This window comes from Leopardus geoffroyi, chromosome A1 (genome assembly GCF_018350155.1).
Source record: "Leopardus geoffroyi isolate Oge1 chromosome A1, O.geoffroyi_Oge1_pat1.0, whole genome shotgun sequence".
NCBI classification, from domain to species: Eukaryota; Metazoa; Chordata; class Mammalia; order Carnivora; family Felidae; genus Leopardus; species Leopardus geoffroyi.
Window position 1 is genome coordinate 97,800,905 of NC_059326.1, and position 72,089 is coordinate 97,872,993.

General features: G+C 41.4%; 1 protein-coding gene across 2 annotated transcripts; it reads left to right on the top strand.

Annotated features, from left to right (window-relative positions):
• The first annotated feature begins 13,686 nt into the window (after nt 1-13,686).
• On the top strand, nt 13,687-24,666 carry FAM170A (family with sequence similarity 170 member A). 2 transcript variants are annotated; one of them, XM_045486713.1, is made up of 6 exons: nt 13,687-17,597; nt 18,300-19,710; nt 21,587-21,727; nt 22,531-23,296; nt 23,606-23,664; nt 24,531-24,666. In XM_045486713.1, exons 2-4 carry the CDS (start codon nt 19,641-19,643, stop codon nt 23,250-23,252), a joined length of 933 nt encoding a protein of 310 aa, XP_045342669.1. In that variant the 5' UTR covers nt 13,687-17,597; nt 18,300-19,640; the 3' UTR covers nt 23,253-23,296; nt 23,606-23,664; nt 24,531-24,666. The 2 variants fall into 2 exon arrangements, with proteins under 2 accessions (XP_045342669.1, XP_045342678.1); XM_045486722.1 differs by lacking the exon at nt 13,687-17,597 and having other exon boundaries at nt 18,194-19,710.
• Nucleotides 24,667-72,089: the final 47,423 nt, after the last annotated feature.

Consider the following 72,089-nt stretch of genomic DNA (forward strand, 5'->3'; position numbering starts at 1 on the left):
AAGAGTCAAACACTCAATTGACTGAGCCACCCAGGCTCTCCTAGAGTGTATGATTTCTTGGCACCTGTCTAGATTAAACAAATAAACAAAAACTAAAGATGCTATGAAATAACATTTATAAGGTCCATTACATCTTGACTTTGAGCAATTGCCTCATTACCTTAAGTTCAAAGCAAATTCACAGCATTCCATGTAATAATGATTTACATTTGTCTGTGATTGGTGCTTTATAAGGTGCTTTCATCTGTAGCATTCAATCAGTCAACTAGTTGATTAACATGTCAGTCCTTCAACGGACATTTTATTAGAACCCATTGCGGAGCAAACATTGGCCCTCCTGATTTGGGGATTCCTAAAATAAATAAGGCAAGTTTTTACTCTGGTGGGGGGAGAGAGAAATATAAACCAGGAAATGGGCTCGAAGGTTGTGTCTGAAGTTGGTACACATCACAGAAGGGACACAAGGTGGGGAGTGGGTGGTTCTCACTAAGGGAAGGACAGTCTACAGGAGAGCATTTGTAGAGGAGGTGTCATTGAGTGAAGTCCTATTTGATTCTTACTAGTGTCATTATTGGCCACGTTTTACAGAGGACAGTCAGACTCAGAGGGGTGAAGCGTCTTCTCCGAGGTGACCCTGCTCTTAAGATTTCAAAAGTCTGTTGTCCCAACCCAAAATGTCTCCCCTGTATTCCACACAGTTCCTGGAATGTGAATGTCATGCTCTAGCAGAAACAAGACAGAGAAGTTGAGGCCAGAGAACCTGAAATAGAGGATTCTATCTGCTTATTCTATTAGAATATCTACTTATTATAATGGAGCCTGGTTCCCAGAGTAACTAGAAAAACAACTCGATTGAAAATGTTATTCATCCATAAAAAGAAGAGAGAAAGACAAACCCAAAGACAACGTTGACAGCTGGGAACAGTGGTTTTGCTAACATTTACAGGCCTGTGGGATTTCTCAGTTGCATAGAGTATTAAGGAAAGTTACTTGAAAAATATTCAAATTACTTTGACATCATTCCCCCTGGGCAATGGGAAACTCATTTTTGGAGGTTGGGCTTCTGTTAATGTTAACACGAAACTTTGGGGGAAATAGATTTTAAAAGGATGACCCACTTCTGCTGTCACCATGCACAGATTCCAATGTATTTTCTTACTCTCTTCACTAAAATCCAATAGTTGTGTTCATGGGAAGGATGCTTCTGTTTAGTCACACTTTGGGTGAGTGTGGCTACATTTCTCTAGGTTGGGGACATATTGATTGATGAAGTGCCTTAAGGAAACATCCATGTGCATTTAAGATACCAGGGACAAAAGCAACTTGGTATTGGCACAATAAACTTTTTAGTTTATTGGGAGGAAGCTTAATATTGAATGTTAGAATGAAGTGTCACTCCTAGATTTAATACAAGCTAATACTGCCCAGAAAGGGCAAGGATTGGATATTCATTCTCTTTGCCCTGAACTTCAGGCAATCACATGGGAATTATGAGCCAGAGTGTTATGTTTTATAAATTGTTAAACTGTAATATCACAGTTTGGGAAGCAGGTATTTTATTTTATTATTTATTTATTTAATATAATTTATTGTCAAATTGGCTAACATACAGTGTGTAAAGTGTGCTCTTGGTTTTTTGGGGTAGATTCCCATGGTTCATCGCTTACATGCAACACCCAGTACTCATCCCAACAAGTGCCCTCCTCAGTGCCCATCACCCACTTTCCCCTCTCCCCCACTCCCCCATCAACCCTCAGTTTGTTCTCTGTATTTCAGAGTCTCTTATAATTTGTCTCCCTCCCTCTCTGTTTGTAACTATATATATATATTTTTTTTTCCCTTCCCTTCCCCCACAATCTTCTGTTAAGCTTCTCAAGATCCACATATGAGTGAAAACATATGGTATCTGTTTTTCTCTGACTGACTTATTTCACTCAGCATAATATGGGAAGCAGGTATTTTAACTTACCTCTTATGCCAATGGACAAGACAGCCACTTATTATTTATGATCCTTTATGGGTTAAAAAAATGTTTCAAATGATCTCTTTTGGCCCTCATAAGTCTGTGAGTTGTTGTTGTTGTTTTAATTCATGAAGAAACTGAGGCCCGGACATTTTAAACCTAAGGCTCTAGCTAATAATAATGAATATTTTTGTTATCCTCTGGACCAGAGTTGCTTAGTTCTGTTAAAAAAAAGATAAAAGAGAGAGAGGGAGAGAGAGAATTCCAAGCAAGCTGCACACTGTCAGTGCGCAGCCTGATGAAGGACTTGGACCCATGAACAATGAGTTCACGACCTGGGCCGAAACCAAGAGTCAAACACTTAACCCACTGGGTCACTCAGGTGTGCCCATATTCGAGATTTCGATTTCTTAACCTTGAGGCATTTATAGGTTTAGGTTCTGGTTTGCTTGCTTATAGGGGCTGCTAAGGTATCAGACGTTGATCTCATGGTTCTTTATATTGCTTCTTTGAAGAGAAATTCTCTCATGGACACAGACTGTGCCCCTACCCCTCACCTGCTGTTTCTCAAACGTGTGTAGTTAATTACAAGGGAATTTGAGTGAGAAAATGGATGATTCAGTACCTGCCCATCCCACTTACAAGGAAAGTAACACAAATCATATACCCAGTGGTTCAGTAGTTTGAATTACTCCAATATTTGAAGAGCAGCACATAATTAAATTCTAAGAGTCAAGAATCATACTTCTTTTAGTGGGAACGCCTGCATCAGATAAGAGTTGGGATGAACACAGCCCACTAGGGAGCTTCATCATAACCCTGTGTACAGTTTAAATTGTAGAAAAAGAAGAGAAGGAGGTGATATTACCAATGTCAGCCCATTTTCTCAGGCCACACTAGCCTGGAGTTTTAAAAGGGGTCACACGAATCGTTGTAACCCATATTTGTAGCTTTTGATCCCTTTGATGGTTATGAACTTCTGTGCCTCCCCACCCACCCCTCAGCAGAGTCCCCAAGGGTTGTCTTCTATATGCTCTCTAGTTCTTTCTACCACCCATGGGGGTCATGATGTGTTTCCTTCCTCTCCTGCTTCAGTGTCATTTGGGGAAAGCTGGCTGTCCTCCGAGGGAACACAGATTTTGCTCTGTTGGCAGCCTCCCCTGGTACCATTCTTGCCCCCGCCTCTGATTCTGTTCTTGGGGTTCTTAACATAAGCCAGGCAGAAGGATATAGTGTGGTCTTCTCCTTTGGGGATAAGTGTGGATTTCAAGGCAGGGCAAGGTTGTTAGCATGTTTCCATTTTATTTTCAGAAGTTCAAGCCCTTTCTTTTTAGCCCTGAGAGATGAGTCTGTGAGGGGAGGTAGGTCACAGGCAAAACTGGGAAACATTAAAAGCTGTCTAAAGACCATCACTTTATCTTCCCCTTGGTTCTTAATGAAAATATTTATTAGCATTTCCTGGCAGACTATTACCTATTCACTGCCAGAGGGGTCCAGAATCTCAGCACAAAGTAGAACCTAGGTTAAGCTTGGGACACACAAAATATCAATACTTCGTGCTAAACCCGGGTTGATTTTTTTCACCCCTTCTATTTTCTGTTCTCTCTTTCTTGTGGTCTCCTGTTTCCTTTGGCTGATTGATTTTTTTTTTTTAATCCTAAATTCATGAAGTGAGAGCTGCTTTGAAAGGCCAAACTCCTTAGGTCAGATCTATCTTCCTGACTGAAGGAGAGGAAATGAGAGAAACTCACTGAAGCAAAGGTATGTGTGGCCATTGGGAAGAGGAACATCCTACTTCCCCCGGAAGTGAGTGACACCAGAGCAGTAGGAACGCATTGTCATTCCTAGGGCTAAGGAGTAAGGAATGTGGAACTCGGGGGTATTATGTGTACAAAACAAAACGAATCTGAACTGTGCTGTAAAAGCAGTGTTTAAAATTAACCAAGGTTAGGGGTGCCTGGGTGGCTCAGTTGGTTGAGTGTCTGACTTCGGCTCAGGTCATGATCTCACAACTTGTGAGTTCAAGCCCCGCGTTGGGCTCTGTGCTGCCAGCACAGAGCCTGCTTCTGATCCTCTGTCCCCCTTTCTCTCTGTCCCTCCCCTGCTTGCACTCTCTCAAAAATACATAAACTTTTTAAAAAAGGGGGAGGGGGATAAAACTAAGCAAAGGATACACAGCTCTTTGAATCAATTCACAGGTGGCAAGTTCCTGAGTTTATTGCCCCTGTTTTACTGTCCAGAGTGAGGTGAATATTCCTTACTCTGAATTGGGACTCCTGGGAATGTTGTTGGGAAGACCTTTTCTTCCTTGACATTGCAAGCATCTCCCCAAACCGTCCTGAGCCCATGTCTTTTCTTTACTCTCTCTTAAAAAAAAAACAACTTTTTAAAAATTCAAGTAAAATGAACATGCAGTGTTATATTAGTTTCAGGCATACAGTATAATGGTTCAATAATTCTATACATTTCTCAGTGTTCATCACGATAAGTATGCTCTTTTTCTTTTAAGTTCATTTATTTTTGAAAGAGAGAGAACATGCGAGGGGCAGAGAGACAGGAGGCTAGAGGATCTGAAGCCATCTCTGTATTGACGGCAGAGAACCCCAAGTGGGGCTCAAACTCAGAAACCATGAAATCATGACATGAGTGGAAGTCGAACGCTTAACTGACTGAGCCACCCAGGTGCCCCATGATAAGGGTACTCTTAAAAAAAAATCTTTTTTTAATATTTATTTATTTTTGAGACAGAGAGAGAGAGAGACAGAGCACGCACAGGGGAGGGGCAGAGAGAGAGGGAGACACAGAACCCAAAGCAGGCTCCAGGCTCGAGCTGTCGGCACAAAGCCCAACGTGGGGCTGGAACTCATGAACCACGAGATCATGACCTGAGCAGAAGTCGGACGATCAACTGTGAGCCACCCAGGTGCACTCATAAGTTTACTCTTAATCCCTTTCATCTATTTCACCCACCCCCTGGTCTACCATCCATCTCCCATCTGGTAACCACCAGTATGTTCTCTGTATTTCAGAGTCTTTGTTTCTTTTTCCCTTTGTTCATTTGTTGTGTTTCTTAAATTCCACATATGAGTGAAATCATATGGTGTTTGTCTCTGACTTATTTCACTTTGCATAACACCCTCTAGCTTCATCCATGTTGTTGCAAGTGGCATTGTCTAGCTCTTTTTTTATGGTTGCGTAATATATGCATATGCCACATCTCCTTTATTCATTCATCAGTTGATGGACACTTGGGTTGTTCCTCTATCTTGGCTTCTATAAATAATGCTGCAGTAAACATAAGTGTGTATGTGTCTTTTCGAATGAGTATTTTTGTATTCCTTGAGGAAATACCCAGTAGTAGACTTAATGGATTATACGGTAATTCTATTTTTAATTTTTTGAGGAACCTCTGTATTGTTTTCCCCAGTAGCTGCGTCAGTTTGCATTCCCGTCATCTCTGTGCAAAGATTCCTTTTTGTTCAAGTCACAAAGAGGATCAGATGCCACCTGACAGTTTGAACTCTGTAGAAAGGTATTTCTTAAGGTAACATACATGCATGCATGCATACATTTTATTTATTTATTTATTTATTTATTTATTTATTTATTTATTTATTTATTTAATATTGTTTCATTTTAGCACGAATAGGGGAGGGGTAGAGAGAGCAGGAGATACAGATTCGGAAGCAGGATCCAGGCTCTGAGCTGTCAGCACAGAGCCTGACGTGGGGCTCGAACTCACAAACTGTGAGATCATGACCTGAGCCCACGTCGGATGCTTAACCGACTGAGCTGTCCAGGCACCCCTGATCTCTCCTTCTTTAAAGCTATGAGTATATAATTGTGGAAAAGGTCCTCCTACCCAAGGAGTTTCTTCAGACCCCAGTGCAAACTCTCTCATTTTGGGCAGAGATGTTTTTGCTTACATTTATTGAGCACTACCTATGTGCCAGATGCCAAGTCGCTGTGCAAGGCGCTCTTTACATGGGTCATTAATCCTTAATCATGATGATGGTAACAGACATATAGCACCCCCCTGTGCAGGACACTGTTCTAATGTGTTTACATATATTCACTCATTTGAATCCTCATCATACACCCTGTGCACTGCTGCTTTTACAATCTTCATTGTGCAGAGGACCACCCAAGCCTTCCAGAAGTAACAAACACAAACAGACCTGCCCAAGGTCTGACCATTGATCTCAGCTCTTCATAAACCAGGGCAGGACAATGATCCTCTCTTTACAGATGAGGACGTTGGGGTTCTTGCAGCCTGAGGGAAACTGCTCAAGGTGAAGAGCAAGTACACAGCACACCTGCAAACCAAACTCACATCTTCCTCGTCCCCGAGCCCAGATCCTTTTCATTTTGCCGTTGTGTGTTCCCAGAGGCAATTCTGCCTTGTCATAAACTGCAGACCGTGGCACTTTTGATGAAGGAAAAGTTTGCCAAATGAAAAGCAGATTAATGAGATATTTGGGATGCCTTGCAGTAAATAAATCTCTTTTGAAATTCTCATCTTCTCCCACTCAAATTGCTAAAGCCATAACAGTAACAATTACCTCAACCTGGTCGAGGCTGTGTGGGAGTGAACTCTTTGAATTTTATTGCTCAGGGTAGACACGGGAGACCAACAAAACTTCGCTGTAGCTTCCTGAGCCATAGGTCAGAAATTGAATATATCAGATGTTGGCTTTCCCCAGTAGCCTCCTATTGCCCCTCATGTGTTAGCCGTGTCTAGGAACATCATTACTTTAGGAGAGAAATAGAGCTTAAAACTAGGTCAGCATTAAAAATATTAGAAATGTCAATGCCAATCTGTTTTCCCGAAAAGCTGAAACCTAAAGCATTGTTTGACCGTGACTGCCTGAGACTTGAGGGGAGTCTTTTTTTTTTTTTTTTTTTTTATAATGGGTAACCTTAGATACTCCCTGGGAATTGTCAATATCCCTGGTATAACTGAGATTTCAGAATAGAAATGCAATTATTTCTGTGTGATATAGAACTGAATTTGAAGCCAGATGCTCACATATATATTCAAGAAGGAAGTTTGTGATGTGGTGCCTGGGTGTCTCAGCTGGCTGAGCGTCTGACTCTTGATTTCTGCTCAGGTCATGATCTCATGGTCTTGAGTTTGAGCCCTGCCTTGGGCTCTGCAGGATAGTGTGGACCCTGCTTGGGATTCTCTCTCTCCCTCTCTCTCTCTCTGTCCTTCTCCCCCACTCACCTGCATGTGTTCTCTCTCTTTCTCTCTCTCTCTCAAAATAAATAAACATTTAAAAGAATGAAGGAAGTTTGTGTCTACTCATGCTAGGCATCAAGGTGCTGAGGGATATGAGGATAAACAAGAGTTTGTCCCTTTCTCTCAGGGCTACTAATCGATTAAGAGAAATAAGATGTAATTAGTAATGATCTGTGCTCTGAGGGGAAACAAGCCATTTAGCTTTTATCTACCATAGACCAGGTATTACATCAAGCACTTTAAGGACATGGCAGGATAGGAGGATTATCTCCATTTCTAGGGGAGGAAACTGAGGCTCAGAGTAAGTTGCCTGGGCCATTTGATAAATGCGGCTCTGACTCAAACTCAGGTAGTTCTAAAGACTGACCTGAGTTCCTTCCCTGACATTCAGCTCTTAACTAGACAGGATGCCATTTGACCTTGAATGGCTTACCTTTTCAGGTATCCCTTCATGAGATTTAAAGGCTTAGGCAGTCAGCTCATCAAGTTGCATAAAATTTAGAGATGACCATTTTTTGACTTGGGGACGTTTTGAAGAATCCTGGCCAAACCAAACAATTGTCAGGTTTTTAAAAGGAATATGCAAAACAGAAAACTTCATTCATGCTTTTGTGTTTGTGGAGTGGGACTTATGAATGGGCTCTGGGTAGGGGACAGAAAGGGTCTGGATACCATTTGGCTATATTACTTGGTAACAAATAATGGTTTTGAATTGCAATGTGGTTATTTCAGAGTGGCCGAGTCAGCTCAGTAGAGTGGCCAAGTCAGCTCAGTAGGACTGAACAGTTTGACATGCCTACCTAAAACTGGGTGTGGGAGAGATATCTGTGATAAGGGAAGTAAGAGCCCCATCCCACGTTGCCTTGGTTAGACCTTAGTTGGAAAACACTGCATTCAGTTCTGGGGAATGCACATTAGGGCAAAAAGTAACTAGGACACTTTCAGGAGAAAGATGAATGGCAAAGAGGAAATGAACCCTGGATGTTTGGAAGAATAGGGGTCTGTTGTTGAAGAAAAGATTTGAAGAGCTGAGATAACAGTCTCCAAAAATTAGAAGGACCATCTTAATGGAGGGATGCAGATTTGTTATTTGTGACCCCAAGGGATGCAACGAGAAACAGCAACCTCTGGGAAAGTAGATGTGTCCTTACAAGGAAGTGCTTTCATATATATATATATATATATATATATATATATATATATATATATATATATATATACACATACACATATATATGTGTGTGTGTGTCTATATATATATATATATATATATATATATATATTTAAAATTTATATCCAAGTTAGCATATAGTGCAATAATGATTTCAGGTTTAGATTCTAGTGATTCGTGCCCTATGTATAACACCCAGTGCTCATCCCAGTAAGTGTCTTTCTTAATGTCCCTTACCAGTTTAGCTCATCCCCCCATGCACAACCCCTCCAGCAACCTGCAGTTTGTTTTCTGTGTTTGAGAGTCTCTTAGGTTTTGTCCCCCTCCCTGTTTTTACATTATTTTTGCTTCCTTTCCCTGCTATTCATCTGTTTTGTATCTTAAATTCCACATATGAATGAAGTCATATGATATTGTTTTCCTCTGACTTATTTTGCTTAGCATAATGTCCTCTAGTTCCATTTACGTAGTTGCAAATGGCAAGATTTCATTCTTTTTGGTTGCCGAGTAATACTCCATTGTGTGTGTGTGTGTGTGTGTGTGTGTGTGTGTGTGTGTGTGTGTGTATGTATCTATCACTTCTTCTTTATCCATTCATCTGTCACTGGATGTTTGGGCTCTTTCCATACTTTGGCTATTGTCAATAGTGCTGCTATAAACATTGGGGTGCATGTGCCCCTTTGAAACAGCACACCTGTATCACAAGGAAGAGTCTTCTGTTATCCCCACCCAAATACAGAGAGTTGTTATTTTCTTGTTTGTTTTGTTTTTTTTGGGACAGAAATGTTGGATACCTGGGCCTTAAGTTGTTGGAATACGAGCCAAGTAACTACTTGGTAGAGGAAATTCATTGCAGAGGAAATTCAAGATAACCATTGAATTGGAGTACCATTGGGGACTGGATTTCACAGGCATCAAAGTTGTTTCCAACCCTGAGCATCTCAGAAGCTACTGGACTGTTCTTTTAGGCTTTGCCTCCACCTTGGTCACCATGGTTGGAATATGCTTTTAGCAGATGGATGGATGGACAGATGGGTGGATGACAGGCAGAGGATGGAAAGAATCCATGATGGATGGCAGGGGAGGGAAAGAATCCATAATGGCAGAGCAATTACTTCGGCCCTTCTCGTTTGGTCTGCCATTTCTATTTTCCCTTTCCTTTATATTCACAGACTTGCCTTAGACTGTGGGCATGTGGAGGGCTAATGCGTTAATCACGATCCTCAACTTAGCCCACCATCTCATGTCACTGGGTTCTTAGAAATGATACTTGAAATGATTTTATCAAGTATCAAATCAGAGATCAAGTACTGTCACGCTCCAGCACTAAGACAATTTGACTTGACTGCTTACATAAACTCAAGGTTTGTGAAACTTTTGGATGCCTCCTCTCTCTGGGGAAGACAGAACCTGAATTCTTTTCCAGATTTCAATGAGATGGAAATTTTGGGTCATCCAAGTGACAGAGAATCCATCAAAGGGTTTTATACACACTTGAAAGTACCTTTGGAAATTACTCATCTGCTAGTACACGGCTGCTGGCTCTGTGTCAGGTAGGAATGTTCAACTGTTTTGAGCCTCTACTGGCTTTTTACCCATATACACACTCAATGAGATTGACAGAAGGCTTTTGCTCACAGCCTGCAGCCGAACTCTTGTAGAGTCAACCAATAAATATCCCAGCAAAAAAAGTGGGAGCTGACCATTTTATTGCTTTCCCTGGGGCAAACACCATGGGCTAATGGCAACATGTAATCTTCAGTGACCTCACTTGTCACACCTAGAAGCAGGTTTCTCTTTAATCCATTACAGACCTGTAAATATCAGAGAAGCAAAATTTATAGACCAAGAGGCATTTTAAGTGTGGGATTTGTGGGAATTTCACATTTCCCTCCTCATTGAAGATATACCACCCATCTTTTGGCGTGGACACTGAGACCATGAATCTCATTTAGTTCCATGAATTGATGTCAAAGTTGTTAGGTTCACGGAGATTTTCAAAGCCCTACTAAATAGGTTTAGAGGGAGATATGGCTCCATTAAGATTATTCCTTTTGGCCAGGGTTTTTTCTAGGCACCAATAATCATCTAACTCTGCTTCATAAAGCTTGCTTCACTTGCTTACAGTTTATACTCCTAGCAGCTGAGTCCCTGGTGAGGTGTCCTTTCTAGTTGTGCATTTTACTCCAAACTCTGGGCTCTTTTATAATTAAACTTTGATTACTCTGGTTTTTTGAACTCCTTGAGTCTCATCTCAGTTTGTTAACATTGCTAATTTGCAATGGGTATATATGTTTTGTGTTCTTTCTTTAAAAAAAGTTTATTTATTTATTTTGCAAGAGAGAAAGAATGTGAGCCAGGGCTGGGGCAGAGAGAGAGAGAGAGAGAAGGAGAGAGAGAGAATCCACAAACAGGCTCTGCACTGTCAGCACAGAGCCCAATGCAGGGCTTGATCTCACATACTGTGAGATCATTACATGAGCTGAAACCAAGAGTCAGACCCTTGACTGACCGACCTCCCCAGGAGCCCCTGTTTTATGTTCTTAATACATTGCTTCACCCTGGGACACCATTTCTGGAAGAGCTTGTCTGTTGCAAATATCTGAAGAAGTTGAATATTTATTTTCGATACTTTCTCACCACCATGGCCAACATCTGTCTCCCTGCCAGATACCATCCTTTCTTTTCCCAATTTCCACATCTCCTATCCCATGAAAAAAAGGCCCACTTCTCAGCCTCTTTTCCCCTAGTCCTTCCTAACACAGGGGCTAATAATGGCTGAAATGAAGGTAGTGCTTCTCAGAAGGTTTAAGTATTCAAATAATTGAATCTCTATGGCTAAATTTTAGGCAATGGAAGAAATCATTTGAGAGAGAGATGAAGGGAGTTGGGTTGATGACACAGGATGACCAGGGCTCTTGCTTTGGTTCAGGCATGTGGGTGTGGTGCCAATTCTGGGATAGATGCAGAGATAACACTTCTGTGCTGGGATGAGGAAAAGATACGTAATGGGTCAGGATATTGGTCTAGAGAAAAAGAAGATCCTGTGTTTTGGCATTTGATTTATTTGAGCTTTGTTTTTGGGGGTTGGGGGAGCCTGTAAGGGAGGTAGCTCATACTAAGTGCAAGGAGCTGCAGAGATTCCAGAGATAAGCAATCATAGCCTCTTCTTCTCAAGGATTCATACCGTGTTGGGGGTGAATGAGACACATTCATTAATAGACTGATCCAAAGGCAGGATATGAAAAGAGCTATCAGAGGTACAACTACAAGTGGTCCATTCTCACTAGGACACCTGGAGAGGCTTCTTTTCCAAAGTAGGATTTTAGTTCAACTTAAAAACAAATTGTACTTTGACAGACCTGTAAATACCCAGAACACACTGATGGTCTCACCAGAGGGGAGGGGGTGGGGGGATGGGCACAGTGAGTGAAGGGGAGAGGGAGGTACAGGCTTCCCATTATAGAATGAATGTCATGTGGATAAAAGGCACAGCATAGGGACTACAGTCAATGTTATATAATAGCGTCATATATGAAAACAAAAACAAAATACAAATTGCTCTTTGAAAATCTGTACTTTTGAAAGAAATGACTTGAGCAAGGAAGGTGCTCTGTTTGAGGTGGGGAAGTCTGGCCCCACAGCGTGGAGATGAGAAGATAGGTGTTGTGTTGTCTCCTGGAAAACTCAACAGGGACCTTAATTGTGCAGAGCTTTGAATACTGTGTTGAATGTTCTAGATTTTAATTCAGGAGCCATTTACAATTTGAGCAGAAGAACAATGTTCTTTCAGAAAATAACTATGACCAGGATGGGTTAAAGGCTGGGGATGATGTACTCATTGGTCTACAACTGGGGGAAGAGTGGAAGATTGCCTCTAATTAATTAGCAGTGCATTGTACCTTCAGGTGCAAAGTAAGCAGCCTATCTCGATGCAAAAATCTTCTTCCCGTGTATGCATTATTTTTCATCATGGAGTGAATATTTCGCAGTGAAGTTACCTTTAAGATACTAAGAACAAAAGCTATTTGAAGCAAATGTTTCAGAACCCTTTGTTGCTTTGCACAGACCTGTGAGTAAATAGGATTCAGCTTAAGCATTTTCTGTAGTATTTGGTTCTGCAGGAGCTGTCACGCTATTATCTAGACTTTTGTCTTGGCTAGACTCTGGCTCTTGCCACCATTATTATTCAAAGACCTGGAGTGTCAACAAGAAATCAAAATAGCAACATGAGAGCCAAGAGTTTTTCCTCCTGTTGCTTGAAAAGTCTTGGAAAGATTGTTTCCTTTGTTTTCCTTGAATTCAGAATATAAAATCCTCCCAGACCTCTCCTCTTTACCGGGTCACACATTTCAAGAGGCAGTGAAATTATTTTTCAGTTGTTTTTCAGTTTAAGGCAAGTGGCTTAGGAACTCCCGAGCCGTCCCTCTGTTGAGTCTATTTAGAAAAAAGAAACAAAACAAAAAATGAAGTAAATGCCATGTAATCCCAACTATATCATCCTGGTATAAAAATCCCAACATAACATGGTAGGAAAAGGTGATGAATTTTTATCTAAGAGATCTGAGTGCTAACTCTAGTTTTGTATGTGGCATGATAGTTTTGTTAGGTCTCATATTTCATGGGGAGTGATTAGGATTTTTCTACATGATCTCTGTGCTATTCATTGGTATTGTTCAAGATTATTTAGGGGCGCCTGGGTGGCGCAGTCGGTTAAGCGTCCGACTTCAGCCAGGTCACGATCTCGCGGTCTGTGAGTTCGAGCCCCGCGTCAGGCTCTGGGCTGATGGCTCAGAGCCTGGAGCCTGTTTCCGATTCTGTGTCTCCCCCTCTCTCTGCCCCTCCCCCGTTCATGCTCTGTCTCTCTCTGTCCCCAAAATAAATAAACGTTGAAAAAAAAAAGATTATTTTTGCCTAAGAAATTCAGAAGATGGGGAGACACTTAAGATTGTGATCAACAATTTTGGCTAGAAGCAATGTGTTACTTTTGGGACAGACCATTCAATGGCAGTGTGAAACTCCGGAATTCTTTGTCAGTGAGGGCTGATAGTGGTGGCTTTTATCCACCTGAATCCAGGAATGAGGACAATGAGAAGTGGAACTTTGGCCAGCCCACAGTGGGTGCGTATAAGGAGTAGGAAATGAACTTTTATTACTTTAAGCTACTGTTTTTTGGGGAAGTTATTTGTTACGATAAAACAATTAAGCTTATTCTTTAAAAATTTTAAAAAAATATTTATTTTTGAGAGAGACAGAGAGAGATAGACGGAACATGAGCAGGGGAGGGGCAGAGAGAGAGAGAGAGAGACGGAATCTGAAGCAGTCTCCAGGCTCTGGGCTGTCATATGAGCAGCCCAGGTGCCCCTAAGTTTATTCTAGACTGATATGGTCCCCAGAGAGTTTGGCTGTGATGAATGGGGTAAAGAAGATGTTTCCTTTTCTTAAATTAAGATTTTACTAAGTTTTCTATAGATAAATGTTGTAGGTGCTTGGAGGGGAAGTAAGTTTTCTATCATTGGAAATAGTGAGATATAGACTAGGCAACCTCTTGAAGGCAGTGCTGTAGAAATTGAAGGTGGTTGTGTGATATAGTAAGAAATAGGTATTTGCTCCTGGCACAGAGCTCCTAAAACTCTTGGAACTTCCTAAGTCATAAGAGCCATGAAGGTGCTTATGTTAATGACACGACTTCAGAAGCGCCCTTGGATAGAGACTGGTTCAGGGAACCAACCACGTAAATAGAGGTTGGCACTTTCAGTCCCACCCTCAACTTCTGGGGAGGGGAGAGGGGCTGGAGGTTAGATCAGGCCTCACTGGCCAATGATTGCATCAATTGCGCCTATATAATGAAGCCTCCATAAAAACTGAAAAGGGCAGGATTCACAGAGATTTGGGGGAGATTTGGGGAGATTGGCATGGAAGCTTCATGCCCTTTCCCCATACCTTGTCCTATGCATCTCTTCCAACTGGCTGATGGAAGTTCCTGAGTTATATCCTCTTAGAATAAGCTGGTAATCTAGTATGCAAAATGTTTCTCTGAGTTCTGTGGGTCACTCTAGCAAAATAGCTAAACTCAAGGTGGGGTAGGCTGTTGGAACCTCCCAACTACAGCCATTTGGTAAGAAGCACAGGTGACAGCTGTGTCCGAGGTGTGTGTGTATGTGGAGCAGGGGTAGGTTGGGTGGGTTGGGGAAGTCATATAGGATTTACCCCTTACCTGTGGAATCTGATGCTGTCTTGGGGTAGACAGTGTCCACATTGAATTGAATTGTAGAATGCACAGCTGGTGTTGGAGTATTGCTTGGGGAAGCCACTCCCTTGCACGTTAGAATTGGTGCCAGAATCTTAGATTCGATTAGAGATCTTCAAGGTCCTTCTAGCTGCTAGTCTAGCAGCTCCTGAGGATAACTTTTGAGCCTTACACTGGTTTATGGAGTGTTTTTTTTTTTCCAGTAACTTTCTTGCTCTCCCATGGATAGCCAAGATGGTTTACTCAGTGTGCCTTCCATGGATACTTGCACAGGTGCTAAGAAAAATTTGTTTGGAGAAGCAAGCTAATTCTTTACCTGAATCCCACAGCCAGCCACCTCTATTTTTAAACAAGTACTCCTAGTCCAGTTTTTTTTTAATTAAACTAATTTTTAGTTAACTCAATTAAATAACTAGTTTAAATTAAACTCACTTAACTAATTTTTAGATCATTGTGCATTCACGTGCTGTGTAAAAAATAATACAGAGAGATCTCCTATGTAAACTTTACCCACTTTGGCCAATTGAAACATATTACAAAACTATAGTATAATGTCACAGCCAAGACATTGACCTTGATAGAATCAAGACACAAAACATTTTCATGACCACAAAGATACTTCATGGTGCCATTTTTATGGCCACACGTACTTCCCTCTCACACTTACATACTACCCCTTAACCACTCAACTGTTCACCCACTTTCCATTTCTATAATTTTGTCATCTCCAAACTGTTACATAAATGGAATCATTTAGTATGTAAGCTTTTAGGATCGGCTTTATTTCTCTCAGCATAGTTCTCTGGAGATTCATCCAGGTTCATTCCTCTTTTATTGCTGGGTAGAATTCCATGGTATCGATGTATCACGGTTTATTTAAACATTCACTCACTGAAAGACCTGAGTTGTTTCTAGTTTTTGGTTGTTATGAATTAGCTGTTCTCAATATCCAAGGATATGTTTTATGAACAGCCTTCTCATTTCTCTGGGATAAATGCCCAAGAGTGTAATTGTTGGATTAGATGGTCCTTGTATGCTTAGTTTAAGAAAGTGCCACAGTCTTCTCCAGAGTGGCTGTCATTTTACGTCCTCACCAGCTGTGTTTGAATGGTCAAGCTTCTTTACTATCTTGCTAGAATTTTGTATTGTCACAATTTTTTTATTTAAACTTCTGTGATAGGTATGTAGGGGTGTTTGATTGTGGCTTTCATTTGCATGTCCCTAACGGCGAAAGACATTAGACATCATTTCATATGCTTATTTTCCATCTGCACATCCTTTTTACTCAAACATCTCTTCCTGTCTTTTGTCCATTTTCTAATCAAAGTGTTTACTTTTTTACTCCAAGTGTGGGAGTTCTTTACATGTTACCGATATTACGTCTATTGGATATGAGGTTTGCAAATATTTTCTCCCAGTCTCTAGCTTGTCTTTTCCTACTCTTAAAAGAACCTTTCACATAGCAAATGGTTTTAGTTTTCATGAAGTCTAGTTTGTTTATTTTTCATCTTGTGGATCATCTCTCTCCTGGATGATTGCAGTAGGACCACTGTTATTTATTTTTTTAAGTAGGCCCCACACCCAATGTGGGGCTTGAGCTTACGACCTTGAGATCAAGAGTTGCTTGCTCTACAGACTGAGCCATGCTAGTGCCCCAATAGATCCCCTGTTTTCTTGATTCTGCCCTTAACTACCAGTTGGCTATTGTTAACAGAGCAGAATGATCTTTTTAAATGTAATTGCTTGCTCAAGATTCTCCACACTTCCCATGTCACTCAGAATAAAAGCTAGTCTTGACAGTAGCTTACAATCTGGTCCCTCATTATCTATCTGACCTCTTTTCTTACCGTTCTCTTCGGCTCTCAGTTCTGGTTACACTGGCTTCCTTGGTGATAGTCTATCAGGCCAAGCAACCCTTGATCCAGGGCTCTAACCTCTTCTTTTCGTGTGGAAAATAGAACCTTAGCTGTAAACTTTCTTATTTCTCTCAGGTCTTACTGAAAAGGGATCTTTTTAGTAAAGGCTTCCATGATTTCCCATTTAACATAGAAATGACCCATTTCTTACAGACCCAAATTCAGTTTGTTTTATTTTTCTTCATGCTACTTGTCAATATCTAACCTACTACATATTTGATGTATTTGAAAAGATGACCTGTCTTGTCTTCCAGAATTAAACTCCTTGGGAGAAAATGCTTTTGTCTGTTTTGTTCATAACTGTTCAACTGCAGGATCTAGAGAGCTTGTCACATAGTAGAGACTCAATAAGCATTTACAGAACGAAGAATGAAGAAATGAAGGAATGAGTAAAGTATGTCCCAGCGTGGAGAATCTGCACTGGTACCACTGGAATAATCTTTTCTTTTGTGAAGAGAGGTTTGCTTCCTTGAGAAATTCTGGATCTAGGAAACATGCCTTAAGAATCTTTCTTCTTCTAAATAAACAAACAAAAACAGAAACAGACCTACAAATATAGAGAACAAACTGATGGCTATTAGAGGGGAGGGGCAAAATGGGTGTAGTGGGAAAAGAAGGGGATTGTCTTCCTTGGAATGAAGGGATTAGAACTCTTAATGAAATTTCAACTCCTGATGAAGTCATAATCATCAGGGCTTACTAATGCTAAATATTGAAAGGCTGATGGGATCGTTATGGTGGAGGGGCTAAGCCGACAGCACTGGAACCCACTGATTAATCTCAACATGGTTAAACATGGGACAACCTTATGTGCTTACTGTTGTGATTTAATCGGAAGGCACACAACACCACTTATAAAATAATCTTGCAATAAGGAGAAACTGAATTGAAAACTAATTAATTTTCTAGATCTAACTGCCTGTTTGGAAGGAATTATGGGTAATATAAGAACATCTTAAATGACATCACAAGATACCACCAACCAACTCCATGCTGCAGAAAATACTACAGGATAAATGATTTAGTTTCTTCAACAAATAAATGCCCCCTAAAAGGTAGGAAGAGCTCTCACAGACTAAAAGACACATTGACCACATGCTGTGTGTGGATCTTGATCTATTTCTGTTTTTTAAAAAATGTTTATTTATTTTTGAGGGGGGGGGTGGGGGGAGGGAGACCGACCCAAAGAGGCTCTGACATGGAGCTTGAACCCACGAACTCTATCATAACCTGAGCAGAAATCGAGAGTCAGATGCTTAACCAACTGAGCAACACAGATACCCCTGGATCTTGGTTTTAATGAATGAAGTATAAAAAAGACATTTGATATGATTAAGGGAATTGGAGTATGGCTTGGTTATAAAGTGATATAAAGAAATTGTGGTTAAATTTGTTCCATAAGATAATGATAGTGCTGGTTAAAAAAAAAAAATTATCTATTGGATATAAATACTGCTGCATTTAGTGAGAGATGATATAATGTCTGAGATTTTCTTCAAAATACAGTACTCCCCAACCCCCTCACACTCCTCCAAACATTGAAACTAAAAGAATTGAACAAAAAGCTATGTGTGTGGTGTGAGGGAGGGGGTGTGGTGGATGGGACAAGAATGAGAGAATATTGATAATTGTTCATACTGGGTGATAGGTCCATGGCACCACATCCCTGTTGTGCAATTTCTTTTACTTTTTCTATGCTGGAAAATTTCTACCACAAAAAGTTTTTTTAAAATTGCTTTTTGCACCTTCTTACCTAGGGATTCTCCAAGAAACAGGAAGATTGAATCTCATCAGCAAATTCTCACAAGGGGGTATTTGTCCTGTTTTCACTCTCCCTGCTTGGAGACTGATGTTCCACACGTCCTTTCAGATTTGGACTTGCCTTTGTCCAGTGGACTTCTGGGAGCCTGCCTCATTCCAGCACACCAGTACTCCCCCCGGATCACGGCCACTGCCCCAAAAGGGGGTGTCTCTCATTTTAGACTGGGATCAGAAGGATCCAGATGGGTTGCCGCTTATAACTGGTATACATTTCAGCCCACGAGCAGAGGTGTGCAAGAAATAGTATGAAATTGTTTTTGTAACTCCACTTAATTTGTATTTTAAGCCTGGATCCCGCTGAAGTCCTGTTTGGATTTCTACCCATCCCTCTTCGGAAATCATACAGAGCCACAGTCATGAGGGTTGAGGTGAGAGCATGATTACTGTTTAGGGGGGTATACACTTGTAGCTTAGAGGTCCAGTGGCTCGGTTGCCATGTTTCCTTTTGGTTTGGTGACTCTTGTGTCATGGGTGGGACAGGTTGGTTCTGCTCATATGCACAACACAGCCATCTCCTCCGAGAGTTTTTGCCATATCTAACCCTCTGACCGCACTTTAGAGATTCCTTTTCTTTCATGGTCCACGGACCTCTCTGTGATGATATAGATCTTAAGCTAGCAGGAAAAGAAGACAGTAAGTGTATAATTTCAAAGTTCCTGCTTCTGATAGGTTTCTGCTCAAGTATCCTCACTTTTCTATGGAGTTTGGGATTTTAGAAATAAAAGCCCAGATGATAAGCACAGTATTGCTGCTTTCAGCCCTGCACGTCCTTCCTCTGGCCAGTGAACCCAGAGCCTGCTTCCCACTTGAATGCAGAAGGGAAAGGGTAAAAAATAAAGGGAGAAAGGGAAAAAAATCAACTAGAACAGATTCGCATCTCAAAATATCCTTTCACTCTTAAGAAGATGAGAGTTGAATTCCAGGGAAAGGTTCCATTGGGAAAAAGGAATGACTCTTGAAAATAGGGTCTCTGCATTTGCAAAGGCTGTGTGGGATCCAGGTCCCCAGAATGCTCTGACATCATCAGTGAGGTCAGAGAACTCTGCTGTGGGCCTGGTGACCTTTGAACCTTAACAGCCCTGTGCTGCAGCGAACCCTGGGCAGTGCTGCTCATTCTCTGAGCCATCTGACGTCCTCAGCCATTTAGGGGACTCAACTATTTTTGCTTATATTGGGCCATTTCATCATATATTCTGAGAGTCAAGAAGGGCCAACCAGCGAGGGAAAAGAAGAGCTGGGGGTTAGGTGTCTTCTAAGAAGCTTCTGTAGCTGGTACCATGAAACAGCGACAAAAGAGGAAACATCTGGAAGATGAAGAGTCCCAGGAAACGGCTGAGCAGGGAGGAGGTATGTGCTGGGCACCTTGTCTGGGGGGTGCATAGAGGCTGCGGCCAGTCTGCGCCTCCCCCAGGGAGGCGGGCAGCAGATGTTGCCGCGTCCGTCCTGAGGGTCCCTGGTGGTGTGAGATGGCACAGGAAGGCCAGATGCCCCCCAAAAGCCAGGGATTCATCCCTGCCAGTCTGAGAACTTCTCTCTTGGCCTGTTCAGGCCTGGAGCTATGCTGGACTCAGAGCAGGCTGGGGTCCCGCTTTCCCAGGCTCAGTCCTGTGTTCTCTTTTATCCTCTTTATGTGATTTTCCTCTGGGGTCCCTGGGTGTGGGGTGTGATGGGCGCTGATAGAGATCGACCCATCAAAGAGGAAAGAGAAGCCTTGCTCAAAAACATTTTGAGAAGTGACATGCCTGTGCAGAAGGAGATGGTCTAGGGATGGCATCATACCGAAAGTGTGGAGATCGTATTCCTTTAGCAGGAAGAATTTGCCAGTTGATCCATGGGAGTTTGTGAATCTACAGGTGTGGGCTTTCCAGAGGAGATCAAGGGAAGGGAGGGGTCTTTTACAGACCATGCCCAGATGGAGGGGGGTGAGAAATGTAGTCAGGGACTTTCAGGGAGCTCTGAAAGCTGTGGATTTACTTCCTAGGGTGCATGGTGACTGCGTGCGTTTTACACAAACAAGTAGCTTGTCCTGAGAAAGTGGCTGGTCACATGCAAGTGGTGGGGCAGAGTGGAGACCACCCCAGAGATCCAGCGGGAGGCTTCTGTCCCAAATTAGAGCTCTCTCATCAGCTTCCACGAGGTCCAGGGCCTTGAAGAGTGTAAGATGGGCCCTGGGAATGGAAGCCTGGACAGGAGGAGGATTTTGATGCAGCAGCTGGTATAGGACAGAGAAAGTAATGATTGGCAAGATACGTTTGTCTCTTTGTGTGTGTTGGGGCGGGGGGAGCAATGGGGAGAAGGGGGAGAGTGTCCTTAGCTGTGAAGTCTGTCTTGTAAGGTTCCTGTCACTTACCCATATACATTTTGATAGAGAAAAAAATTGCACATCTGCACACACACTATTTTATTAAATTGTACAGAGCATATAGGCATATATGCATATCACTCGTCCACTGTGTTCACATACGATCCATGTGTATCGAAGTCCTCTCCCGTTACACCAAACTCTGGAGTATAAGTGTGTCACAGATACTCTATGGTACATACTTACACTAAAAATAAGCATGACCCAAATATTGCATGGGAACACTCGCAAATAAAAATTACTTGTGGTTTACCTGAAACGCAAATTTAACTGGGCGTCCTCCATTGTTGTTTGCTAACTCTGGGAATCCTTGTATACTTCACATCAACGGACATATCATACCCTGATTAGTATCTGTCTTCTACCAGAATGTTCAACATTCCCAGAGCCTAGAAGAGTTCCTGATACATAGTAGCTGAACACTGTTGAAGGAATGGATAAATGAATGATTGAATACACACCATAAATACAGACCATATTATATAAATCAGGAAATGTGACATGTCGCATGGTTCCTGAGTTGTGAACACACGCTATGCTCCAAACACTCTATGCGTTTCTACCCTGCTTGCCATACCGTCCCCACAGGCATGAAAGGTTTGACTGATACATGTTATTCTCACGTGTCAGACATCCTGTTCACAGCCACCACTCAGGCCTTCGCTTCTGACAAGACACTAACAAAATAGTTATCGATAGTAACTAAATGCAGGAGTATCCACCAGGGACCAGACGGTCGACCACGTGTATTCATCACTGCACCTGAGCCAGGTCAGACCCTCTGTTAATATTTGTTGGATGGATGAGTGATGCATTAGCATGCCCCACCCATCGTGTCTCAGGCTTTCCTATCTTTCTCAGGAGTCTCAAAGTCGCAGGAGGATGCCCTTCAGCTTGGATCCCCTGGGGTGGCCAAAGGCTGGGACGCAGGGGTAGGGGAGGTGTCCTCTGCCTCTGAATATTTCTCCTGTGTTTCTTCTCCACGCAAGTTCATCCATGGTGGTAAGCGTTCAGGGCTCCTTGGATGCGGGGCCCCTTGGGTTCGGGGCTGGAGACACACAGATCCAGGAGAGGCTGGGAAGGCATCCAGGACAGTCAGAAGTGATCAGGGCTCAACGGAGGAGCCCGGGAAGATGGCGTAACTGTTGGGAGAGTGTGGATACGAGCTCCATGTGGGAGAGCGTGAGCCCTGGTGCAATCATAGTGGGGAAGTTAAGATACAAGGGCCAGAAAGGTCCAAGCTCGAGCTGTCAGGCTGAGGGACAGAATTAAGCACCTTCAGAGGAGCTGTGCAGGCTTTGTCTTTATCCTTACTTCCAGAGAAGGGTTGAGCATCTCAGCACAGGCCTCTCCGGCTCTGGAGCAAGACCATCCAGTTCAGATCCCCACGCCTGACGCCCACCGTTTACTCCACGCACGTCCATTGTTAGCACGCACACCCCAAGCCCGTGATCTACAGTGCCATGTTCTCCACCACTGTCCCCATGCCACATGCACATGTACCCCGATGGTAGCCCCATCTCACGTTCTGCTCATGGCACGCGCAACCCACCACCGTCCCTCACGTTCTGCAACCCCCTGCTACCTGACTCCACACCCCCACATACAGACGCCCCCCAGTCTCCCTACAAACACTCAAAACCTGCAGATGCCACCAGATGCCCCCCCCCCCACCGCCCTGGAGTATGAACACCAACACCAAGCTGCTTACACCAACAGCCCCTCTGCCCTCTACCACACTTGAAGCTCCTTCAGCTTCTGGCCGGCCCCACGCACGTTCTTATGTCTCTAATTTCCTTTCCCAGGAATCCGGAGAGTACATCGAGACAGTCCCCAGCCTAGATCACCCCTAGTCCAGGGTCAGGAGCGAGGGGAGACTGCTCCCCCCTCACACCAGGTCTCCTTCTCGTCCCCTTCATCCTATAAGACCTGTGTGTCCTCTGTGTACAGAAACAAAGAGGAAAGGGGCATGAAAATATACTACATGCAGGTACAAATGCAAAAGGGTGTGGCTGTCTCCTGGGAGACAGAGGAGACCTCGGAGTCACTAGAGAAGCAGCCGAGGATGGAAGAAGTGACCCTTCCTGAGAACGTGCGGGTAGGTACTCCCCCCTCTGATGTGTCCACCAGAAACCTGCTGTCTGACAGCGAGCCCAGCGGGGAGGACAAGGACCACGAGGAGCGGGCAGAGTCAGACAGCCCTCCAGGCTCACCCACTGTTGAGGAGAGACCCAGGGCCAAGACCCCCGACTGGCTGGTGACTGTGGAGACTGGCTTCCGATGCATGGCCTGCTGCCGGGTCTTCTCCACCTTGGAGGTCCTCCGGGAGCACGTCCAGTACGGGATCAGGGAGGGCTTCAGCTGCCATGTGTTCCACCTCACCATGGCTCAGTTGACGGGCATCGTGGAACCTGAGTGCACCCAGGAGGAGGAGGAGGAGAACGAGGAGGAAGGGGAAGAGAAGCAGGAAGAAAAGGACGAGAAGGAGCAGCCCGCGCAGGCGGACCCTCGCGTGAAGCGACCCTGACGCCAGTGCCCAGGCTGTGTGTTTCATTCTCCAAAGGACAACAAGTGAGCTGGGGCTGAGCGTGTGAGGGCACTGTGCCTTCTCCACAACACTCTTGTCTCTCCCATCCAGGCTCACGCCTCCAGAATGGAGAGTGGGGGGCTTTGACAGCTCAGGGGACACCTTAAGGAGGGGGGGTGGGTGAGCGGGCCCCTTGCTTCTTGTCCAGGCATTTGATACAGTTATGACTGTCAGTGGCGATTTATCCCGAGCTTTTCAGCTCCCGCAGGAAGTCCTGCAAATTTCCGAGGGCTAACCGAGCATCTTTCCTCTTGAACCAAGAAGTGTCTTTCTCTGTTCTGGTTTCCACACAGCAATTGAGATCCATGAGCCATAAATTCCTGGAAGACGGTGTGGCCTTCTTTTGGGAGAAGTAAGTAAGGCCTGAGGTTGGTGTGGTCTGAGCTGATGTCAGGGGGTCCCAGGGGAATCTAGGGAAAGGAATTACATGGCCACACTGGGTTACCTTGTGGCTCCGCAGTGGCATCAGCTTGTGGCATACTCAGTGCGTCCAGGAAATTGATCTCCATTTCCTTAAGTGAGAAAGTGAGAATTGAAAAAAAAAATTATTTTAGTTTTTAAAATTTATTTTGGAAGAGAGAGGAGGTGGGAAGGGGCAGAGAGAGAGGGAGAGAGAGAGAGAGAGAGAGAGAGAAAATCACAAGCAGGCTCCTCACCATCAGCACAGAGCCTGACACGGGGCTTGAACTCACAAACCGTGAGAGCGTGACTTGAGCCAGAACCAAGAGTCGGATGCTCAACTGATGTAGCCGCCTCAGGTGCCCTGAGAAAGTGAGAGTTTTGATTGGCATTTATTTCATTGACTGCATGACTGACCTGAGCTCTAAGAGCAAATACTGCCAGCGACCCTTCTGGGATGAGAGCTCATTGCAACTTCAAGGGCTAGGAGTGGTCTGGAGAGAGGACATGGGGCCTAGCAGGACCAGAGGTTTGAGGTGTGAGAAACTTCGGCCAAAGCCAGCATCTTATCCCGGCCCATGGATGTAGCCCTCTGGAAGAAAGCAGAGTGTGGAGGGAGAGAAACAAGCAAGTGAGCCCCCAAGAGATCTGGGAATATTCCAGAACCTTCCGTTTGCTATAGTAGGTCTGGAAATAAACTCAGTGTGGTGTGTGTGGCTCTGAGCTTTAAGGCAAAGGTGAAGGGTCACCCTGGCTCACGGAGCTCACGTTCACGTCTTGTCTCTTCCTGTTCTGCCTTATGTGTTTAATCAATTCCAGGGAGAAGAAAGGATCCTGGGGATAGTAGCAGATAAAATGCCAATGATGTGAAGAAAGATGAAGGAACCGGCATTCAATCTGGCATCACAGGAAAATATAAATACCATATGCAATAAAGGCTGTTTTCCAAACCTTACCTGGATATGTTCTTTAAGTGAAGTTATCTATCTATCTATCTATCTATCTATCTATCTATCTATCATCTATGTATCTACCTGTCTGTCTGTCTATCTACCATCTACATCTTTCCCTCTAGTGGCTCATGAACCAGGTCTCCTATAGGCACCAAAGATGCCCACAATCCTTTTCCAGCAGCAACAGTTCTGAAGCACTCGGGATTGATTAGGCTTTTGTGTGACTGTTTTCACAAGGCTGGATTCCACAAATGACAAACTACACTGGGTTCAGAAGAGGTCGTCGGTAAGTAGCGGGTGCTGTAAAAACTGTGTCCTATGGGTCGTGTTTGAAAGCAGTGTGAAGGCAGTCTTCAGAGGGCTGCTGGCTGGTGTGCATATCTCCCCAGGTCCGGCCTGGATGAGGGATTATGAGTTGTGGCTTCACAAGGAAACAACAGGACAGAGGAGAAATTTCTGAGTTTTGAAGCTGTCCATGGAACAGGTCCCTCTTGTATGGGTGAGACTTTGTCACAGTGCTCAGAAGAGGCTGTCTAACCACAACCACCCGTTGTGTTTGCAGAGATAGTTGTAGCAAGAGTTTAAGCCAATAAGCTCTGATATTTTCAGTTCTTTTTTTTTTTTTTCAATGTTTATTTATTTTTGGGACAGAGAGAGACAGAGCATGAACAGGGGAGGGTCAGAGAGAGAGGGAGACACAGAATCGGAAACAGGCTCCAGGCTCTGAGCCATCAACCCAGAGCCTGACGCGGGGCTCGAACTCACGGACCGCGAGATCGTGACCTGGCTGAAGTTGGACGCTTAACCGACTGTGCCACCCAGGCGCCCCTGATATTTTCAGTTCTGACATTAAATTTCCATTTCTAAATAAATTCTTCCTCTAGCCTCTCAAGTTTTTGACCTTTGCATCCCTGAACTTAATCTTCACAACACGGCTACCACCCCCTGGAACTAAAGACGTCTAGGAGGCCCTGAAGACTCATTTCGATGCATGAGGTTGTCCCTGGACTGCAGGTGAGGGGGTAGTTATGTGTCTTTCTAATCTGAGTAGGGGGGCAATGCCAGGCTTTAGAGAACTGATGGAATTAGAAGGAAATAATTCAAAGTTCAGAGATTCTGTCCATTTAAGTGGGATAAGGTCTAATTCCAAAGTCCTATGGATTTTTTTTCACAATGTGAAATGTGATTTCCATGGGGCTTTATTGAATCAACCATGGTTTCTGTGATCTGGCGTTGTCATCTTTATTTGAGTAATAATGATAATGACAATGATGATAATAATAATAATAATAATAATAATAATAATAATAATAAACCAGATTACTCACCGGTTTCACGTTTCTCAGCTTGTCCAATGGGGATGTCGTCTGCATATTCACATGTTTTGCCTCAAGATGCCCTGTTTCCCCTTTGACTGCCATTCCAGGAATTCAGAATTGGAGGCTCATCCTACCCTTCCGTACTCACACCACGGTCTGGGGGATTCCACTCCCTCTCTGACGGCGTCTGTGTGCTCTGTAACCTTCCCCTTTATCTTGTTCCTTTGTTCCTTGAGCCCATCAAGAACATTCCCTTTCCACACCCCACATCCCCAGTCTTCCAGGGTCTTCATCATTTTCTTCTCCTTTTCTTGGAAGATTTTTTTGACTTCTCTCTTCCACTGACTGTTTCAAACACTGAGAGCTTATTTCACATAACTCGGTGGGATGCTGTTGACACAATGAGAGTTCTGGCTGCCATTCCTGTTCAGAGAGAGACTTCCCTGAAAGCACAGAGCAGAGCAACACAAGGGCCTGTGGGTCCAAGTCAGGTGTTGCAGGAAGAGGTTATTGCGAAGTGTGGAGACACTTGCTGGATTTTTAAATTTGTTAATCTTGTATCCACCTGCCTTATTAAACCTGTCTTATTCTTACTAGTTTATCTGTGTGTTCTCCTGAGCTTCCTGGATAAATGATGATGTTAAATGTAAATCGAATGCTCTGTGGATAACTTGAGTTCATTATAATTCATTTGATAGATACTTTTTTAACGTTTACTTATTTGCTTTGAGAGAAATAGCACAAGTCAGGGAGGAGCAGAGAGAGAGAGAGAGAGAATCCCAAGCAGGCTTCATACTGTCAGCTCAGAGCCTGATGTGGGGCTCGATCTCATGAACCATGAGATCATGACCTGAGCTGAAATCAAGAGCCAGTCACTTAACTGACTGAGCCACCCATGCTCCCCACCATTACAGTGAATTTGTAACTTGATAATCCTGTTTCTCATTCTTTTCTTATCACCTTCTAATAATTGTATCTGCTTTATGCCACAGTCTTCACACATCAATAATCCTCCTTAATTCTGTTGAAGCAGATGAATCCATTAAGAATCTTTTCTTTTTCTCTTTATTCTTTGCATTTCCTTTCTAACTTTTAAGATCCTTTTCTTGTCTCTTTACTATCCTGACTCTTTTTTCCCCCTATTTCAGTAAACTCTAAGTCTCCTTCCCTAATTTCCTCCAAACATTCGGAATTTATTCCTCACAAATTAGTGGATGTTTGATTGTTGAAAAGTGATAACTTCACTGGTGTTCTTGCAATGGTGGAAGCTTCCCTGTCTGACAGCCCACAAAGGCTGGCCCCTGGAGACCTGCAGTTGAGTTCCAAATCCTTCTAAAAACAAAATGCATAGCAAGAATACCTCCCAGCAAATTAGAGTCCCTAGACAACTGCTCAAATCTCAGCTTTGAATTACCATCCAGTTAAGATGATTTGGGTAGGAGTCATGGGGTAAATGTGTCCCCAGATCTATGTAAATAGAAAACCAAAGAAACCGTGAAACAAAAATTGGAAGGAAATCACACGTGAAACAAATTAGGGAGTGGTTTTAATCTGTACCTAGATGTGCATGAGCGTGTGTGTGTGTGTGTGTGTGTGTGTGTGTGTGTGTGTGTGTGTGTGGTTTGGTATGTTGGAGGTGGAGATGGGGGTAAAGGGTAAAGGGTCCTGTGAGCTCTAATTACTTACCCAGACAAGTTCAGTGGAGATGCCCATTTTCCCTGTAACAGGTGCATCAAACCTGAAAGGTCCTTCCTGTTTCTGTGTTGCACCTGTAAGTGCAGAGGCCCAAGGTTCCCTGTGTAAGTTTCTCAGACGATACTCCAATCTGAGATTTTCTAGCCTCATCCAAGAATCTGACCTGAGTTCCCTTCTGCTCTGGGTCCCTGGAATCCTTTCTTCTGATTCCTGGGGAATATTTTTTCTAGTCTCTTAGCCAAGCTCTTCCCTCTCGGAGACATTCCACTTGTTTTCCCTCAAGACTTGAACAGTACACATTTTGACAGCTTAGTGAACCTAGAGTCAGGTTAAGCTGAGAATGTGGTGAGAGGCAGGATTGTCAATAGAAAAACTAGTTCCCCTTTTCTGAGGGCACTTGAGAATTTGATCTTTAAACCACTCTGGTAAGGAGGGGAAACAGAATAATAAAATTAGCAAGTAATGAGAAAGTACCACAAACCAGGTATTCTTGTATTTGTGTGGGTTAATTAGTCTAGAGAATGACTCTGTCAGGCCCATGCCATTATCATATTGTGGGATGAGCCTTACCTGGTCTAAGGGATTGTGGGCACAGCTCCTGGAGCCATCTGGGAACTTTGTTCTTATTCTAGATCGCACTAGCCTGGGGCATATGAGGGGCTAGATGAAGAATTTATTCATGCCTAAGGTTACTGTATACTGTAGTCCTATCAGGTGCTAAGAAATTCCAAGATTAATGAGGTCCACCTGGCCCAGATAGCCAGAGTGGTTTGTGTGTGTGTGTGTGTGTGTGTGTGTGTGTGTGTGTGTGCGCGCGCGCACGTGTGCAGAAAACTTCTGGCCTAAGAGAGTTCTGAGCCGGTTCTGTTTGATCTCATCAAGTGCAGGCAGGGGTCCCCTCTCCACATCACCACTGCCACCACCTTCCTAGGTGTCTGGGCCATGCCATAACTGCCACCACCTTCCTGGGTGTCTGGACCATGCCATAACTCAAGGGTTTATGAATGGCCTGGCAGAGTGAACGCAGAGTAAGTTGGATGGGTTCCACCTGAATACCTCTCTTGCTGGGGAGTCAGGCTGATATCTGGAGACAAGTAGAGTGTTCTCAGACTGTGTGTGTGTGTTGCCTTCTGTTTGGTTCTCTCGGCCAGGCACTCCAAGACTTCATCCACTCTCAACCCAAGAGATCCTTTTCATCGCAAGGGTAGGACGTTTGCCTCATTTGCCATCATATCCTTTCCCGAAAGTACAGTTATTACGAGATGTTCCCATTTCCCAGACTCCTTTCCTCTCACTTAATTTCTGTTCTGTTACCTCTTCCCTCCAGGATGGTGTGTTGACTCAATGGGCATAGATCCAAAGATTGCAGGAAATGCCAACAATTCCAAAATAACCATACAGGCACATCAGGAAAACTTCAAACCATTTATCCTGATACATTTGTTAAAATTTCACAAACAGAGGTGCCTGGGTGGTTCATTCATTTGAGTGTTTGACTCTTGAGTTTGGCTCAGGTCTTGACCCCAGGGTTGTGGAATCAAGCCCTGCCTCGGGCTCTGTGCTAACTGTGGTGCCTGTTTGGAATTCTCTCTCTCCCTCTCTCTATCTCTGCCCCTCTCCCCAACTTGTGTGTGCTCTCTCTTTCTGAAAATAAAATAAAATGAAAAAAAAAACCTAAATTCACAAACAATATATTAAGAGTATAAAAACTCAACGGATAAATTGAGTAAAACGTATTTTTTTCTTTATTCTTTCCCCACTATATTCATTCCAATCCTCAAAGTTAACATGATTAACCATTTGATATGCAAATTTTCAGACATTTTTCTACACATACACACTTTTTCATGTAGAGTATGAACTAAGTCCCCTCTAACTTGCTGTGATTCTGTGATTTGCTCTCTCCCGTTGAGTCATCTGCTGATAAAGAAGTCCTTTTCATGGACAAATTTTCCAGTAGCTAATAGTTAACATCTGCTGAGTGCTTACTCTGTGTCAGGTACACTTCTCACTGCTTATATATAATTCTTACACACAGTTTCATGACATCCCCATCGAACAGGTACAGTTATAAACCCTCTGTAACAGATAAGGGCAGATGAGGCATGAATGACTTCTTCATCTACTGCTTCTTCTTTCATTTGCTCCAGAACTTACACAGGGGCCAGACAACTTGGCTGAGACTTTGGAGCAAGTCAAAATCCATTCCTTTAATCATTTTGCTTTATTGTCTCTATTTGGAAGAGTGGATGGTTTTGCCACTAAAACCTTTAAATCTGTTACCTTGTTACATCTCTAGCATGCATGGGTTTGTTACATGGGGTAAGTAAACTGACTTTTTAAAAAATGTTTATTTGTTTTTGAGAGAGAGAGAGAGCCAGAGCGTGAGTGGGGGAGGGGAAGAGAGAAAGGGAGACACAGAATCTGAAGCAGGCTCCAGGCTTCACGCTGTCAGCACAGAGACTGATGAGGGGCTCGAACCCATGAACCATGAGATCATGACCTGAGCCAAAGTTGGATGCTTAACCCACTGAACCACCCATGTGCTCCTAAACCGACTCTTTATAAAAACCCTTATTCAGCTGAATGAAGGTAAGCCAGGGACTAGAATGTATATATTTAAGACTGCCTACCAAATTTTAAAAATGGTTTCTTGAATATAATTTATGTAATGTCAAGTCTAGTATGCTGTCTAAATAGTAACAGACAAGTGAAGATGGGTAAAACGGTACTTCAAGTTGACAAGTACCAGGAGTGTGGTAACACTGGGGCCAGTGCGGAGACCCACAGAAAAACTTGCTGTTTCCCTCCAGGCCTTTGGAAGGGCTCCATCAACTGCCAGTGTCCCCGTAGCAGCTACTCAGCTCACTTCTTAGTATACAAGCATCTTCAATTTGATAGACTCACAAGGAAGGCTTAAATGTGGCTAGCAGCCCTGCATTCTTGATGCAATCACATCTTCAGAGTGTGGGAGAATATCAAGTTATGAAAATGTCCTTGGAAGGACTCACTTATTAAATTTGGCTTTTTCAATCTTCCTAATACTTTTTCACCAAACACCAGGCGGTTCCCTTAATTTTTCAGATTCATGTTGTTTTTCCTTTGTCTAATGAACGTTCAAATATTTCCTGAGGAGCTATTAAGGTTAAGGGGGAAAAAAAAATAAACATCTCCAAAACAAAAAAGATAATGACAAGTAGAAAAAGCCCTGAAACTAAGGATATACTTCATTATAGCTTATTAATTGGAATGGGAAGTTTACGCTCACTGCTTAGGGTGGATAAATAAAAGTCAAGGATTCTCTGAGGCTTCTCTGGGATCCTTATGAGTCTCCACCATTTCCGATGAGTACAATATGACAGGTAAAGTATAGGATGTGTAGTTAAATTTGAATGTCAGAAAACAATGAAAACATTTTTAGTATTAATATGCCCTACATAGCACATAGGATATACTTATACAAAACATAAGTATTTATGATTTATGTAAAGTTCCAGTTTAACTGGGTGTCCTGTATTTTTTATTGATTAAGTCTGATGACAGTACTGATGAGCTATGGTGGAGGCAGCTAAGGGGTGTGGCACAAAATGGCTCTTGGGTAGTTACAAGTTGCTTGAGGTCGTCTAGGTATGGTGTAAAATCCTTCATGAGCATAGCTGAAAAGCCACAGCCAGTATTTGACTGGAATTGCTTCCTTGGGCTTCTCTTAGGTGGGATGAACCTTTCTCTTAATGACTTTTGGTAAATCTGGAAGCCCATATCTAAGGGGGAGCCCCAAAGCGAAATTGCATCCTTACAAACACATTTCCAATGCAAAATGGAATCTCTCTAGAACTGGTTGCATATGAATAATAAGAGATGAGAAGATTTGTGAAACTTGGGATTAATATACCTTTTACCCTTTATGAGTAAAGTTTTGCTGTCCTGAGAGGTTTAACATGAGTCATGTGAAAAACCCCATGTTCCCAGACAGACAGAAATAGTCCTGTTGTACTTCTGGATGCATGGCCAGGCTCTCGTGTTTCAGACAGTGACTATCTGGTCTTAGAAAGACAGACCCAGGCCTGCATCTTTCTGAGGACCAGGCAAAGACCAGAGTTTCAAGTTTAAGTCTTATGGCTTACAGAGACAACAGTGAACTTCACGTTGTTTCCACAAGGCAAGTCATGGAGCCAGACTTGAGCTAAATCCACTGTGCAGGTTCCATCCAAACTGTATGTCAACGTAGAGCTTGTTTAAAACTATAGAGGTCCAGAAAATTCTCTGATATGCTCTTTGGGCCCTCACTGTCAGAGAGGAAGTAGGGCTGATACTATAGTGGTGCCATGAATTTTCTGGGCTTACATTGGCATTTCCCAGGCCCCAAAGTCTTGGTGTTGCTTCTTGAAGTGTGCAGAGAGATTTTTCTGTCTGTTATGGCCTCTAATAGCATTGTGAAAGGAAGGTTTTGCACCTGGCTCAGAAGAAGGCTGGGCAGGTTTAGGCTCACTGGTATTACTAGACTCAAGGAGAAACATATGATAAAAAGTAGGGGTGTCTGGGGTGGGAAGGATATTGCTGGAATTTCACAAATGCTGCAGGACCAGGGAAGGCCACCAGAAGAACTGGGCTGTGATTTAGGTTGCGGGTAAGGGAGTGAGGAATGGAACAGGGACTGACCTTATACAAGTGGCCAGCTTGTCATGCATTCATTGGTAAAAATTCACTCATTCATTCATTCACTCATTCATCAATTGGATTGCTATCAGGTATCAGGTATTGTGTCAGGTTTTGAGATATAGTAGTGAAGGAAACAAGTTCTCAGTCTTTCAGGAGCTTATAGTTTAGAGGGACTGATAAATAAATAGGCATAGGAATGAATTAATTAATTGGCATAGGAAATAAGTTGCCCAATAGAGGAAGTAGAGTCTCTGTGGGTTCAAACAGGAGTGTCAATGAACTGAGCCCAGTGGTAGGGGTAGGGAACAGGGGACCAGAGAGGGTTCTCAAAGGAAGTGATAGTGGAGATCTGCAGGATGAGCAGATATTTTCCAGGACCCTCCCAGATGGAGGGAATGAGGGAAAGATGGAGGGAAGGAGTAAAATTTCAGGAAGAGAGACCAGTCCGTTATGAATCCTTAGGATGAGAAAAAAAAATGTATGTTCTTTAGTACGTTGGGGGCATGAAATCTGAGGGAGAAAAGTGACAGGGGATGTGCCTGGAAAGGGAGGCAGGGTTTCATAGGTCATGTTCACAAGTTTAAACTTTGTTCTTTGGGCAAAGGGGATTCACTAGAGGTACTAGGCAGAGAAGTAACTATGTCATATGTGTGTTTCAGAATAGTCAGTTAGATGACTGTGTATAGGGTGGATTTATCTGGGCATCGACATGGACAGAAAGCTCAAATTCTTCTGTGTGTGGGCCAGGGTCACACATGGGACTACACAGGGCACTGGAGTTAATTGAGGCAGTGAGTGGGGTGGGTGGAGGCCGTCATACCTTCATTCTGTTAAGAGCAACATGGAATCAGTGACACCTCCTAAGATTATACAAGGCAGAGCTTTCTTTGTATTTTAAAAAGTTACCTCACGACCTGAAAGGGTCATCACTGTAGAAAGGGAGTCTGGCACCTGCAATGGCTGAAAGGAAATAGCAGCTGATGGGGAAAACCAGAATATGAGGGGTTCTGGAGCAGAATGCTGGAAGCAAGTAGCAGCTAAGGGCCTTTCCAACTCCTGGGCCTCTCTACCTTCTCCTCTTCCTGTCCCCCAACCTCGTGAGGATGAAAAGGGTCTCCTAGAGGGGCACCTGGGTGGCTCATTTATGGGTCCGACTCTTGATCTTGGCTCAGATCATGATCTCACGGTTCATGAGGTCCAGCCCGGCACTGGGATCTGTGCTAGTAGCATGGAGCCTGCTTGGGATTCTCTCTCTCTCCTTCTCTCTCTCTCTGCCCCTCCCCTGCTCATGCTCTTCCCAGCCCCCCTCAAAATAAATAAACTTAAAAAAAAGAAAGTAAAGGGTATTCTAGAGACCTTTGGCCAAATTCCCTTGTATGGAGACTTCCCATACAATTCCTAGCTTCTTTCTTTATCTTGAGAAAAAGATGAAGTTAACAGCCATGATAAAGTGAGGAGTGCCACCTGAAATGTATGTATGCCACAGGTTGTCAGAGATGGAACATGCGCTAACTTGGAAATTTCTTCAGCGACCTCTCTCTGGGCCACACCTGTGCCAGCCGCATATGCAGTGCTGTTCCCCTGGAACAGAGAGGGCCCTGCTTTTCGGGCTTGCCTCAAATGAGGTGATGGACCTTGCCACAGGGAACCTTTTTTACTTCAGAAGAGGTTGTAAGGAAAGTCAGAACATCTCTCCTTAAAAGTGGTTGCTGAATTCCTTATTTATCCAGGACCCTCTATCCTACCAAAGTGTGCGTGTGTGTGTGTGATCTAGATCTGCTGAGACATTTAAGAAATAGTCTTAAAATCACAATGAAGGATTCAGTATGTCTCTGTGAATTAAGTTAAGCGCATTTTTATGTTTGTTTGTTTTTTATTTTTTTAAATTTTTTTTCAATATATGAAGTTTATTGTCAAATTGGTTTCCATACAACACCCAGTGCTCATCCCAAAAGGTGCCCTCCTCAGTACCCATCACCCACCCTCCCCTCCCTCCCACCCCCCCTCAACCCTCAGTTTGTTCTCAGTTTTTAACAGTCTCTTATGCTTTGTGTTTGTTTTTTTTATGTCTAGTCTGGTCTGTCTCTTCGTGTTGTAAAATATTCACCCTACTGATTATTTGGAAAGAAGAAAACTGATGCCTGCCTCAGGGAAGAGAGCCACTCCTAAAAGTCTCCTTAGCTTCCCTTTTGAGGAAGGGAAGATACTTCTGTGGAAATAGTTTTAGGATGTGAAGGAAGCCTCTAGTCACATTGATGAAAAACCTGTGATTTTTCAGAGCACAGACCCAATGAAAGGTTTCTTTTTCTCAATGTGTGTGTCTATGTTAACATTCAGATTGACAATTATGTGTTACAAGCACCTATCTGATAAAGGGTTAGTATTCAAAATACGTAACGTACTTACGAACTTCAACACCCCAAAAATGAATAAGCCAATTAAAAATGGGCAGGAGACTTGAGTAGACATTTTTCCAAAGAAGAAATACAGATGGCCAACAGACATGCGAAAAGATGCTCAATGACATCGGTCATTATCAGGAAAATGCACGTCAAAACTACAGTGATTTAGCACCTCACACCTGTCAGAATGGCTAAAGTCAACAACTCAGGAAACAACAGGTGTTGCCAAGGATGCAGCAAAAGGGGGGCCCTCTTGCCCTGCTGGTGGGAATGCAAACTGGTGCAGCTACTCTGGAAAACAGTATGGAGGTTCCTGAAAAAGTTAAAAATGGGACTACCCTACAATCCAGCATTCACACTACTAGGTAGTGTATTCTTACCCAAAGAATACAAAGATACTAATTTGAAGGGATAAATGCACCCTGATGTTTATAGCAGCATTGTCTACAGTAGCCACATCATGGAAACAGTGCAAGCATCCGTTGACTGATGAATGGATAAAGAATATGTGGTGTATTTATGCAATAGAATATTACCCAGCCATAAAAAAAGAATGAAATCTTACTATTTGCAAAGACATGGATGGAGCTAGAGAGTATTATGCTAAGCCAAGTACTTCAGTCAAAGACAAATACCATGACTCTCTCATGTGGAATTTAAAGAAACAAAACAAATGAGCAAAGGAAAAAAAAAGAGAGGCAAACCAAGAAATAGGCTCTTAACTGTAGAGAACAAATTATGGTTACCCGAGGGGAGGTGAGTTGGAGAGATGGGTTAAGTAGGTGATGGGGATTAAGGAGTGCACGTGTTGTGATGAGCACCAGGTGTTGTATGGAATCAGTGAATCCCTAACTTGTACACTGAAACCAATATTATACTGTATATTACTAAGTGGAATTTAAATAAAAACTTTTAAAAAATTATGTGTAACAACCAGAGTGCAAAAAGTACCCCTAATCATGGCAACACCCCCAATGTCCTGTGGTTTGAAAGTAACGGAATTCCCTGAGTAGGGATATGCTATTTATCTTCATTATTCATCACCGGATGGATACCATTTGTAATTTCCAAATAGCTACTGTTTTTAGAGCCTTCTTACTTTTTGTTTCTGAAGGTCCCTCATTACCAACTCCTTTGATCTTGGGAATCTTCTACAAACCACCTATTACCACAAAATGTTACTATAACAAAACATAACAGTATTCTCCATGGGATTTGTTGTCCCAGGATGTGACCTTCATTGCCTTTCCTTGCTTGTGGCTTAGGAAGCACAAGTGGACGCACTGTCTTCCTAGCTTGTGGCTTAACTGAACTCAAATTTCCTCCTGCCGATCACCTCAAAGCTTTTGTCTAGAAATTAAGCTGGTGAAGTAACGGAAGCCTTTCCCCCATGATAGGCCTTTCCTTCGATACAAACTGAAAATGAGCTAAGATAACGTTAGAAGACTTGAAGTTTGCAGGTTTTAAGAATGATTTGGAGAATCAGGAGTAAAAAGGGATTCCTACATGAGAATATGAAATGTGATTTCTCCCCAGATACCATGTAACAGGGATTAGAATTTAGGTTTACTCTATGGGAGAGCACAGTTGTACTTGACCACTTTGAAGTTCTAACACTCAGATGCTCTTTGGAAATCTTTTTTTTTTTTTTTTTTAATTTTTTTTTAATGTTTTATTTATTTTTGAGATGGGGAGAGACAGAGCATGAACGGGGGAGGGGCAGAGAGAGAGAGGGAGACACAGAATCGGAAACAGGTTCCAGGCTCTGAGCCATCAGCCCAGAGCCCGACGCGGGGCTCGAACTCACGGACCGCGAGATCGTGACCTGGCTGAAGTCGGACGCTTAACCGACTGCGCCACCCAGGCGCCCCTGGAAATCTATTTTAAAGTTCTAGCTGAATATCTGAGAATAAAATTGCCACTTGGTGGAACGTAGAATGTGAAGGGGTAAAACAAAAGTCAGGCTGGGATGATCCTGCCGAACAGAAATTGCCCCCTCCGTGATCAGGCAGCGTGAATGGAAGTCAGACTGGGAAAGGACATAGAAGCAGAGGTGGTTTCATAGTGCCAACCACAAAGGGTCAGGTGCTAAAATAAGAGCTTCTCGTGAAAGCCCACACTGTAGGAATGGCAGGGCCACCGGTGTGGGAAGTCTCTTCGTTTCTCGTACACGGGCTGGAATTATGAAGATATTAAAAAAAATTTTTTTTAATCTTTATTTCTGAGAGAGAAAGAGACAGCATATGAGCAGGAGAAGAGCAGAGAGAGGAGACACAGAATCTGAAGCAGGCTCCTGGCTCTGAGCCATCAGCACAGAGCCCGACACGGGGCTCGAACTCGCAAACTGTGAGATCATGACCTGAGCTGAAGTTGGATGCTCAACTGACTGAGCCACCCAGGTGCCCCTGGAATTATGATGATATTACGACATAGGTTTTTCTCGGAAGGAGGTGGACTATGAAGTTCTTTAAATAGCATTTCCAGAGCTGATTACATATTCATGCTAACAAAGCCATATCCGTTCATCTAGGGAACTTTGAAAACAATAGAAGCGGGGCGCCTGGGTGGCGCAGTCGGTTAAGCGTCCGACTTCAGCCAGGTCACGATCTTGCAGTCTGTGAGTTCGAGCCCCGCATCGGGCTCTGGGCTGATGGCTCAGAGCCTGGAGCCTGTTTCCGATTCTGTGTCTCCCTCTCTCTCTGCCCCTCCCCCGTTCATGCTCTGTCTCTCTCTGTCCCAAAAATAAATAAACGTTGAAAAAAAAAAAATTAAAAAAAAAAAAAAAGAAAACAATAGAAGAATGTATGTGCTGGTATCTGTCAGACCTGGGTTGGTATCTATTACTTCAGTAAATTACTTAACCCATATTATTTAATCTTAAGTAATAAGTAATTATTTAATGTCCTCATCTGGGAATTAGAGATGATAATAATAGGACTGGTGTGAATAATAAATGTGATCATGGATGTTGGCCCCTCTGGGCAGTTCCTGGCAAACAGGAGGTGTCAAATAAATAGTAATCAGCAACCATTATTCAAATTATGAAGAACAGTGAGTCTCGGGCTTTTGGGGAGAGACATTTCTTATTATCTTTACTCACCTGCTAAGATCACTTGTGAAACCTTCAGAATTTGCTTTTTGCTACTTGTCTCCCTGGTAATTTGTGCAGTGCCCTTCCCATACCTCTTACACGTTACCATTTTGTGCACTTGGCAGACTTCCAACTTGCCAATGTCTGCCATTTTCTAGTCCAAGAGTTTCTCCTGACACTGTAGAAGTCTGCTCTGCTTGTCCAGATGGCAGGAGGAAATGAGGGGAATTAATAGTTCCTCAGGAGCAGCCCTCTACCAGTGATTGGTACATAAATGTCCCAGCTCCCTTGCCCTTTTGGTAGGACCATTGCATTTCTTAGAGTTTTTTCCATGGATTAGCCCTACTTTCCTACACTGTCACCTGGCTAATAACACACTTTTCAGTACTGGCCTTCTCTTCCCTATCTCTCTTTCTTACTTCCTTACTGGGATTTCTTCCATTTCTCAAATTAACTGTTGGAACCAGAATATTTTTTTTTAAAGTTTATTTATTTATTTTGAGGCAGATGGAGACAGCAAAAGGGGGAAAGGGACAGAGAGAGAGGGAGACAGAGAATCCCAAGCAGTCTCTGCACTGTTAGCACAGAGCCTGATGTGGGGCTCGAACTCATGAAACTGTGAGTTCAGGACCTGAGCTGAAACCAAGAGTCAGACGCTTAACCGACAGAGCCACCCAGGCACCCCCCAAGGAACCAGATTGTTTATTACTGGGTTTGTTTCTGGGGGAACCCATCCAAAGTCATTTTCTTGAGATGAAAAGTTATCAAGTTGTCTTCTAGCAGAAGATATTAACTAAGAGAGAAACTGAAGTTTTCTTTATGGTTAACTCATAATTCGCTACACACGTTATTTGCCTACAGTATTGTTTAAATAATTATACAATATAGGAGTGATACAAAAAGCATAAGGACACAACTGATCTTATAATTGAATGCATTTACTTTAAGCACCTACGAATAGGCTTCAGTTATACAAAATACTAAGGGAAAAGTAATCTAAAATAAAACAGTTTATGACTTAGGAATAATTAAAATATCGTTTGCAGTCATTGAGTCCTGCCGAATCTTTTGAATGAACACAATAGTGGTTGGTGTCATGGGGAAACTAAATTAAGTTGAGAGTTATTGACTAAATTTAAAAGAATGGATATGGTTGGGGAATGGGTGGTCCTTCATATTTTTTTAGTTCTTATTTACAAAAATATATATAATAAAAAGTGCTAATATCCACTCTTTCCACATTGTTCTCTTTTTTGAGGAATGAAAGAGAAAAATGGAAACAAAGTAGAAGCTCTTTCTTAAAGTCATTTTATTGATATTCCTTTTTTTAATGCTTATTTATTTATCTTGAGAGAGAGCCAGAGAGTGTGAGTGGAGGAGGGACAGAGACAGACATGGAATCCGAAGCAGACTGTAGGCTCTGAGCTGTCAGCCCAGAGCCCGATGCGGGGCTTGAGCTCACGAATCCCGAGATATGACCTGAGCCGAAGTCGGACACGTAACCAACTGAGCCACCCAGGTGCACCACTTTATTGATATTCTTAAAGACAAGTTTAACTGAGGAGTAATTATTGTATAACTTACAGGAGTAGCTTTATTTTGAATTTGGAACATAGCTTTATAAGGTAAATAAATAGAGGCAAAAGGAAGAGATTGAATAGGGCAGGAAGGCTAAGGGCAGAGCTGAAAGTCATGTAGTCATGTATGATCACAACTCAACATTGAAGAGCTACTTTAATTCTTTTTTTAAATGTTTATTTATTTTGAGAGAGAGAGAGGAGGGGAGGAGCAGAGAGAGGGAGAGAGAGAATCTTGAGCAGGCTCCATGCTGTCACTGCAGAGTCGGATGCAGGGCTTGATCTCATGAACTGTGAGATCATGACCTGAGCGGAAATCAAGAGTTGGATGCTTTAACCTATTGAGTCACCCAGGCTCCCTGCAACTACTTTAATTCTTTATCAGAAATACAAAATCCAGGCCAGAAGCACACAGTATTTATGATAAATGCTGATAACATGATATTATTATTATCAGACCTGTTTGCATTCTTTCTGATACAGATGATGTCTCAATTTCATTTCACCTGAAACTTACTTTTCTGGTTTTATACATTGACTAGATATTTGATTTTGAAAAGCTGTTCCAGCTGTGTTTCAGGTTGGCATGATGTGAAAAGTGTCCTTCTCTTACTAGTGATGCTTACTCACAGCTTGGGCAAAATACAGCTTGGACGACACAGTTGATTTTTGACTCTACTGACCAGGATGGTTTGAAAATATCAGTGGTTATAGAGTAGCAGTTTTCAATCTTTTTTTTTTTTTTTTTTTAGCTTGTGAGTCCTATTTTATGATAGAATATTGTGTAGAACTCTGTACTCTAATCTATATTATGGGAATCCTGAGTCAATGTACAGGTAGTTGAAAATGTAACAGAGTATGCTCTCAGGACACTCTATAATTATTATCTATCCAGAAGGTATAGTGGGAAAATTTCATTTCAAATTTGTACCACCAACAATATCTAACTACTGCTTGTCTTTCTTATCATAAACATCAAAGACAAGAAGGACACAAAATCTTTAATAAATACTAACAGATTTGTCAATCACATTTCCAATGTTATCTGTTGGAAATTAATACAGTCGACTAATATGTGATAAACTTGTGTTCCAGGCAGATGAATCTGAATCTTACATGGTATATAAATGGAAGGAGCACAATATTATAGAAACTGGGTTATTGGTTTGAGAGAACCGAGTTCTCTCACCATATCAACCTTATGGAAGGTATAGTTTACTGTGATAAGGTCAAAGGACATGTACATGGCAGATTAAGCCAGGAGATGTCAGGCCAGGGGATGTTTGAGGAACGACTACTCTCCATTGTCCTCTGTTCTGTCTGAGATCCTATATGATTTTGTGATCTCCCAACACGATTGCAAAATCTGCCATTAACCAACCAGGCTTGTAAACTGGCTTTAATAATTTCTTCTTATACTGTCTCACTGCACTGCCCACAAGCTACTGAATGAGACCATGTGTCATACATGTCCAATAGGGATGGCTTAGCACACAGGCCTTTCATGGATATGAGGCCCTTGTTATACATCTCTAGATATAAATGTAAGCCAGATACTAGCTTAAAAAAAAAAGACCAGGGCCATTTGATACCCTTACTAATATATAACATAGTTAAATTTTTTAAAATTATTATTTATTTTTGAGAGAGAGAGAGAGAGAGAGAGAGAGAGAACCCAAGCCGGGGAGGGGCAGAGAGAGAGGCAGACACAGAATCTGAAGCAGGCTCCAGGCTCTAAGCTGTCAGCACAGAGCCCGATCAGGGCTCGAACTCATGAAAGGTGTGATCATGACCTAAGCTGAAGTCAGATGCTTAACCAACTGAGACATCCAGGTGCCCCAATAAATATTTAAAGAAAATTCATTTGTATGCACAGATTTGGTAGGAATAGCTTTAAACTGAGGTTTGCACACAAGAATGAGTCAACCAGGCAGTATCTTGGAAGGGAGTTCACCAAAATGTGTTCAAATTTGATACATAGCGCCTATGAGTTAGTGATTCCTAGTATAGTCTCACAGTGTTAAAAATATACATTAAAAATAAAAATTTGGACCAAATATCTGTACCTAACACCTGTAACATCTATGCAGAATTTTAGGGCTTCTAGAAACTCTTTTTAGATGCTTTAACGTAGATCTTAAAATGAGGTTTGGAGAACCTTGGAGAATTTGGATTATTGCCATTTTACATATGGAGAATAACAAACCAAACAAAATGAGCTAGGCCTCATTACATTGTAACTTAATGGCCGGACTGAAAAGAGGAGCTTGGGGTTTATGTGGTGAAGTTAAGAAATCTAATGAGTTAAACTTCAGGTAAGTACAGTTTAGCTCTGAATTTCCAGACTGGAGCTGTAGTATTGAATTTGGTGTAAAAATTCATTTCATTCAAGTGGGAACTATTAGTTGCTCAAAAATCACAGTGGAATATAATTTCCTATTTGACTTTGCTCCAAATCCATGTTTGATGGCTTGGCAATGATAAAAAATTAAAGTGTAAAGATATGTGCAGGAATAATAATTAGGCTGTGAGGACAGAACTAGTAACAGGTAGGAATTGTAGGCTACTGTCTTAGGCTATGAAGTCATCCGTAATCATCTTGCTAACAGTTTTGGAGCCATGATGTTGTGCTGAATGTCAAGTATTAACCGACTCAGTTTGTAGGTTTTGAAGTCTCTGTAGGAAGCAAAGTGTTGTTTGCTTTTCCCCTGAATTGTTGCTGAAGTACATTCCCAAAAGATTATCATTTTAAACGATCATCATTAAAAAAAGTCTTTTTCCTCTGAAAATAAAATTTGGAACATTCTACTCTAGACTGAAGGTTTGGGTGGCTTCCTGTATGTAAGCTCATGGTCATGGGTAATTTTGAACTTTCCCCTCTCCTCATCACGGGAAGTCGGGAGGAGCCCAGACAAGGTGCTCATGGTGGAAATGCATGAGAAAGATTGGATAGTGGAGGAAAACATAGGAGTAGGTATTCACTAAAGCCATTTAATGTGCTCATTCAGAAGATAAATCTGAGGGATGTGAAAAGATCTAGAAATGGAAGACAACGCCAAAAGTAGAACTGGGGCAATATACATTCAGGTGCGCACGGAGCATGGAAGGGTCTGTTTTTGTATTTATTGGTTTTTGAGTGTGTGGCTTACTTGTTGTGGTTAGCAGGTGTGAACATAAGCTTTGTGTATGTGCAATACTCTTGTTTCCTCTTGCTGCAAATCCCTGGCCTCGGGTAGGATTAAATTCAGTAATGGTTAGTGGGTGTGACTCAACAAAGGAGCAGATCTCAAGAAGCAGTTCAGTTAAAGAACTTTATTCAGTAACTAATAATTGGATGAGAAGATAAGGCATGTTTTCAGCTGACACATACAAACAATGGAAACATTTTACAGGAAAAACAGGCCATCTCTGCTACACATGTATGCGCTCACTGGGATAACAATCCCAGGAGAAAGAAAGTATTTTTCAGTTAGTTGGGTTGTTATCAAGTTCCTACCACTCTACTCCTGAAAGTACTCCCCCCCCCCCTCCGTATGAATACTTGCAGACTTTGTAGAGTAGATACAATGAGCTGGACCACATATTCCCTGTAGGTAAAATAAATAGGAAGCTTAAGTACCTCTCATGGAACAGGACCCAAGTGCATTGTGAATGACCAAGCATTCGTTTTATTCCAAGGAGGGTGTTGGCTAAGTGCTTCTGGTTGTGGGCCAGATGTTGTTTGACAACCCAAGGTAGTGGCCACAGAGACAGGCTGTGTCACCTCAGAAAGGGTGTGTTTGCCAACACTGTCACTCCTTCTGGGGGCCATCTTTCTCATCATTTGCCACACGTCTCCCACAAAGTTGTTTTAGATGACAGATGCTTCTCGCACGGAAGCTTTGAGTTAACTACCTTTCTAGAGATTCTTTTCCAGCTCAAGCTGGGATTACTGGAGCTGTTCGGCAAATGAGCATGGACTGGACCAGCTGTTCCATTTCTCACACGCTGAGACCCTTCAACTTGTTGGATGCCTGGTACTATTTGTCAGCACAGGTGCTGCAGGTGGAAAGCTATTAAACTGTCATTTATGCTGCATTTATCTGGAGGCATGCAAGTCTCCCGGAGCTGGAAAGGGTTATCCTCTTAAGTGAGAGGATTCAAAGGAAGTTTACATCTTGGGGTGAGAAGCAGACGTGTAGGCAAAGACCCTGTTTGCTGATAACGCCTCCTTGGTTTCTGGGCTCCTTCAGTGCTTTGTCCCCCCACTGCCCCTCCAGATGCCGCTGTGCTGGATTCATTAGTGGATTAACCCTCCTTTTCATTTTCATGTGAGTAATAAACACTGGTCTCATTGGTGTGCTGCTGACTTTGCACTTGTTTTGAATTTGCTAGCTGGCTGCAGTTTATCCTTCAAGGCACATCTGAAATTATCTTTTTTTTTTTTTTTTTTGATGCAGTGTGAAGAAAAGTGATTAGAGATGGTCTGAAAGACTAGACCACTACACGAATGGATGACCCCCCCCCCAAAAAAAAAAAAAAACAACAACATCTGGAAGAGAAGCAGGTGGGATAAATACTTCCTGGCAGGGTAGGGCAGGTCTAATGTGGGTGTGCTTGGGAGACAAATATGGAAATCCTTTAGGCTTCCTATTAGAGACTGGGAGGTAAAAGGACATCTTTCAAGTTCTGTTAATTTGTTTAAGAAATGACCTCATCCTTGCATCTGAATGTGTCTGGATGCAAGTCCCAGTTGAATGGAACCCGTTGGACTCCTGATGTTATGGTGGAGCACTGCTATACCTCCTTAGTGAGATGCCTGAATAAGGTGGGTCTTTTTCTTTTTTTTTTTTTTTAATTTATGTATTTATTTTGAGAGAGAGAGAGAATGAGAGAGAGAGAGAGACAGAATGTGCTCATGAAAAGGGGAAGGGCAGAGGGAGAGAGAGAGAATCCCAGGTGGCCTAAGGCAGGTCTTTTAATTTACTCTGTTTCCTTTGGAAAGGAGGTTAAAAGAGTAGCTTTGCATCTTAGGGAATCTATGGCATGTCAGTGCATCTTGCAGTGATATTCCTTCTACTCCATTTTTTTCCCTACCACCTCCTTCTCAGAATATACAGAAGACAGAGGTTTCCTAGTCTCCTTTTACCATTGGCTTTTTTTTAGTTTATTTTTTGAGAGAGAGAGACAGAGAGCAGGGAAGAGAGAGAGAGAGAGAGAGAGAGAGAGAGAGAGAGAATCCCAAGTAGACTCTGCACTGTCAGGGTGGAGCCCGAGATAGGGCAGAGCCCAGCATGAGGCTGGAACCCACCAACTGTGCAATCATGACCTGAGCCAAAATCAAGAGTCTGACGCTTAACCAACTGAACCACATAGGCACCCCACCACTGGGTTTTAAAACACTTACCATGTCCCTCGCCCTATGCCAAGCATGCAGCCTTCATTACCCCTTGTAATACCCCAATGAGCAGCAGAGGTAAACATTGTCAACATTGTGTTACAGACAGAAAACTGAGGTGTAGAGGGGTAAAAAAAAAAAACTCAGTAAGGCCATGTAAATAGAAAGTGATACAGACCCATGCCTCATTATAAAAGCCAGAAGCCACCCGTCCACCACTTGACTGATCTGCATTAATGCTGAATTCAGGCTTTCTTTAAAGAGGTTTGGAGAGGGCTGCGTGGGTGGCTCACTTGGTTAAGTGTCAGACTCTTGACCTGGGCTCAGGTCATGATCTCATGGTTTGTGGGTTTGAGTCCTGCATTGGGCTCTGTGTTGACAATGAGAAGCTTGCTTGGGATCCTCTCTCTCCCTCTCTCTGCCACTCTCACGTTCTCTCTCTCTCTCTCTTTCTCTCAAAATAAGTATATAAACTTCATTTAAAAAAAAGTTTGGAGAAAGAGAGACCAAGTCCTTGACTTGTGTTGAAAAGGAATTACACAGACCTGAATCTCAAAATACTTTTAGATTAATAAAACAAGAAACAATGAGAAGTCCACGTATTTTCAGGGCTCAGAACAGTTGCTATTCCCCTTGTCTTGTATCCATTTTATCAAGTATGAATTGATTACATTTCAATTAAAAAAAAAAAAAAGAACCACTGAAACATAAAGCGGGACAATTTAAAGTCATCTTTTTGAGATTTGACAGTCAGCATTTTACTTCCCTTTGTTGCTATGTCATAAGGCCAAATATAGATCTGATTACAAAATGTGGTTTTATTCCTCTCCATATTCTAGACAGAAAAAGTGTGTTAAGCTGTAGTGACCTCTACTCAAAAGAGACGTGGTTGGCGAGTCACGGAATGTGGGCAATTACTCACCCAACAAGCACTGCTTCTGTGGATTGATAGACATCTTTAGCTAAAACATAGCAGTCATCTAGGAGAACTTAGCAAGGTTGAATGTTGAGAAACAATAGTTGCGTGGGTCTTGTGGGTTGTTGTCATGAAGTCAGTCATCATTATGCAGGTCAGAGTTTGTCAAAACCTCAAACACAGAAATGGCGCCATAGCTTTCTGAACTGGAATGTGGCTTTGAGAGAGTGAATGTTGAGCAACTGGAGGCCAAGAAGAGTTCCATTTTAAAGAGGAAAAACCCATAGGTCAATTACATATTGCCCACCTGGCCAGGTCTTTGCCTCTGATGCTTGGCATGTTTTTGGACTCAGTACCCCCTTTTGGCGTGTGCTTCAAGCATGTGGGCAGGTGTTTGGGTACCACTCATCAAGGAGGGGGGTGCTGTTGGCTGCTGGCACTGACCAGCACCCCCTCGTGTATCTTCCTGCCCTTCTTACCCTGCACAAGAGGTCACAGCTCTATCTTCTTCCTTCACTGCTAACCTTGGTCATGGTTGGGGGTTGTATCCTCTGTTGCCACCATTAATTTGGGAGCTTTGCATCTTCTTTTGAAGCTGGTTGTTTCAAGATTTGAGAATGTATATACTTAAACCTTGCCAAAAGCTTACTTGGCACAATGGTTCTTGCAAATTCTTCTTCACGTTTGAAACCAAAAAAAAAAAAAAAAAAAAAAAAAAAAAAATTTCTGAGCCAGTTCTGTCTTATTTTGTTGTGATTTTCTTTTACATTTTGTGAATTTCCTATTAATTCTCAATTCATTCAAGTATCAAATTTGGTATGTCCTGTATCCACTGTTCGTTTTACATTCCTCATTATCCACTGATATTTGAATTCCTGTAAGCATATTTTTTTAATTAATTTTTTTGAAGTTTATTTATTGATTTTGAGAGAGAGAGAGAGAGAGAGAGAGAGAGAGAGAGAGAATGCACGCATGAGCATGGCAGAGAGAGGGAGAGAGAGGATCCCAAGCAGTCTGCACACTGTCAGTGAGCCCAACGCAGGGCTTGAACTCATGAGCCCAAATTGGACCCCTAACAAACTGAGCCACCCAGGCACCCCTCCTGTAAGCATGTTTAATGGTGGTGCTGGCCCATGCCCTGCAAGTGTGAAGTTCTCTGAGTCCTGTGAAGCAGGGGATGTGAAAAATTCAATCAGTATTTTTGCTTTTTCAGAAGAGGTGGGGCCAGAACTTCCAAGAGTCTGAAACTTGTAAAATCATTGCTATCCACAGCTGCAAGGTTGTTAAGCATCCATGAGGCATTTCAGGAGGAGATCCTTTAATTTTTCTGGTATCACATTCTGTGTCTGATAAACAATCCCTAGTGCTTACACATTTGTCCTGTCAAGAGTCTGAAGATGTCATTTTGACATACTACACCAGTTGACTTTATCTTTCCTGTTACAATAAGTAGTCTGGAGTCCATGATAAGTAGCCTGGCACGTCATGTTTGAGAATCATCAAGTTCACTAAGACCCTTTTGGCCTGAAATGTTTTCACTAGTTCCACTCACCTCATTGTGCTCAACCAGCCCTTTTAAGTTTTATTTCTTGTTTCCACTGATTGCCCCCTTAAGTCAGAGGCCCTATGATTGGCCGTTTCAGAGAAGTTGCTCTCAGAGTTCACCTTGATGGATCACGGATTTGTATGTCTACCAAATGAAGTGGGAAGATACTGTGAAAAGGAAATATGTTAAGTCTATCTGTCTGACATATCATGAGACTCACTTGGCATATGGGCCAGTATGCATTCATGATTCTCATTGCCTTGTCTTTAAAGAAATATTTTTAAAATTGTGGTAAAATTTACATGAGATTGTTGACAGTTTTAACCATTTTCTAAATAGGTATATGGTTCAGTGGTATTCACATTGTTGTGCAATGTGGAATTGTTGCAATATGGAAACCCTGTTCCCATCAGTCCTTGGCAATGACCATTCTACTTTCTGTCTCTATGAATTTGAGCACTTTAGGTATCTCATATAAGTGGACTCATACAACATTAGTTGTTTGATTCTGTCTTATTTGCTTAATGTCTTCAAGATTCATCCATAGCATGGGTCAAAATTTCCTTCTTTCTTAAGACTGCATAATATTCCATGGTATGTATATACCACATTGTGTTTGTCCATTCATCCATTGATGGACACCTGGTTGCTTCTACCTTTTGAGCAAAGCTGCCTATGAATGGGGGAGGGCAGATACTTTTTCAAGTCCTTGCATTCAATCCTTTTAGGTGTGTATCCCAAAATTAAATTGTTGGATCTTATGATAATTCTATTTCTAATTTTTCGAGGGACTGCCATACTGTTTTCCTCAGTGGCTGCAACATTTTACATCCCACCAGCAGTGTTTAAGAGTTCCAGTTTATCCACATCTTTACCAACACTTATTTTTTGTGTTTTTAAAAATGTTTCTGTATTCCTTTTGAGAGAGGTTGGGGGAGGGACAGCGAAAGGGGGAGAGAGAGAATCCCAGGCAGGCTCTGCGCTGACATCGTGGGGCTCGAACTCACCACTGTGGGATCATGACCTGACTCACTATCAAGAGTCAGACGCTTAACCAACTGAGTCACCCAGGTGCCCCCCCCCCCTTTTTTTTAATTTTTTATAACAACCATTCTAATAGATATAAAATAGTATCTTGTGGTTTTGATTTGCATATTTCTAACACTTACTGATATTGAATCTCTTTTCATGTACTTATTGACTATTAGTGTACTTTTTTTGGAGAAATGTCTGTTCAAGACTTTCACTCACTTTTTCATTGGGCTTTTTGTTGTAGTTGTTGAGTTAAGGAGTTATTTATATATTCTGGATATTAACCACTTCTCATATGTACAAATTACATATATTTTCTTCCATTCCATGGGTTACCTTTTCACTCTCTTGATAGTGTCCTTTGATGCGCTAGTCTTTAATTTTGCTATTGTCCAAGTTATCTATGTTTGGCTGCCTCTCCAGTCTTTGTATTTTTAGATTAAATTTCTTCACAGTGTTCTTATCTTGATGGAATAATGTTGGTTACTTTATTCTTTACACAAGCTTCCTGTTATTAGACCTTTAATTAACCTCCCTGCTAAATGTGCTTCGCACTCCCACAGACATGAAAGTCCAGCCTGGAATATTCCTCCGTAGGGAGGGTCAGCAAACAGTCTATGAGGCTAAGGAGTCTTATAGCTCCATGCTGACTCTTACTATGCTTTTCCACAAATTGGAATTCTGTTCTAAACAATATTTTATTTGGTTTGCTTGATACCCTCAGAATTCCATCTCCCTTTCCACCGCTTTCTTCACTTTTCCTTGGTGCTTATATTTTCTATTTGTGCAGTTAGTTTTATCTCTGTTGCTGTCATCTGAAAAATTAATGAGCATACTAGATACCCTTATCTAGGTCAGGGTTGTTTTCAACTTCTTTCCTGAAAGCAATTGAACCCCCTTTGCAAACAAAACCTTAAGTGGATTCTCAGCACAGCTGATACGAGCAGAGCTGCTCTGTTTGGAGCAGGGGATAAAGAGGTTTGGTTTGATGCTTTCCCCCCTCCAGCTCCTGAAGCTTTTCTCTGAACCTAGATGGAAGCTTTGTGGAGTCTGCTCAAGAAAGGAAAGCTTGCTGATAGAACAGGAAATACAACATGATCATTTGCGCCCCTCTTCCCCAATCCTTCTTACATCAAAGCAATTCAGCTCTTGTATGTTAAGTGTATTTAGGAGTTCATGACATGTTCAACTTAAGCATCAGGGTTCTTTGCCTGAAATGGCTATTGAGAGATCCCCAGTCCAGCTTACTGGCCAGATGATAAGCCGCGTGGAGCTGAGGACTTGTAACCATGATACATCTCTTGTGGATACTCTTGTGGATACTGACCCAGTTTATTGCTGACTACTTCCCATAGGAAAGATTTGAAAGAGAGTCACCTGGTAAGGAGGGTAGCTACTGAGATATAGGAAACTTAATTTTGATCCACAGAAATTTTAAACTGGAAAGGAGCTCAGAGATCACTAGCCCACAGGCTAGTGTTTGGTTTGCATAGCATTTAAAAAATTAATTGCCAATGTTAAAACATGAGAAACATTTGTATAAAAATCTCGATTCTAGCTTCTCTTGGAAAAAATGTAAGATCTGGCAGCACTGGGCCCATGGTCCTATACGCAGTAATGAACAACTAGGAGGGCTTTTAAAAAATTCCCAGTATCCACTCTGCATCCTAGGCAGATTAAATGATATTCTCTGAGGTTAATATCCAGATATAAGCATATGTTTAAAAAATTGTGATAAAACCACATGATTTTAAAGTTACCACCTTATTCATTTTTTTGAAGTAGGCTTCACACCCAGCACAGAGCCCAACACGGGGCTTGAACTCACAACTCTGTGATTAAGATCTGAGCTAAGATCAAGAGTTGGATGCTTAACTGGCTGAGCCACCAGATGTCCCCCCCACCCCGACATCTTATTCATTTTCAAGTGTACAGTTCACTGTTGTTGAATGTATCACTTTGTCGTGTAACAGATCTCTGGAACTTCTTTGTGTTTCAAAACTGAAACTCTATACACATGTAATAGGATTTTCTTATCTTTTTTTAAGGCTGTTTAAGATTTCTTTGTATGTATGTACTGCATTTCTTTACGCATTCATCTGTCAGTGGATATTCAATGGGTTGCTTGTATTCTGGGTTATTGTGAACAATGCCACTATGAACATGGGTGTACAAATACCTCCTTGAGATCCTAGTTTGAACTCTTTTAGATATCATATGGTGATTTTAATTTTGTTTTTTAAAGGACCCTACACGGTGTTTTCCATAATGGCTGCACCATTTTATATTCCCACCAAGAATGCATGAGCATTGCAGATTCTCAGTGTCTTGGCCAATATTTACTGTTTAGTGTTCTTTTGGTAGTAGCCAACCCAATGGGTGTGAAATGATATCTCACTGTGGTCTTGATTTGCATTTCTTCTGCGGTTAGGGATGTTGAGCATCTTTTCAGACTTGTTAGCCATTTGTATATCTTTTTTGGAGAATTGTCTCTTCAATTCCTTTGCCCATTTTTTAACTGGTTATTTTTCTCTTTGTTGTTGCATTATAGAAGTTGCCTTTTCTTTGGCTGTACAGAAATTTTTAAGTTTGATGTAGTTTAATTTCTCTATTTTTGGGTGTTGTCTGCATTTTTGGTGCCATATCCAAGAAATGTCAATTTTGCAAAGCTTTTCAAAAAAATCAAGGCCAGGGGTGCCTGGATGGCTCAGTTCATTAAGTATCTGACTTTGACTCAGGTCATGAATCGTGGTTGGTGAGTTCAAGCCCCATGTGGGGCTCTGTGCTGACAACTCAGAGCCTGGAGCCTGCTTTGGATCCTGTGTCTCCCTTTCTTTCTATGCCCCTCCTCTGCTCATGCTCTATCTTTCTCTGTCTCTCAAAAATGAATAAACATTAAAAAAAATTTTTTTGAAGAAAGCAAGATTAACTTTTGTTGTTGTTGTTGTTGTTTATTCCTATTGTTTTCCTGGTTTCTACTTTGTTCATCTCTAATATTTCTTATTTCTTTCCTTCTGCTCACTTGTGGCTTAATTTATTTTACTTTTTCCAGTTCCTTGGGGGTATAAAGTTAGGTTGCTTGACATACATTTTTTTCTTATTTTTAAAAAATGTTTGTTTATTTTTGAAGGAGAGAGAGCATGCGAATGGAGAAGGGAAGAGAGAGAGGGAGACACAGAATCTGAAGCAAGCTTCAGGCTCTGAGCTGTCAGCACAGAGCCTGACATGGGGCTTGAACTCACCAGCATTGAGATCATGACCTGAGCCAAGGTCAGACGTTTAACCCACTGAACCACCCAGGCACCCCTTTCTTTTTTTAATGTAAATGTTCCCTGCTCTATACTTCCTTCTCAGTATTGCTTTCATTGTGTTATATAAGTTCATTGTGTTTGCATTTGTCTCCAGATACTCTCTGAATTCCCTTGTGATTTCTTCTTTGACCTATTGGTTATTTAAGAGTGGGTGGTCCAATTTCCATATATATTTGATATATTTTCATTTTCCTGTTTTCCCTCTACCTTAGATTTCTACTTTTGTTCCATTCCGGTCAGAAAAGATGCTTCGTATGGTTTCAGTTTTCCTAAATGTGTTAAAACTTGTTTTGTGACCTAACATGTCATTTATCCTGGAGAATGTTACATGAACACTTGATAAGAATGTGCCTTTGACTGTTGCTGAATTTAGTGTTCTGTATGTGCTTGTACAGTGTTGTCCTCCAGTATTGTTCAACCCTTCTATTTCCTTATTGATCTACTATTTTGTTGAAAATGATGTATTGAAGTCTTCAATTAATGTGTGGCTATCCATTTTTCCCTTCTGTTCTGTCAATGTCTGCTTCATGTATTTCTTTCCTCCTACCATCCCCTCCCTCCTTTCTTCCTTCCTTCCTTCGAGAGAGAGGGGTGAAACACAGCAAGAACACTGATTTTTAGCTCTGCGGTGTGGCTGAAGCGATAAATGTCTTCCTAACTTAGATGATGCTTTGAAAGTGGACTCAGCCTCTTTCAACTATCCCCTTTGAAAAGCGCATGGAAGTTGGGATTCCTGCCGTAGGGCTGTAGAGCATCACTAATTTTCTGACTTTAAAGACTGCTAGTATTGGGCAGATTGTAGGCAGATCATCTGCACTGACATCCGTCCATGTCAATTCATTAGGAGGGATCTAGGTTAGCCAATATTTATTTTTCCTGGCTAGCTCAAGAGCCTTCTGTAACAAAAGACCAGAGACCCCTCAGACAAGCAAACCGAAGTTGGGTTTATTATAAGACTACATATTATAAGAATGAGAAAGATATTTGAGTTCTAGAACATCTTTAGGGACCGGCTGCTCTTCATGGCCAAGTTGGCAGGACTGATTTTCTCAGAAAAGGACAGAAGGGAGAGGTATAGTGGATGAGCTGCAGGATGCTTCAAGACTTATCCAGTCCAGATTTACATGGAAGCAAATCAGAAATTTTAGCATTTCAACAAAACTGTGTCAGTTTCTTTTTTGTTTCAATGTTGTTTAAAAACTTGTTTTAGCCTCTATTTTGCATTGTTGACATTATATAATCATCTCACTTTGCAACAAACTATGTCTTTTAAAACCCTTTAATGAGTTTTTTTTATAACGAGATAAAATATAAAATTAACTGGGATATGAGAAATAGTTGATGATTAAGAAGAAAAAGTTCCAGGGGTTCCTGGGTGGCTCAGTTGGTTGAGGGTCTGGCTCTGGCTCAGGTCAAGATCTTACGGTTTGTGAGTTCGAGCCCTATGTCGGGCTCTAAGCCTGTTTCGGATTATGTGTCTCCCTCTCTCTCTGCTCCTCCCCTGCTCGTGCTCAGTCTCTCTCAAAAATAAATAAATATTGGGGCGCCTGGGTGGCGCTGTCGGTTAAGCTTCCGACTTCAGCCAGGTCACGATCTCACGGTCCGTGAGTTCGAGCCCCGCGTCAGGCTCTGGGCTGACGCTCAGAGCCTGGAGCCTGTTTCCGATTCTGTGTCTCCCTCTCTCTCTGCCCCTCCCCCGTTCATGCTCTGTCTCTCTCTCTCTCTGTCCCAAAAATAAATAAAACGTTGAAAAAAAAAAATTAAAAAAAAAAATAAATAAATATTAAAAAAAATTAAAAAAAAGAAGAAGAAAAAGTTCCATTGCTAAAATTTATGACGTTATTTAGTGTGATTATTTATTATAAAAAAATGAATATGACTTTAGGATTTAGTGTTAACTATGCCTGTTAACTTAAAAATTATTACAAATTCAGTAAATTATTTAATTTAGTAAATTGCATCAGCCATTAGAATGATTTCTCGGGTGTCTGGGTGGCTCAGTTTGTTAAGCATCCGACTTCGGCTCAGGTCATGATCTCACAGTTTGTGAGTTTGAGCCCCGTGCTGGGTTCTGTACTGACAGCTCAGAGCCTGGAGCCTGCTTCTGATTCTGTCTCCCTCTCTCTCTACCCCTGCCCTGTTGATGCTCTGTCTCTCTTTCTCTCTCAAAAATAAATAAACATTTTTAAAAAAGAATTATTTCTTAGACATTCTTGTAAAAATTAAAGTTGGGTATTGTAAGTGAAAATAGAAATTATTTTTATGATATCTATACACATGTATCCTGGAGTGAGGCTTGGAAATCCTGCCAAAAAGGGCCATATTTTGTACTTTCAATGAACTTTTGTGGTATCATGTCTACTTGTGTAATTTAAAATCAGGTTCAGGTTTGGGTATTTTTATATATATATCTGTGAAATCTATTGTTTTTCATGTGAGACTTCATAACTATATTCGATGAGTATATTTCTTTTAAAGCTCAATTTTACATGTGTATTCGCCTTTATATACCTATTTCACAATCGTAAAAATCAAGTCACCTCCTTAGGTTGGAATATTCTGTGTAGTCATATGGATTGCTTTAAATTAGTTTTAGGGGTGCCTGTGTGGCTCAGTTGGCTAAGTGGGCTCTGTGCTGACAGCTCAGAGCCTGGAGCCTGTTTCTGATTCTGTGTCTCCCTCTCTCTTCCCCTCCCCCATTTGTACTCTGTCTGTCTCTCTCTCTCAAAAATAAATAAACATTAAAAAAATGAAGAACAGAGGTTTTGGGGCACCTGGGTGGCTCAGTTGGTTAAGTGTCTGATTTCGGCTCAGGTCATGATCTCATGGTTCGTGGGTTGGAGCCCCACGTCAGGCTTTGTGCTGACAGCTCAGAGCCTGGAACCTGTTTCAGATTCTGTGTCTCCTTCCCTCTCTGCCTCTCTCCTCCCCTCCTCTCAAAAATAAATGAACATTTAAATTAGTTTTAGCAATCAAAAGGATATTTTGAGTTTTCATTCAATGCCTTCACTTCTTCCCTGTGATACATACTTTTAAAAATTTCTCCTCTATCTATTGTGAAACTCCTAAAATAGTAGGCAAGAAGATGGACAAAGCAAGTTTTAAGGTATTGTTTTCCTTCACCTCAGTTTTGGCCCACACTGTTCTTTCAACTCTGATTATTCATGAATTTGTTAATGGGTGTGTTTTGAATTTTCTCTAGCTTTCTCTTGCTATTCTGTTTGCTATCTTCCTTTGGCCTTTGTAATCCTTTAGTTCTTCAGGAACCATGGAATTGTCTCTTCTGCCTGCCTTGCTCACAGCTGACTCTGCTCTAACAATCAGTCAGAGCATGCGTGGTTTAGTGTTCTTTTTCTTCTGTGCCCAGCTCTGTGATCTGATGTGACAGAACTGGCCTTCTAGGGCTCCATTAGGTAGGGCACACTGACCACACAAGTGATGCTTTTTAAATACTGAGTGTGTCACCCACATGAGGTTATTAGTGGCCTGAGGGAGTTTTCTTACTATGTCATTTTACGCACTTGGGGCACCTGCACTCCGGGGAGAACTTTATCCCAATGGATCAACACTTGTTTATAAGATTATGGTGATGATGACCATAAGTAATACAAATTAGGAAAAAGTTAGTCTGCTGTCCTTTCTTCCCATGCCTGTTCCCCCAATCCAGTGGGGTTTGGTTCATGACGGTGCTTCGTCAAGGTCTATCTTTTCCTCATACCCATCTTCTGGACACCAGGGCAGTTCTGGGACTCCTAGTTACTCTTTTTTTTTTTTTTTTTTTTAATGTTTATTTATTCTTGAGAGAGAGAGCAGGGGAGGGGCAGAGAGAGATGGGGACAGAGGATCCAAAGCAAGCCCTAGGCTCTAAGTTTCAACACAGAGCCTGATGTGGGGCTCTAACTCATGAACCGTGACATCATGACCTAACCAGACATCAGATGCTTACCTGTCTGAGCCATCCATGCACCCACCCCCACCTCCAGTCACTTGTGATCCATAGTTCTTAAACTTTTTAAGGTTATTAACCCCATTGAGAATCTAAAGAAAGATGTGGAGTCTGTCTCAGGGAAGTAAAAAGTACACAGAACACTTTAGAAATAATTAGTGTCTTCATAGATGTCCCTGAAGTTCATCTTAGGGCTCTCTAAGGAGGTTTGACCTTTGGTGTTTGATTACCATACTGAGCATTATGGGAAGCACGATACCTGAGTCATCTTAATTAATGCCTGCAATGACCTGTTGAGACTTTAAGATGAGGAAATGGAATCCTAGAAAGACTGCATAGCTAGGTTACACAGGAGGTAGGGAGAGGAGCCTAGAACCTGGGACTAGAACCTAGGCAGTCTGATGCAGAGCTGGAGATCCAGGGACTCCGTTTGGAGAACCCTTGCTTTGAAGAATGTGGTTTAGTTCTAGGCTGGATTTTAGTCTGAGGAAGCTTCAGGAATTTTGGACAATTATGAGGGTTCTGAGTTACTAAGGTATTCAAGGGTGTGCTCCATAGGTTAGCACTTTTGATAGCACCCGGGAGTTTGTTAGAAATACAAAATGTCAGATCTCACCCAAGAACTACAGAGTTTTAATAAGATCCTCTAGGAGATTTGTATGCACATTAAGATTTGAGAAGCATTGGCTTAGATCGCTCAGCATTAGCAACTTAGACACCCTGTGAAACCATTTTGATCTTAAAATTGAACATTTGGTAGTTTGGTAACAAAGCTGATGTTCCCTAATGGTATGAATGGGAGTGATGGTGGTGTTGGGGAGAAGGTGATATACAGAGAAACGTGAAGTCAGCGTGAAATGTATACCTGTGAGAACAATGTGTTGGTGCCTAGTAGGAACCCCTGCTCTGATGTAACTGTATGGTCTATTAAGAATGTTCCTTTAAAATGATAGCATTCTGGAATTGAGATACAGATTTCCGAAAATGCCTTTCTCACTTGTTAGCCGCATGCCTTCCAGCAGCACAGGATGATTTTGGGTAGTACTTGGCTGTGGATAGCCATATAAGTTTCAGAAAGGAAAGCTTTAATCTCCCCTGAATATTTCCTGCTATGGTAGGTCTTTCCAAGACAGTGGGGATGTGTCACACTTGGTGAGTGGTGTCCTCTGAGTGGATTGCCTGCTGCGTCCGTTCCTTGCTTTACGACCTGATCTCTGACCTCCAGATGTCAGCTATTCTTTTAGATTCCCATTTAGCTTGGATGCCAAGTGCCTTTCCCTGTACTCCATTTCCCTCTTGAATTGTTAGCATCTTCACCTGGGTTTTGCAAATAACCCCTTTCTTGTTTTTGAACTGTAGTAAATTGGGCTGCCCATGGCTACATGATGGTATATCCTAAGCTGGGGCTTTTACTAAGCAGTAGTTCTTTTCCCTCAGCTGTCTTTTCATTTAGGCAGGACTGTCTTTTGTCATCGAGAGCAGTCATGATGAAATCACAGGATCACACACAAAAAAAGGACCTTTAAAATCCTTTTAGGTACATTCTGGAATGTAAAACATTCTGTAGCAGAGAGGGATAAAATGAGTTAAAAGGCCCTCACAGACATGCTATTTCCATGAGAATAGCAGAGGTTTTGTAGCTAATTTAATAGGTTCCGGGATAGGTATTGGACTTTGGTGATGATGAGTGGAGACATTGTTATTTGAATGTTAAGAGAGCTACGTGTGCTTTTCCATCTCTGAGCGGGGAGCATGAAATCTATTTAGAGATGTAGCCATCAGCCAAAATTGAAGAGTCTTTTAAAACAAGCAAAAAAGGCACTGCTAATAATTTTGGTTCCTGCACCAAGAGTGCTCTATAAACGTGGTGCTAAAAATTCCCCTCTTAAAAAAAAATCTTATTTCATTATACTTTAAAGGACGGTTCAACTTCTTCAAATGATAAAGGACAAACTGTTTCAGAATGTTTAATATGGGAATCTATATTTGAGTTAACTAAAATAACCATGCAAGATTGAAATTATAGACATTTATAGGATTACCCCTGAGACATATTGGTATTTAGCAAGAGAAGAGTATCACCCAAGATGCAGGGAAACGCACATCTTTAACTTTAGACAAATGCATATACCATTTAATAATCTGGCTGCTACCAGCCCTGAGAATTTTGCTTTTCCTTTAATCACTCATTTGAAACAAGTGGATGAATGACTGAAAGAGTAAACAATATGTAAACTCTTGAGCTGGAGGAATATTTCAGAGTGACATGTAGATACCCATTCATGTGTAGATTCATTTTTTTTTTTCAACGTTTATTTATTTTTGGGACAGAGAGAGACAGAGCATGAACGGGGGAGGGGCAGAGAGAGAGGGAGACACACAGAATCAGAAACAGGCTCCAGGCTCTGAGCCATCAGCCCAGAGCCCGACGCGGGGCTCGAACTCACGGACCGCGAGATCGTGACCTGGCTGAAGTCGGACGCTTAACCGACTGCGCCACCCAGGCGCCCCTGATTTTTTATCAACCATTGTCCAAAAGTCAGAGTAAGCAGCTGCTTGCCTTAGGAATAGAGCAATTACTGCCAACCTTGGAAGGGTCGCTCTGACACCACTTTGAAAAGATCGCTCAGTGCAAGAGTCTGAATTGCAAGTTTACCGACTCTACCTGGGAATGTTTCTTCATAGGGACGTACCTTACCTAATTCAACAGAATTAAATTCATTCATACTCTGTGGAGTTCCAAAGAAGACTCAAGAGCCAGTGGGGATCTAGCCACGATAGATACTACTTTCCTAAAATTGAAGATAATCCAAAGTTGCCTCAAGAGACGAAGGGCATCAGTTAGTGGGCTCATCTGTTTGTCCTCTGCGGACATTTTACTAGTGATCACCAAAATCGTTCAGATTTCGATCAGCAGTGTTCTTCTTCCACAAGGCGAAAGGAGTCCAGACAGTGGTTCAACATTTCTTGGCACTTGTGAAAAATGTAGTAATCAGAGTAATTGTCAAGGGCCTTAATTACGGCTCCCGGCGTGACTTTTTTGCATATGCATTTTATTCTCAGTGGTATAATTTGTAAGGAAAGATTAGAGTAAGTGGATTAGCATTTGGACTATTAATTAAAAAGAAAGAGAAGATCTTGCCAGTGAATCAAATAAAGTGTTTATTTAGTTTATTTGCTCTTTTTTGCTTGTCTCTTAGGCTATGAGCAGCACACCCACCCCCAGGATATCCTTTTTATCCATCCCTTTATATCCCTGAGAAGCCTCTACTGATGGAGGATCTGACAAATACTGATTGTGTCTCTGCATGCATTTTGGGGTACTTTGTTGCAAAGACCACAAAAACCATTTTTGCTGGTGACATTCTGAAGGGAATGTCATGAAAATAAAATATCTCTGATGTTGCTCATGTTGATCTGTCAGTGGCCTTGAAATTGGGAAAAATGAGGTTTGAAAGGAAGAAATAGGAGAAGTTGGGGGAAGGTGACTGGGGAAGGTGACAAGGGAAACATAAAACATCACCAAGGCAGAGGGAAGGAAGGGCAGTAACATTTTAATGGAAGACCGTCGGAGAAAAGAAGAAATTACAGAAACAAAGATAAATGGACAGAAAAGGAATACTTGTTAATCTTTTTCATTAGGATTCGGTCTTTCTTTTTCTTTTCTTGTTAAGCTAAAACTTGGAAGCATTTCCTGTGCACCCAGTGCTGTACTAAATGCCATATATTTTTATTTTATTATTACATTTTAATATTATAACCCTCTGAGGAAACAGTAAAGCTAATAAATAGTGCTTAGATGTATTAGCCCTGGGGCTTGATTGTTTGAGGTTGGAATCCCTCATGTACCGCTTACTTGCTCTGTGATATCGGGCATAGTAGCCTTTCTGTACCCATTTCTTCGTCTGTAAACTGGTGATAATTCTAGTATTTATCTCGGTATTCATCGGTTATGGTGCCAATTTGTAGGTTAATACCTGTAAAGCACTTAGAACAAAGTCTACGCATAGCAATACTTAACAAAGATTGGCCCTTCCTATTATTTTCATTACATTCCGATTTCATAGTTGAGGCTCAGAAAAATCAAGGCAGTATCTCAAGATATCTTACTTAGCTAGTTTCTAATGCGGGTGAATCTACTTAAAAACACATGCTTTTAATCCATATCCCATAAAAAGATACAAGACCTAGATCTAGGTCTGACAGATATTCTAGACTCCAAACATAAGTGACTTTTTAAAAAAAAATAAGTTACTTAAACTCTTAGATTCTGCTTAGATTCTCTCCCCAAAGCAGCACCTATGACAAGGGCTTGATGAGTGGTTCCCCAGGAATATGACTTTTTTTGATGTATTTATTAACTCTTAATAAACTCCTGCAACCAAATACAATAAAGCAAAATAGGTATGACAAATGGGAAAGAGCAGAGCAGAGAAGGAGGCCAATGCAAAGATGCTTTTTTTAAAAATGTAAAAAAAAAAAAAAGTTTATTTTGAGAGAGAGAGCGTGCGCGAGCATCCGCGCGCAAGCGGGGGAGGGGCAGAGAAAGGGAGAGAAAGAATCCAAAGCAGGTCATATGCTGCCAGTGCGGAGCCTGACGTGGGGCTGGGACCCATGAACCATGAGATCATGACCTCAGCTGAAATCGAGAGTCTGATGCTTAACCAACTGAGCCACCCAGGTGCCTCCAAAGATGCTTTTTAAAGAAGATGGCTGGCAGTAGCTGGGGCTCAGTGATGCCAGGGCTCCACCAGCATTATCTAGAATGTACCCCAGAATCATCCACCAAAGATGGGGAAAGAGGAGTCCTTATTTGCCACTTCCTACCCACTGTTGATTAAATATTGTTACAGTGGTGTTGACCCCCTTGCACTCCCAGCTTTGCACATGACCTGGGAAAACCCAGAATCCCAGTGGACAGAAAGCAAGTGTAAGGGATCACCACTAAGGGGGGGGGGGGGGGACGGTCATTTGTCAAAGGTAATGTCTGTGGCGCCCCCTGCTGGCATAGCCGTCCACGTAAAGTCTGCCAAGGGATTGGAAAAGGTATTTGCCACCCCCCTCCCCCTTCTTCAGTAGACATGTGGATTACCTGAGATCCTTGCTCCATGTTTGTGTAAGTAAATTTTATGTCATTAGCACTGGGTTGATAAGAAGATTGAGATGTGTGTAAAAATGATCTGATATACAAATCATGTGGAATGTGACACTGTATGTGTTCTAACATTGAGAGCTCCAAAGTTGAAGGTCAAACAGTGGTTGAACAATTATTTTTAACCCACCATTGTGGCTCCCTTTGAAATCAATGCCTCTATCATTTTACTGTATAACTGTGTCTGGGCTTTAGCAGGGGAAAATAGCCTTGGGAACCCAACAGGGCATGCATAGCTGAATTCCAAATTGATTGTTGATGTAGCCCTTTGGATTGGGAAACTCCAAACCATTCGTCTGCCTAATGTGTAGTCATTTGGTTACTTGCTGCCTTGGATGTTGTTCCCCTAATATTCTGAGGTAAAATGAAATAGAGCAGAATAAAAGTTTTGTTCTCACTAGTTTAAAATCTGAGCCAGTTTGGCACTTCCTATATTGGGTGGAAATCAATCTGTGCTCCACTTTCAGAACTAAAATATGGCTTTGCGATGTTTAATGTTCAATGTTGTCTTCCTGCTCTGTGTTTGAATCCTTTTTCCCTTCATTTACTCATGGTGTGATGTTGGTCACGTTATTTAATTTCTCTGGGCTTCAATTTCCTCACTGAAAAATTGGGGTAATATTAACATTTAATCTAATGAACTATGATGATGATGACTGTAATGTGTTTGGAAGAGTTCCTGGAACATAAATTCATGCAATATGTGTTAGCTGCTATTATTATTGTTGTTAGCATTATCTGTCTTGACACAGATCTGTGGCATTATTTTCTGAGTGTTTAATATAACAGTATTTCTGTTAATCCAGTTTAATGATGAGCTGCTCGAATATAACATTTTTTAAACATTATTTCAATTTTTATTTATTTATTTTTATTTTTTAGTTGAGAGAGAGAGAGAGTGCAGAGAGAGAAAGAGCAAGCAGGGGAGAGGGGTGGGAGGGGGGAGAATGTTAAGCAGGTTCCATGCTCAGCATGGAGCCTGATGCAGGGCTCAATCCTACTACCATGGGATCATGACCTGAGCTGAAATAAAGAGTCGGATACTCATCTGACTGAGCCAGCCAGGTGTGCCTCTAATCTAACATTTTATATGAAATACAAAGGCCCTAAGAATAGTCTGGATGACCTGGCTGAGAGATAAGTTAAAATCTTTTGACCCTCTTAGGAGCTCTGACATCACTAAAGCCCAGAGCCTTTCTAAAGTTGATTTTCTTTGTTGTTTTTTTTTAATGAAAAAAATTTTTTTAATGTTTATTCATTTTTTGAGAGAGAGAGATAGAGTGCGTGCAGAGGAGGGGCAGAGAGAGAGGGAGACACAGAATCTGAAGCAGGCTCCAGGCTCTGAGCTATCAGCACAGAGCCTGATGCGGGGCTCAAACTCATGACCTGACAGATCATGACCTGAGCCAAAGTCGGAGGCTTGACCCACTGAGCCACCCAGGTGCCCCTAAAGTTGACTTTCTAAAAAGAAAATTGATATCCCTATCCATATCTGATTTGGAAACCATTTGGAAATATTAAGGACCTTAGGAATAACGATTTTGGTGATAATGCTGTGGACTTAGAGAGGTTGTTCTACCTTAAGAGCTAGAGGTACCTTATGTTCTTATTCCACATACTTCCCATGTACCCTGCACAGGAGTTTTGCACACAGGTAGTATTGATGTAACAGATCTCTATCTCCTAGATTTATAGAAGAGCCTGTAAATATAATCCAGTATGATAAGGACTCTGGCTCTGTTTTTTGATGTTTGATTGCCAAAATCTTAAGCTTCCCCTCCCTCCCCCTCTGCCTCACTTCTGGACTAGCTGCTTAGAAACTCTGGATCCTCCTTCCTTGATACTGCTGGGAAATTCAAACCACACAAGACCCTGCCTGTGCCCATGAGTCCTCATGTCAGCCTTCCCCTCTGACTACTGTAAAGACCCACGGCAGTCTCCTTTTCCTGTCTTGCAAAGCGTTTTCAGACCAGCTTGCAAAGCCTTCCCTGCTTTCCCAGAAAGCCTCATTATGTAAGTAATAACCCTTTTGATACCCTCTTGCTATGAGTCATCAGTCTGAACCTTCCAACCAAATTTTGGGTGGTGGGGCAGGGTCTATCCTGTTTCTTCAGAGTGGCGACAACACACAGATAGTAGCTTGAACTGAAAAGAACTAAGGTTTTTGTGTAGAAATGGCCGAGTCCAGGTCTAGGCAAGAAAAATACAAGATAAGTCTGGGCTATTTTTGTTATGCCCTAAAGCAAGGAAGTGTTTGAAGACTAATGGGCTCATGTCAAAAGAATTAACAGAAGCCAGGATGAAGGGGCTTCCACTTGCCAAAATGGGGGCAATTTGAGCACTGAAAAGAATAATGATAGTAATGGATTATATCACATCAAATATAAATCTATAATGATACAGAGAAAGAAGAGGGGAAAGAGAGAGAGGGAGAGGGGGGAAATAAAAGGCAGAAGCTCTTCTTTATAAAAAATTATTCACTAATGTGAAAAGAAGATTTTTAGAAGTCACCATTTTGCAGCCAAACGTAATTCAAGCAAAGATCATAAAATAATACGAAAACTTTTGAATAAAGTGTTGTTGAGATATTTGCATGGACTCAATGTATTAACCCAAAGATTATGTGTTTTAATTGCCAAGGAAAATTAAGCCCTGTGATAGATACATGACAACAGTAGGAGGTATACAGCATCACATGTAGTGGGTAGTACTTAGGAAAAAAATAATTAACATGAACTTAATGGTGAAGACGAATTAAATATAGAATGTGGGGTATAGTAGAAGGCAACTATCCTGAATTTTTCAATGTCATCAAAACGAAAACGAAAAGCTGAGTGCTCTTCTAAAAGAGATTAAAGGTATTAAAGAGACATAGCCACATGTCATATGTGAACCTTGATTTGATTCTAGAATGAAGAAGTAATCTTAAAAGTTATTTTCCATCAGTTGGGGAAATTTTAATGTAGATAAATGAAAGGGATGGTGTGGTTATGTAGGACACTCATTCTTAGCAGATATGTGATATTTAGGGATGAACTGACACAGTGTCTGTAACTTATTCTCAAATGTTTCAGCAAAAAAGTATATATATATTTTTATGTCAAAGAATAGAAGATTAGCCCACATAAAAAAAGGAAGAAAGGAAAGAAGGAAGGAAGGAAGGAAGGAAGGAAGGAAGGAAGGAAGGAAGGAAGGAAGAATGGGAGGGAGGGAGGAAGGATTGGAGGAAACAAATTAAACAAGTCTGACAGAATGTTAACATTTTGATGAATTGAGATGGATGGTATTTATTGTTCTCTTCCTTCAAGTTTTTTTCTGGGTTTTAAATTTCTTACATAAAAAGAAATTAAGGCTCAAAGCCCAAAATGAAATAGAAACAATAAAAGAGCTCCACAGGAGTGCCGATGCCCTCCAAATGCCCGTGTTACCTCCTCTGAACACTTAACAGACTTGAACAGAATGTAATATTTGCACTTGAAAATTATTCTTAATGTAGAAAATAAACTGCAATTATTATGATGTCAAAAGACCTACCGCACAGCAGCACACGATCATGAATCAATGTTATCTGCCTCTGTCTCTGGCATCTATTTGGATTGCTTTGCCCTGAAAGCTGTGTAAATATGTGCTCTCTGCCAACAAGGACAAATAGACAACTGGCTTGGAAATCAAAAGATTTACGGTTGCTGTAAGTCTCCTTATTGTGGTACCTCGTTAATACCAGATTTGATTTGGGAGCGTCTTGCTCGAACTGCAAACGAGCCTTGACTTGCCTGATTGGAGAGCCACTGGCAAGACTCACCTGTGATTAACATCTCTTTGCTCAAATAAGAACGACTCCTCCAGGATGACATTTCTGACTTGCTCAGCTTGTGTTATTACATCTGAAAACAGCAGTAATTCCTCGTCCTGCTCCTGTGCCCTGAGACAATAATTGGCGGGCTCATTATCTTTTAAGACCCCGGAGGAATTTATCCTATTAAGACCGTGGACAAATGAGTACTTACTGAGATCTCTTTGACTTTGCAGTGCCTTTCCACAACTTGTTATCATGCCTAATCTTTTTTTCTCCATTCTGTGGTACTTTTTTTTTTTTTTTCAGATGACAACTTATTTTTCTTTTCCTCTTCTGAAAGGCTCTCTGTATGAAGAAGGATTGCCAGTCAGTGCGGTTTTATGAATTCAGGGTAAAATGTAATTGTAAGGGAATTCTCTGGCCTTACATACTCCATCCTCTGCCTGTGAGAGATGCGACTATTACCATCATATTCCGTCTCTGTTCACATCTACTACATAACAATTTTTTGGTTCTTTCTTGTTTGTTTTTTGTGAATGTTCTTTGGATCTCAGTCTTCATTTTACTACCAATAATTTCTCCATGGCAGAGAGCACAGCCTGCTCTACATGAAAATGAAAACCTGTAAGCCAGATAATATACTCGGTGAATTTAAGGAACACGAGTTTTGGTGAGACTTCCTTATGCAAGGATTATTTGTTCCTGAAAACTGGAAAATTCCTGTGGAAGGAACACATACTTTCAAAGTGAAACCAAACTGGTGTCTCAATATCATATGAGTGTTTCCAGATAGCTAAAAGAAAGAAGCGTAAAATCAGATTCACATGACACAGGTTTGAATCCTGACTTTTTGCCAATTGTGTGTCGCCTTTGAACAAACTGCCAGGCCTCTCTGAACCACAATTCCATGAAATAAGTATAATTATCCCCACCACACAGGGACGTTGTAAAAGGGTTAAATTATGATGATGTCTATCAGTGAGTCCAGAAGTGTTAGGCTTTCAGTACATGTTGGTTGAATGTGGATCTCTTGAGAATCTCTAATATCTGAATAATTAGCATGGAAAGGAAATTCACACCCTGACAAGCTGGCTAAACAAGTAGATTTATCTTTACCTAATACAAAGTCAAGGTAGATGCTGCCGTTCTTGGTCCAGGGATTTATGGTCAACAGGGTTGGGTGGCTTCTCTGTAGATCATCTGGTCTTTCCTTAAAAGTCATCACAAAATGAGGGCTATGTCTCCTATCACAAGATCTGTGATCTTGGCAGAAAGAGGAGGAGAAGAGCAGTGACTCATATTTGTTCCCCCCCCCAACCTTTTAAAAATTATTTGAGAGAGAGAGCGAGCATGGGGGAAGGGCAGAGGGAGAGAGAGAGAATCTTAAGTAGGCTCCATACTCAGCACAGATCCTGATGCGGGACTTGATCTCACAACCATGGGATCATGACCTGAGCCACAATCAAGAATTGGTCACTGAACTGACTGAGCCACCCAGACACCCCTCAGATATGTCCCTTTGATCCTAAAAACAGAGATTTTCCAGAAGCTCCAGTCCACTGCTCCTTATATTTCTCTTGCCATAACTGTGTCACATGGTCTGCTCTGGCTGCGATGGAAGCTGGAAATGGAGTGGTTGGCTTTCCCAGTCTCTGCTATGGAGGGTGGCAAAGGAGAAGAGGTTGGAAATGGGATTGGGTGTACCTGCCACACAGGGTGATCTGAGGAGGTAGGGAGGTGTTATAAGAGCATGGACTTTAGGGGCACCTAGGTGGCTCAGGTCATGATTTCGGCTCTGGTCATATATATTAATTATATATATACTATACACATGTATATACACATGATATACATATATATATATACACACACACACATATGATAGACACATAATTTATACTTATATACATATGATATATATACCTATGATATATACATAATTTCCGTTATCTGGTACATGGAAACTTTAATAAATTATAATTACTGACGAAATATTTTTAAAAGTTGTATTTTTGTTGTGATAGTCACTTGGCAATGAAATAGTAATAATGAGTTAACCTTCTATTAGAGATTTAAATGCATTCAATGTATAAAATTAAACAACAATATTATAAGGAGTGGAGAAAAACTTCCTAAGGGAGACAGAAAATTCTAACGTTTTGGAGAAAAGATAAACATTTGGCAACTGTCATGAGGTAATATTGGAAGGTTCCCATTTGGCTGATGTGCTCCCAACAGCAGTCTTTGTGAAGGTTCCTTCAAGGGAAGGTGTCTTCATTAACAGGTTTGATAGTAGTGATGAATTGTTTTGAAGTAGTGATTTGAATCATGGCTTAGTGAGAGCTAGTTTCAGTTGAATTGATTTAAGAGAGTTCATATTGTAAAGGGTTGAATTTTCGGCAGAATTAAATGTTTGAAGCTTTTTAAAATTATACTGATGGTAAAAGGTAATTGAAATAAAAGTTTTGATTCTTTTACATCTCCTAGAACAACACATATCAATCTTCTGAAAAAATATCTTTCAATAAAAGATAAAGTACGGGTTGTATACCTTTTGGAATAGGGACATTATAACACTAGAAATTCCTGCAAATGGGGCCACTAGACTCTTAGCAAATGAACTTTCATCTCAAGCTAGCTAGACTGCTGGAATTGCAGGTAAACAATGGATTCCTTTTTATTACAAGCATGTCCTAAATATTGCATGGGGAATGCTTATACTAAAATAACATCTATTGTTTTAACAAAAATTCAAATTTAATTGGGCATCCTATATATTTACTTGCCAAATCTGTCCAACCTACCACAAGCGAATCTTAAAATCTGCCCAAGTCGTTTGTTACAGGAGCCTGGTTATGTCTTCCAGACTCTGAAGAGGAAGCAAGACTTTTGATGAGTGGCCATCATTTTGTTTTTCCCACTTTTCCACAATAACTAATCGGTCTTCCTTTCTAGATCTGAGGAAGGAGGGCAAAAATAAAACCTTGTGTGAATGCATTTCCCCTCTTAGCTGTTGAACGCTTCCTTGCTATGATCAAGTCTATTTTTGGTGAACTTGTAAAACAACCTGGAGAGTAGAGGTAGAGGGACACGGAAAAGTATCTGCTGTAACAATTGCTCCTGATTCCAAGGCATGAGACCTGGATATTGACGAGGATCCACCACAGGTAGGGCTTTGACTTTTCACAATGCACTTACCTTTATGTATTTATTTACTTCAGTGTATAATGAACCTCATTTACCTCATAGGATCTAACTTTATATCAAATGAGGTCATTTATGTGAAAGCACACCATAAATAAGCATTTTTATTAAGAGTCCGAAGTTAAGGGGTGCCTGGGTGGCTCCATCAGTTAAGTGTCCAACTCCTAGTTTCGGCTCAGGTCATGATCTCATGGTTTGTGAGTTCCCTCTCTCTCTGCCTCTCCTCTGATCTCTCTATTTCTCTCTCAAAATAAATACACAAACTTAAGAAAAGAGTCTGGGGGTGCCTGGGTGGCTCAGTCGGTTGAACGTCCGACTTCGGCTCAGGTCATGATCTCGCGGTTACTGAGTTCAAGCCCCGCAAAGTGCTCTGTGCTGACACCTCAGAGCTTAGAGCTCGCTTCAGATTCTGTGTTTCCCTCTGTCTGCCCCTCCTCCGCTTGCACTGTCTCTTGCTCTGTCTCAAAAATAAATAAACATTAAAAATAAATAAAAATAAGAAAAGAGTCACAAGTTAAAACTAGGATCAAATCAAGATAAATGTGTGTAAAATTAGGGTTAATTTTGGTATTTAGTAATTTTCTAGGAATTTATTTATTTTATCTACTTTTAAAAATTTGTGTATAGTATCTGTTCATTAATTGCTGGTATTATGATTGTCTGCCTGAAAGAACTAATAAGATTCAGAGAGAAACTATTAAAACCAATATAAGAGTTTATCAAGGTTGCTGGATACAACATCAACCTTCAAAAATAAGAAAATATTTCTCTATACCAGCAATAATCAATTAGAAGTCTCCATAAAACTGTTATTCCATTCATAATTTAAATAAAACTATGCAGTATCCAGGACCTTTATGGAGAAAGGTACCAAAATGAAATCTTCAAATTTGTCTATATGTAAATTGTCTATATGTAAATAGACAATGAACATGTGTCAAAGATTTTAAATTCATTAATGAGCAAACCACTCATGTCATGGTCAGTTCAAAGAGCACTTGAGAAGCCAGGGATTTATAGGCACTTTAATAGAGAAATATTAAGATACAAGGGCTGAATTGGTTATAAAACAAATGTCCCACAGACCTTGGATGTTTGGAGTTTTCTGTTTCATCAGACACAAAGTTATTTGCATCTACTGGGTGCAATTTTAGAAATTAACATGTAACCTCACTACGTCTGAGACATTTTATTAATAGTAAACAGTGAAATAAACCAAGTGCATTCCATAGCAATTCTTTCCCTTTGTGGTCTTCATCCCAGAGTGATAGTGTAAGGATATTCTATGCATCTTTTTGGCCTTATTTTCAAGTTTCACATAAATTTCCTGACACTTCAAAATTCTGGTAAAGGATATAAAAGATGATCTAAATAAATGGAGTGACATTTCATGCTCCTGGAATGGGATGAATTCATATTCCTAAGATGTGGATTTTCTTCAATTCAGTATATAAATGAAATGCAATTTCAATCCAAATTCCAGTTAAGTATTTTAGAGGAACTATTAAACTTTCAGTAAAAATTGTAGAGAGGAATAAAAGTCCATGGCTGCCTGTTGGTTAAAGGGAAGTCATAAAGATAGAGAGCTTGCCTGCCACGTATTAAGACATACTACGAGGCCAAAGTGATAAAAGCAATGTGCTACTCATATTAAGATCAGATAAACAGGTAAGTGGAAGGAAATAATACACTCAGAAGAGACTCATGTATCCACAGGAACTTAAACTTTAAAGGAGTTACCACAAATCAATGAAAATTGTTTAGTTGAAGTGTTTGGGGAAAACTGGCTCACCATATGCAGAAAAATTAAAGTGGATGCCTACCTAACCCCCAAAAAAGGAGGAATTCCAGATAGACTAAATGAAAAGGGAAAACCATACAGCTGATAGAAGAGAATATATGAGATAATCCTTACAATCTAGGAATAGTGAAACCCTTCAAAAACTTCAAAAAGGAAATAAAACAAATGATTGATAACCATAATTGTATCAAAATTAAAGCTTTCTGTTCATGAAGAATACCAGGGGCCAAATTAATAACACGAGTAACTGGAAGAAGGTGTTTTCAAATTTTATTTTATTTTTTAAAATTAATTTATTTTTGAGAGAGAGAGAGCAAACAGGGGAGGGGCAGAGAGAGAGGGAGAGAGAGAATCCCAAGCAGGCTCAATGCTGTCAGCACAGAGCCTGACATGGGGCTTGATACCATGAAGCATGAGATCATGACCTGAAAGCTAAGATCAAGGGTCCTATGCTAAACCAACAGAGCCACCCACACACCCCAAGAAGGTGTTTTCAATATCTAAAAGGGGCAAGGGAGTAATAATTAGTGAAAAATTTCTGTATATTGACAAGTCAATTACTATAGTAGGGAAACAAAGAACATGAGCAAGTAATTTAAGGGAAAGAAAATTCTGAAAACCAACATGTGCCCAAAGCCATGCTGAAGATAATTGGAAGAATGCAGTTAAATTAACAATAGTAAAGTGGCCAAAATAAGAAAGCTGGGTAATGCTAAGTATTGTCAGGGAAGCAGGTATGCAGGAAGCTTCATGGGAGAGTAGACTGGTATAGGCATTCTGCATAGTCTGGCATGATGGATACAAATTTTATATATATATATAACTATGACCTGGAAATTCTTCTCCTGAGACTTTATCTAAAAAATTTTTCAATCATATTTATAGCATGAAATATATAAAGGTATTTACTGCAGTGTTGTTTACAATGGTGGGAGTTGGGGGTAGTTTGGGTAGACAGATGTGGAGAATACCTCCATGGGTTATTAAGAAAGCATTACAAGGAGCACATCTGATGTATACATAGAAATTAGACTGGATCTTAAAAAGAAAAAAATAAGCTTCATCTAAAAAAGTAGAAGCTGAATGAGATCTATAAGGATTTTCATAGTTTAACACAAATGCCAAGGAAATCACACATCACGTTTTTAAGCACTTAATAATAAAAAGAATAAACCACAATAGAATGGTTACTTTGGAGATTGGGATAAAATGTAATAAATAAATAATAAAACTGGAGAACCTCGTATGGATCAGTGATAATAATGTGCCTTGAACTGAGGCACGTTGTTAATATCTGGTGAATAAATAAAAAATAAAATAAAACGAAACATAACGGTGCGCTGGAGGAGCATAAGCATTCATCACTATGGAAGAGTTACGACTTGCTAAATTTACCACCAAGGTTGCCTTCTGGGGCATAGCCCACCTGGGAGGCGGCTGTAGGCTGATTCAGGGCTTTCACGTGCTCTGAGGTCAGAGACCAGCAAGAGAAATTCAGAAAGAAGGAGCACATTCGCCATCAAAAACAGTTGTAGTCCCTTTTGTGCATATTGTTAAAATGCTGCAAATAGTTTTGGGTATCGGTCTTTGCCAGCAAGAACCCCACTGTTTCTTCATTTCTTCCCCTGTGTATTTAGCAGATTGTCTTCGTGGTTATTAACAACTCATGCTACTGTAGTTTTCCAGTATGCGAACCGCTTTGTTGAAACATGCTTTTGTTTCGTCTTTGCTACAGCTCCTCTGGAGGCCCTATCCTGCTACTTTCGCAGTTGAGAAGGCAAAGGCTGAGCGAGACAGATAACGCGCACGATGTCAGGTATCTGGGAAGTGATGGAAATGGAACTTGATGTCACGTCTTCTGGCTCAAAACCCCACGTTTTTCATCTAATGCTTCAGGCTGCTTTCATGCAAAGAAATATTTAGTCCTAACTGAAATTCAAGTGATTGAAGAAATGAAATTAATGAAATTTTTATATAGGTTTCTATTGCTGTCTTTGCAGAAATTAACTAAGAATCGGTAAAGAGCTAGTAGATATCTCAACCAGGGTAAGGCACTTTTTGGGTGGACGTCTGAAAAACAGTGATAAATAATGTAATTCCTTGGTCATTCACTACTGTTTGGAAACTATAATACATTTTTTTTGAGGTTTATTTATTTTTGAGACAGAGAGAAAGCATGAATGGGGGAGGGTCAGAGAGAGAGGGAGACACAGAATCTGAAACAGGCTCCAGGCTCTGAGCTGTTAGCACAGAGCCTGATGTGGGGCTCAAACTCATGGACCGTGAGATCATGACCTGAGCCAAAGTCGGACGCTTAACCAACTCAGCCACCCAGGTGCCCCTATAATTCATTTCATAATAAATTCTGAATTTCAAGGAATTTCAATTTGTCCAAATGCATGAGGCTATGAGTTACAGATATTCTATTACATCATCCCAGATGCAGTTTCCAAAAAGAGGAATACTTATGATATTAAACTTGACAAAATCAGAAAAAATTTTAGGCATGTATGTAATACAATCTTACAAAATAACAGATATGGGAAAACTGATTAAAATAAAACATAAATGTTGAAGTAAAAGCTATAACAGTCTACTGTC

Bases quoted from the DNA above. Each gene is read 5' to 3' on its own strand.
- FAM170A (XM_045486713.1), top strand. From the start codon at position 19,641: ATGAAACAGCGACAAAAGAGGAAACATCTGGAAGATGAAGAGTCCCAG. The intron at 19,711-21,586 runs GTATGTGCTGGG...TATCTTTCTCAG, and splicing joins AACGGCTGAGCAGGGAGGAG to GAGTCTCAAAGTCGCAGGAG. The intron at 21,728-22,530 runs GTAAGCGTTCAG...TTCCTTTCCCAG, and splicing joins ACGCAAGTTCATCCATGGTG to GAATCCGGAGAGTACATCGA.